The 72089-nt window shown below is 35.6% G+C and overlaps 4 protein-coding genes, 1 long non-coding RNA gene and 1 other non-coding gene across 6 annotated transcripts in view; 5 read left to right on the top strand and 1 right to left on the bottom strand.

Annotated features, from left to right (window-relative positions):
- Positions 1-737, top strand: part of LOC131947138 (uncharacterized) — a 2096-nt gene extending 1359 nt beyond the window's left edge. The window contains exon 3 of the long non-coding RNA XR_009387841.1: positions 661-737. This is a non-coding gene — a long non-coding RNA (uncharacterized LOC131947138). The remainder of the gene's footprint in view (positions 1-660) is intronic.
- A 549-nt stretch (positions 738-1286) lies between these two features.
- Positions 1287-2293, bottom strand: LOC131947143 (uncharacterized). The gene is made up of 2 exons (XM_059308252.1): positions 2056-2293; positions 1287-1651 (listed from the first exon to the last, which is right to left on the bottom strand). Exons 1-2 carry the CDS (start codon positions 2291-2293, stop codon positions 1287-1289), a joined length of 603 nt encoding a protein of 200 aa, XP_059164235.1.
- A 9486-nt stretch (positions 2294-11779) lies between these two features.
- On the top strand, positions 11780-24361 carry LOC131947140 (flavin-containing monooxygenase 5-like). Its single transcript, XM_059308248.1, has 12 exons — positions 11780-12001; positions 13425-13589; positions 17086-17211; positions 17514-17617; positions 17812-17956; positions 19241-19357; positions 19796-20096; positions 20646-20731; positions 21105-21272; positions 21668-21833; positions 22488-22612; positions 23684-24361. Exons 2-12 carry the CDS (start codon positions 13449-13451, stop codon positions 23858-23860), a joined length of 1656 nt encoding a protein of 551 aa, XP_059164231.1. The 5' UTR covers positions 11780-12001; positions 13425-13448; the 3' UTR covers positions 23861-24361.
- Positions 24362-27578: 3217 nt separating this feature from the next.
- Positions 27579-34944, top strand: LOC131947142 (flavin-containing monooxygenase 5-like). The gene is made up of 9 exons (XM_059308251.1): positions 27579-27739; positions 28378-28503; positions 29163-29266; positions 31420-31564; positions 31913-32029; positions 32444-32744; positions 33327-33412; positions 34269-34436; positions 34891-34944. The coding sequence occupies exons 1-9, from the start codon at positions 27599-27601 to the stop codon at positions 34942-34944; spliced, it is 1242 nt and encodes a 413-aa protein (XP_059164234.1). The 5' UTR covers positions 27579-27598.
- A 47-nt stretch (positions 34945-34991) lies between these two features.
- Positions 34992-37091, top strand: LOC131947141 (flavin-containing monooxygenase 5-like). Its single transcript, XM_059308249.1, has 3 exons — positions 34992-35160; positions 35724-35848; positions 36654-37091. The coding sequence occupies exons 1-3, from the start codon at positions 35025-35027 to the stop codon at positions 36837-36839; spliced, it is 447 nt and encodes a 148-aa protein (XP_059164232.1). The 5' UTR covers positions 34992-35024; the 3' UTR covers positions 36840-37091.
- Positions 37092-39008: 1917 nt separating this feature from the next.
- Trnal-uaa (transfer RNA leucine (anticodon UAA)) lies at positions 39009-39091 on the top strand. The gene has a single exon. It is a non-coding gene; the product is annotated as a tRNA-Leu (tRNA).
- Positions 39092-72089: the final 32998 nt, after the last annotated feature.

Here is a 72089-nt window from a genome sequence, read left to right as displayed (position 1 = left end):
CCGCTATTGACTCCGATTTCAGCCTTCTCTTCTTACCTTTTTGTTGAAATTACAGTTTAATTGATATGCTCTAGAGTAGCAAACTCAACGTTTTTTTCCCTCTACTTACACAAGTACTAGATTGTATGTGAAGGATTGTTTGTATAATAAATAATACTAGACTACCCGTTATCATCGGATAACTGATGGTTTCGGGGGTCATCCATAAATGACATCACGTCTGTCACTTATTGTCACAAAAAAAAACACCAGACCACACATTCAAAAAGACGTATTTTAACGTCTTTTACAAAGACTCCATATAATGTATTTTATAAATAATTGGTTTAAAGGTAGTATATTGTTATTTTAAATACATTGAAATTACAATACCGATTATATTACTTATATAATTTATTCCAAGTAGTTTTATAAACGACAACAGCTGGTTTTTGAAAAAGGAAATGAGTCCATTTTCTTTCTTACTGTGTGTATGTGTGTGTGCGTGCTTGCGTGAGTATGTATGTGACAGTGTGTGTGTTTGTCAGTGTGTGAGTGTGTGTTTATTAAATATACTATATTATTGTTGTCAAGAAACTATCTGTACACCAGTTAAACAGTGTAGTCCAACATGTACTATTTATTGTATTATTTTGTTGAGATTTTGAAAATACTTAACAGAGGGAACATCAGAGGACAGTTGCCGTATTAGCTGATGGGACTACACGCTACAAGCAGAGACGTGTCCAGTTTTTTGGATCCTTATGGCGCAGAAACACGTTTTAAAATAAATATAAACAAATCTTTGTTGGGACTAATGGACGAAGCTTACATAAAAAAAGTTTTGAAATTATTTTTAGAGCCCTAAAATATAAAACTGTTTTTAAATTGAAGAAAATGTGTTATATGGTTATGAATAATTTTGTTATAATTTTTAGATGTTATAAAACTAAAAGTTTATGCATTTGTCAATATCTTAAGGACACAATAAAAGAACAGTTTTAATGGTTTAGATTCTTCTTTCTTCTTCTTCGTTCTTAATTTTTTTCTTGCCTTACGGACTGTTTTCTACATATATTGTATGAAAACAAGGTACAACTGTAAAGAGAAAGTAACTGGTAAGAAGTGTCTCAACTTTTCCAAATTAGGGTGGGGGGTAGTTAGATTATCTGCGCCCCATCTGAACCTCCCCAACTTCAGTAAAGAATATATCATAACGAGTATATGAAGCATGAACCTATCAATTTCTGATCACGCTCTCTACACAATGACTCTTAGTGTTAGTAACCAACTTTGTAATTTATTTTTTATTTTCTTTGTCTGTTCATCACATTAAAGAACACGGGGGTATAGAACATCTGTCGAAATGTTTCTCTGTACCTGCTACTCATCTTGTGATACAAGAACACACTGACGCAGGAGATCAGCGACTCTAAGGCTATATTAAACGACACGAGCACAAGATACAAGTTGACCTCTTGACCAAAAGCTCCGAATTTTGGTTCGACAAGCCCAGTCAACAGGATCGCTATACTGGGCAGGTAGCAGACTATGTAGATGACGGCCATGCTGGTGATCAACCTCAGAGTTTGAGAACCTTTTTTATTGGTTGTGATTCTGTCTACTGACGATGACTTTTGACGCCATTTTGATCTTTTTATCAACGCAAAAACTAGGATGATTGTGAAGACAATGATCATAAAGAAAGAACCGATTTGAGTTACAGTGTGGATGGAGAGAGAGAGATATTGGCGTCTGCTAGACCTACGTAGTTGGTCAGTTGTAGTCCTAGGGTTGTCATATTGACGTACGGGTTGTAACTCCAACCCAGGTACATTTGTAAATAAACTGGAATTAGAGTCAAGCCAAGCCCGGTATAGATGGAAAACATAACAAGTACCGTAACTTTTGGCGTGAGGACGCGTTTTATTTTAAAGGGCATAACCACGCAGACACATCTCTCAAACATGATGTAAGCCGTGACGCAGCTGGACACACGGCTTAACACACCACGCGGAAATGCCGCCACCACGAGCTGGAACCCAAACGGTTCTATTGACGTCATCGCTACAAAACCAGCGTTGTAAGTCAGGCTGAAGGTCAAGGCTGTCAGGAGCGAACCCAGGTCAGTCACAGACAAGACGAGGAGGCTGATGTTGACGTTGTCGGTGAACCCTTGCTTCAAGAACACGGCCACGTTGAGGGTGTTGGCGAAAACACCAAACACCGAGAACACCAGGTTTAGGTATTCGACGTTAACCATAATGAAAATCTCCAATAGTTCATAATTGACCAGAGGAATGACCACAGCCATTGTGGTCATGTTGGTGTCTGGCGTCTCGCTGCCAGTAGTATACATGACGCTTCTAATTTAAGTAATTACTTCGATGTGGTATTAATTGGTTTTTTTCTTATAACGGAACTTACCACATCTGTTATAGCGGTAATTATTAAAATCCTCGTTATGTTTATAAATGTTTATGCAAGAGCTTATCACAATTTTCATACTGATATTTACTCTAGCTCCATTTTGTTTGTTTTTATTTTGGTACTAATCACAATTCAGTCTTGAATAAATGTAACTTCTTATTGATGTATTCAATATTTTAAACTAGTATATCATTGAAGTGTTAGATGTTTTATTATATGCTGTTCAATAACAACAGTACCAAAGTAATTTATCCCACCGAAATATGAATACACATTTTGAAACGCTGTATCTATTATTTCTGCATGCTAGCGTGCGTATCAAAGGCCTAAATAAGTTCACGAAAACTTGTAATCCAACGATATGTTGAAAAGTTATCTACTTCAAATGCTAACTTCTTTGTGAACTTTGGTAGTCCTTGAACTTTTAATATGGGGTTCAATTATTGATTTTAGGTCTTTAGCTTCGGTCGAGTACGTGTAATTGGTGGGAAATAGCTCTAAAACATCTTTAATACACAAGCTATTATATGATTAAATTAAAGAGACCCGGATGAAAGAAATCTATGTATTGATCCTATCATTATAACATGAGCCGTAGCTAAAGATGGTTTTAAAATATAAAGTGATAATTTTTATTTAATTTATTAAAAGCACATCAAAAGCGTTTACCTCAATACATTACCTTTCGACGTTTACATTATAAACTTTAAATAAAGATTTATGAAAGTCGCACTAAAAAATTATGGATAATGAACATGATAACGCGCGTTTAAGTGTAGAATAGTTGGATAAGGCGGTCTAATAATTTTAGAAATTGTTTAATAATTCATAAAAAATCATTAGTTTTCCAATTAAGTCAAATTTGATGTCAGATTGCATTTTCCTTAAGGCTTGGCCTTAACTTTGAAACATATCTGTCAGAAGTGCTGGTCCGTTTCGATCTATGACGACGGACATACAGAATAAGCAACTTAAAATAAACCGGGAGTAATCTCCCCTAAACTTTCTCGAATATTCTTATATAACACTACGGTGGATGGCAACTCGGGATATAGACATAATTTTAAATCAATTTTTGATTACTTAAATTTTTTAAAATAGAATAGAATATCGTAGAAAAAAAGAATTGCGCACCAAGTGAACACCAAGCAAAATGTGTATAGTAATGCGTAATATTATTAGTACCTAATAAATTCACATGCGTGTTTTGAGAAATCGCACATAGTGTAAACTACTACTTCCGGTCAACGGAAATTACTCAAAATTTGACAAAAGGCAGAGAATTAGATTTTTTACTTACGTGTGAAATTTTATTTATCTATCTGAAATAGTACTCAAGTTATAGACTATTGAAAAATAAAATGAAAGTGGAAAAAAATCCACTTTCGGTTATTGGAAATCGCTGAAAAATTGATACCTATCTACAAATCTATATATATAATTCTCTTCTGGGAGACGTTAGAAAACAAGCTGCAAGCGCGCCTTGCAGTCCCCTCTCTTCCTCTCTATCACTACCACCCCAACCCACCACATGGTTTGGTGAGCGGTGTTCACTCTAAATGTTTACATTCGTAGAGCCGGGTTTAGTGACGGCTATTAGGGGCAGATAATTTACTTTGAAACGATTTTAAACTTAAAGGAGGTAACTAAGAGGATGCTGCTTTCACGGGGGGGGGGGGGGGGGATAGGGTAGAGGTTGAGGGAAAGGGGGGGGGGGGTAGTGTTTTAAAGCAAATATTTTCAGTGGCAGCATTGGTACTGTCGAATTCACAAACTATAAATTACTGAAAAATAGAGCATAAAACGACTAAATAGCGGCGTATGATACGCCGCGGGTCGGCTCGTTTCATATAATACTTATATGTGAAATGTTATCAACCTACCTAAAACGGTACTCAAGTTATCGTGTTTACAGTCACACACACACACAGACATACGGACAAGATTGCAAAATTATGTTTTTCCGACTCAGGGAGGTGTAAAACGTCGAGATTTGCAAAAATCTCGATTTTTTTGCACGATTACAATACTGTCTCTATACTTCGTATATACGAGAAAGTAAAAATTTAATTATTACATAGTCAATCAAAATGACCATGCTTAACTGCACGTGCAAAGGGTGAGTAGACAACGTAAATTTTTAATTTGAGGTTCTTTTATAAGTGTGCACTAATTTATTTTTTTACTAAATTGGTTTAAATCAGATGAGATATTTAAATAAAAGGTACATTGGCATGTCAAGTTTAGTTTATCTGTTTCTGTAACCTTGCCATATGGGGGGGGGGGGGTGGTATAGTATGATACGTTCTACGCCCTCTCACTTTAAATGTACTTAATTCATGTTTTGCACCATCCAGGTTGGCTGGGCTCAGAGACGTCATAAAAGGTTCTGAACTGGTGACTTTCGTGACAACAGGTGTGCACCCTAACCACACAGCTTCTCATTCCAGACTACATTATCCCACAGACTTCTTCTTCATCTTCTTCGTTCTTAATTTTAGTGTTGGAAGGGATTCCCCCTCCAACACAATTAAGGATACGTGTCAACTGGTTATGCGCCATTGAGGCCATTGACTCCGATTTCAGCCTGCTTTTCTTTTTGGATTTGCTTCCATAGCCTTTGTCCAACAAAGAACAAACTACAAGGCAACAGTTGTTTGATTTTGGAGTTGTCTCTCCTTGATGTCCCCAGCTAACGCGCCTCATCTGCCCAAGGATTCGAACTCGAGATTTTTCGGTTTAGCAACCCTGAGCTTTACCGACTCGATCACCACAGACAATTATTAAATAAGTTATGTAAATAAGAAGAAAATCTTGATTATTAATGAATAAAATATTAATTTTACATTTAAAATAATGGTATTTAGTTAGCATTGATGCAATATTTAGTATTGTTGTAAGGGTAGACCACAGTATTTTTTTCCATAGTTATACTCTTACATGTCACGATTCTATTAAATTATTTGTAGAATGTTTTTTCTTAGTTTGGGAAAGTTTGGAAATTATATAAGGGAAGTGGCGTACTGGAACATTGTGTCATGCAATGCAGTTAATTGTTCCAGAAATGTGCAATGTTGTGCGAAATAACATCTACACCATCCATTTAAACCTTTTTTTTTATTCCCTGGCTTATGGTTGCATTTAAACTAGTTTTGAGGTAAAGGAAAACAGTATAGCTTTTAGTCTGAGTTTCAAGCTATGTTTATGGTTACATTTAGATTTAGTCTTTTAGTTATGTCTAAAGTTGGATGTAAATAAGTTTGTACAACAATGCAAGCGATTGTTTTAATTCCTAAAGGTCTGCTCTATAATTGCTTAATTAGTGTACCCATCAGTACTAATTTAAAGTTGTATTAATTAATATATAATACTTCATTTCATATAATGATTGAAACTTGATGTTTACTATTTTTAATATTCTAATATTTAAGGGGCACCAAACTGTGTTAATTTAGGATATTCGGTGATGTGTAAGTTAATTTTTTATCATGTGCTTTTTATTGCTCGACAATGATACAGTTTAAAAATTTAAACATTTTTTTTTGTTCCCAAATGTGTCATTATGCTTATTTTAGATATTACTAGACTACCCGTCATCCCTTGGATAACTGTGGGTTTCGGCGGTCATCCATAAAAAAACATCACGTCTGTCACTTATCGTCACAAAAAAACAGACTCTACATTCAAAAAGACGTCACACCTCAAATGTTTTTGTCTTTTGAAAACACCTATTTCGGCTTAGCATGGGTCTGACCACACTGTTATTAAACGAAGTCACAAAAACACAACTACATCCTAGCAAGCCTAACGTTCAACTGTCCAATCTTTCTGGCCAAGCTTGACCCTTTTGGTTCCTTAACCCCTGCATGACCCCGGCATTCCAGCGAGGGGGAGTGATGGGCGCTTGCAAATGCTAGGTGGGACTCATGCATTGTGTCCCAGTTCAGGTGGGGGAGGGGCAGTACACGCTGTCCGAGTTCAGGTGTGGAACAGGAGGGGGGGGGTGGTAGGGTAGATACCCACTAGCGGTAGGACTCAGGAGGTTGGACTCAGTTATAACACACACCATCTCTTCATATTCTGAGGTAACAAAAACAGGTCAAATCTACTTTACCTGCCCAGTGTCCCCCCAACTCAGACAAGTTTTTGTCTTTTAATACACAGATTTCGTCTGAGCATGGGTCTGCCCATTACTATCTCTTTTTATGCTGTCGTCACAGGTGAACTCTACACCTACCCAACTCTACTTCAGCTGCCCAGTGTCCTTCCAAGTCTCAGACACTATGTTTTTATTGTTAAAAAAAAACGAGTTGGGGCCAGTTTGGCTCTGACTACACTATCCCTTCATATGCTGAAGACACAGAAACAGATCAGCTCTACTTCACCTGCCCTGTGTACCGCGACGTCCAGATAAACAACTTTATTATCATCGTTTCAATAAAAATAAATTGAAAAAAAAATTGTGTCGTGATGTGTCTCGAACCCGTACCATCCGCATGGTAGCCAACACACTATCATTTTTTCTATTTAGGCACTGGCTAACCAGCGTAGAAATAGTACTACAATTACTAGATCGAGAACATGATAGATAAATCCCTTGTATTCTTAAATTAGATGATCATTGAAGCTAAAATTGAGAGATTTATATCAAATATTTAAGGACTAATATAGTTTAATAAAGAAACTCAATAATTTTATGTGTTTTTATAATTGATTTTATTTTTAAATAATAAATTTTGGTTTGACCTAGATCTAGATCTATAATGTTTTTCTTCCTTCGACAGCTGATCTGTAGGTCTAGATAAGTTTATTGTATACTAAAATAAATAAAAAACTTTTAAAAATTGATAATAGTGTTGAAACCTAATAAAAAATAGCAAACGGACGCATCGTTAAAGCTATAGCCTAAAGAAAATTAGCTTTATAATGTGTTAAACTTTTGAATAGGCAACAAATCTTTGATGGAAGCCGGCATTACTGTTGTAAAAAGTAAATAAATCATGTGACGTCAATATAAGTAAAGTCATTGTTCTGAACTTTTATAATTAATCTGGTTAATCTACCAATGAATAAATCAATTAATTAATTAACGTCTTTAAATAAATTTGTGATTAACAGTTTGTTTAAAAAAGAAAATTGTTCTCTAACTAATTACGCATAGTACAGCTCTAAATATAGTGCAGATTCTCTCCTGTAACCAAATGGACAAACAAACAAAAACAAATAAATATTCACACATGTAAACAAACTTGAGCTTTAGTAGTATACTAGGCTACCCTTTATCTAGTCAGATGGTAACCTAATACGCTAACATCTTAGCTCTCTAGGCTCGTAGAAATAGGGACGTAACTACTGATATATTTTACCTTTTTTCTAGATCTATAACTTTTCCCCTTTGACGGCTGTTTTGTAGATTCTAGATCTAGAGAAATGTATTGTATACTTAAATGAAAAGGACTGTCGAAAATTGATATTAGTGTTGGAACGTAAATGAAAATAGCAAACGGACATATCTGACATATCGTGAAGCCGACAGAAAATTGGCTTTATAATGCTTTATAAAACTTTCGCTTGGGAAGCAAAATATTCAATGGAAGCCGCCTTTATTATTGTAAAAAATTAATAAATCATGTGACGTCACTAAAAGTAAAGTCATTGTTCTGAACTTTTATGATTAATGTAGTTAATCTACCAATGAAGAAATCATTAAACTAATTAACGTCTTTAAATAAATTTGTGATTTACAGTGTGTATAAAAAAAGAAAATTGTTCTCTATCTAAATACTATTTTACAGCTCTACACATAGTGTAACCAAACGGACAAATAACTATTCAAACATATAGACAACTTGAGTTTTAGTAGTATTTAGATAGATGGAAAAATACTAAATAATTTGGTTGTAGTGTAAGTGAATGCAATGACAAGGTTTTTAAAAAAAAAAACATAGTGATGTGTTACTATTTTCCTAAGTGAGTAATCATATTTATTTTATTTTGATAAACATTGCATTTTTTACACACATTTTTTTAATTATAAAAAACGTATCAATTTCTATCACATTTTCAGTACAGACCAAGATTACAACTTACTCTCTTTTATTTGAGTCTAAAAGCGCTAAAAATGTAATAATATTTAAAGAAGACAGATTTTGTAAATGTACATTTCTAGTTGAAATGCAAACACTAGTATGTAAAAATAAATGTGTAACGGTTATATATCCTTTACTTGATCGCGAGATATTTCAAAATCATTATTTTATTAGAATAACATGAGCATTATTAATGTGATATATATATATATATATATATATATATATATATATATATGTGTGTGTGTGTGTGTGTGTGTGTGTGTGTGTGTGTCGTACACACACAAGCAAACGCAGGCTCGCGCACACACAGATACACACACATAAAATATGCTCACACTATATGTGAGTTTACCCTACACTTGTGTAAACTGTTTTATAAACGGCTGCTCGTCATTTAAAGACTTGCGATTGGCAATCTGTTTTACCTTTCTGTTTCTTCTTTTTCTTCTTCGTTCCTAATTTTAGTTCAATTAAGTTCTACGGGTCAACTTTTTAGGCGCTATATACGCCAATGACCCCGATTTCAGCAAGCCTTCCTACCTTTTTGTTTAAATTCTCCACAGGTTTACGGATATGCATTTGAGTAGGCCAACTAACAATGTTCGTTTTTATATTTTTATTATTATTTTTTTTTTTTTTTTTTTTTTTTTTTTTTTTTTTTTAAAGACTATATAGGTAATATTATATAAATTGACTTTTCAATATCAATTATATCACTTGTATAATTTACTCGTAGTGGTATTTAAAATCACAATTACTGCTTTTTGAAACAAGAAATGAGTCTCTTCTCTCTCACTGTGTGTATGGTTGCGTGAGTATGTGTGTGTTAGTGTGTGTTTGTCAGTGTTTGAGTGTGTGTATATAAAAATACTATATTATTTTATCTCTTATTGTTGTCAAGTAACAACTTGTACACCATTTAAAAAGTGAAGTCCAGCATGTACTATCTCTTGTATTCTGAAATACTTAACAGTGGGAACATCAGAGGACAGGTGCAGTATTAGATGATGTTACTAAACGCAACGAGAAGAGACGTGTTCAGTCTTTTGGTTTTTTTATGTTTCCTGTCACAGAAACACATTTTAAAATGAACTTAAACAAACCTCTGTTAGGACTAATAGACGAAGTTTTGTTAAAAAATTAAAGTTTTGAAATGACTATAAATCTCTAAGATATAAAACTTTTGAAATTGAAGAAAATGTGTTATGTTGTTGTAAATAATTTAGTTTTACTTTTTAGATGTTATAAAACTAAAAAAAATATACAATTGTCAATATCGTAATGAAGATACAAAATAAAAGGTGTGATTCAATTTTTCAGATTAAATGTATCACTTTATTCCATTCTCGAAATGTTATATCCATTCCTTCAGTTAATTACTGAAATTTTGCAGATGTTAGCTTAGACTTTAGGTATTTTTCATAGGTTAATGAGAACAGTATGATAAAAGATATATGCAGGTCGTCATTGATTTAACTTGAGACAGGACTGTTGTATTGTTATTTAGACCACTTGGATGAGACACTCAATTTGGGATATATTTAAAAGGGATATGCGCAGTAAAAAAATTCATCGAATTCCTGATTTTTTGTTATAATGGGTTTCTTGCACCTTTGGATACTTTGTCCATTTTTGTATTAACAAAATAATAAACTTAATGAAAAACAAAAATGTATGTGTTAAAATGCTATTTGTATGACCCTATTAATTAAAAAATAATTATTTTTTCTCAATCTTACAAGTTGTCCACCAAAAGTTTTGAAACCGTCATCATAATGTATTTGGCATCATCGGAAAGCTGGATTCCTCTTGAATTTGATAATTTTAATTTCCATCGCTTTGGAAACACCCAAAGCTTACAACCGGCTTTGCATTTTACACAGATACGATATTTTGGTGACCAACTTTTCTTTTCTTTTGGCTCTTTTTCTCAGTTGTTTTTTAAATTTATTAAACAATGCCCCACCATATTTTCAGTAATTGTTTTTCATGCAAAAATAAACTTCTGTCAGGAGGTAATTGTGATGGCTTTCATAGAAAAAATAGTATAAGTATTACAAAGTTTTTATATACACTGAAATATAAGCAGTTAAAATTTGATTGCTAAATGTGCATAAATAAAAAACCTTAGCATTTTTAAAGGTACCGAAAAATTCAAAATGGCGGAGGTTTTTTTAAGGGTTTCCATGACAACGAAAATAGTTTTCAACCTCTTTTTTTTTTGCTGTTTTATACCTACTTTCATGTGCCAAACATGGTGAAAGTATTCAAAAGGCTTTAGATCCTTAATTGCAAAAAATAAAATAATAAAATAAAGTGCATATCCCCTACAGATAAGCGTAATTCAAAAATATTTTTCAAATAAATGTTAGCGAGTATTGGGGATAAAGAAAAAGTAATTGACAATTAGCACATTTACTTTTAATTAGAAAAAAAGTATTTTTGTTTTGATCATCAATTAGATTTAAAAGGGGACGGAGATGTCGAGTGATAGAGCGCTTGACTACAAACTTGAAAGTCACGAGTTCGATTTCGGGCCACGAAGCGATGGTGGTCACCACAATTCCAATCAGAATTAAGTGGAATCAGGGACGTTCTACAGAATTATGATCGGGATTCGAACTCGTGACTATCGGAAAAGTTTAGCTGATAACATAAAATATCTTAAGAAATATATGCATATATCTAGAAACGACGACTTTGCTCTTACTGTTAAACAAACATATCTATTTATTATTCATCATGTTATATATTGCTAGTACATTTCATATCTTGCAATTGCCAACATGCAATCCTAAGTTTTCCCCCGCATGATTTTTATCAAAGGGAGTGCACTGTAAAAATCATGCAACAAATGCTATTATATTGGATTCCCTCCCTTGTTCACCCTTCAGCATCATGAATAATTCGTGACTTTTTTCCCGTAGGATAATTTTATTGAAATTAAGTGTCACAAGTAGGGTACATTTATCCTTACATTATCGGTTAGCATGCACCAATATAAATATGTTGCTTGTACTTTGAAGTTCTATTTTCACTGATGCCGGAACTAGTGTTCAGGATTTTGATGAACAACGACACACACAACACAACAACAACACGACACCAACACACAACACCATCTTCAAGACAAAGTGAAACAACACATAGAAGAAATTTAAAATAAAACTTGGGTCAAGAACTGTAACGTACGCATCCCTCATGTTTTCTATGCACACACAGTAATGTTATTTAGAGAGAAAAAAACAACAAGATAACGTAAATGTGGAGCAACCATTCAGGGGAAGTAACGCCAGCAAGTACGGCCGAACTAAGGCACAGTAAATTAACCGAGAGTTAAGAGTTCGGACATATGTTGCGACAATTAGGCTAACTGCTGGCCGAGAACAAATCCCAGTCCTGGCACTAGAGTTGATTAGACGTCTGGCATTTTGTGTAGTTTTGATGCTTAAGTGAGAGAAGTGTTATTGTGTGGCGAGTGATTTGTTTCATTCTATAAGGTAAGATCTGTTGTGATAAGAATATATTTTTTCAAAGCTAAGTTGGCCTTTTGTATAGACTATATATATGGTATGTGTGCTTCAGTTATATGACTGTTGTGTAAAATAATGACGGATAAGTATTGTAACGTAAACAGATAAGTCTACATTGTACGCCAATTATCATTCTCTGTCGATTACTAATTTCATACTTTTTTCCAAACTCGTTGGAGTAAAATTAGCTAATTTTTTTTTAAAAGAAAAACAATGTTAGTTATCTGCTTACAGGTGCTGGGTTAGGCTTAGATTATGCTTAAATTGATAGAAGGGTTAGTTTAATTTTAGGCTAAATTGAGATAAGGGTTAGTTAAAAAAGTGTTAGATTGGGGATAAGGGTTAAGAGTAAGGGCTCAATTGAGATAAGGGTTAGACTAAGGTGAGTGTTAAATTGAGATAATGGTTAGGTTAAGATTAGGCTTAAAATGATAACATGGTTAGGTTAATATAAGGGTTAAATTGAGAAACGAGGCTAAGATAAATGTTAAATTGAGATAAGGGTTCTACAAAGGCCAGAACTAAGGTCCTAGCTGTTCTGAGAGTTTCTAAACTTAACTACACTGCCGCAGTTCAACTGTTACTAAACACACCATAACACAACTGCCAAACTGACCACAGCACGATAAAAACAGTTAAATACCCCTTTGACCTCAATATATTTGATTATATGTTCTGAGAGTTTGTAAACTTAACTCAACTGCTGCTGTTCAACTGTTACTGATCACATCATAACACAACTGCCAAACTGACAACAGCACGATAAAAACAGTTAAATTAAATACCCATTTGACCTCAATATATTTGATTATGTCCTTGATGTCAGCTTAATACTCGCTTTCCAAACTGTAACATGACCTAGTTCCAATGTTTGGATTTAAAATGACCTATTGAACCTTGGGGGTATCAGTCACGGTTACGGTTCGTTGCCCCGCTTTAGCAGCTTGTTTGACAACATTAGTTATCGTTTTCTCATTTAAACGTAGTTGTTCCTTGCTCTTTCTGTACTTAAATATTTTGTGAGGTCGTTGTGTTTGGTAGCTGTGTGTGAGTGTGTATGTATATGTGTATGTGAGTGTGTGTGTGGTGAGTGCTTGCAAGCGTGCGGGTGTATTTAGATATATTTATCTATTTTAATTTATTTAAATATGTATTATGAATAAGTCACACATAAACATGTTTATGGATGTTTAAATGTATATATATATATATATATATATATATATATATATATATATATATATATATATATATATATATATATATATATATATATGTATGTATATATATGAAAATTGTTTATATACACATTAAAATATATGTACGAAGACTTGATACAGTTTGTTTCCTGCTAATTTAATATCCCACCCCTCACCCTATTACTCCCCAGTCTCCCCTCTGAGAGAGCCCCACCATGGCTGGGAGAGTCGGCATCATAGGAGGTGGGTCGTCCGGCATAACAGCCGTCAAGAATTTGCTGGACGCCGGGTTTTCTGATGTCGTCTGCTACGAGAGGAGGGACGTGATTGGAGGATTGTGGTACTTCAAGGAAGACGTGAGTTGCCTTTGAACGAGTTTCTTCTATCTGTCAGCAGCTTGTGGCTCTCTAATTCTAGGTGTATTTTAGGTGTCGACAGTATTTCTTCCAGACTTTATTCTCTGTGAGGGGGCACTTGAAATTTTCGGGGGGGGGGGGCGGACTTAAATTTCCAGGGAGGCGGACACTGTTAAAAAAATATATTTTCTATATAAATTCCATTTCGTTCGGGGGGGGGGGGGGGTAGACTTAAAGAGATGTCTGGAATAAACTCTTGGTGTCGAAAGATCGCTGTGTGTAAAACGTACATCAGTGATAATACAATTTATAAAGTTATAAATGGCATGTGTTGACACGGGCAAGTAATACATTTCCTTGCAAACTACACACATATTCGTTGAAATGTGTAGCTACTACTATTTATGGTTTAACTATCAGAAACTACTGTGCCTATTACCAGTCACAGTTCAACTATCAGAAACTACTGTGCCTATTACCAGTCACAGTTCAAGTATCAGAAACTACTGTGCCAACTACTACACACCTTTAGTAAACTTAGAACCTAGTATCCGTCACGGTTCAACAATCTTGACCACTTAGCAAGACCCGACACTTCTATCCTATAATTTATACACTAACAGATGCTTTACTTCATGCTTGAGTGAATCTTTAGGTAAAGCAGATATAAATAACTCTGCAGTTTGGGCGTGGATTGAAAGGGGATGTAAGCATAAAGCACATTGAAAAGTTGGGGGTGGGGGGTTTTGGAGGGGTAGTTTTTATTTGATCTTAAAATGTTAGTTCCACTTATTAGCTTGGTATCAAGTGAAAGACAACTAAACAAATACATGAAACATTTAAATGTTGAAAGTTATTAATTCATTTACGTTCATGGTTGCATGGTTTAAGTTTAAATATAATCCTATGATGAAGGGTATAGTAAAAATAAATATGTATTGTGTTAGTAGAATGGTTCTTTAAAATGTAACACCTTTTCTACTTTTTATTAGGGATACCACCTAAAGCTAAGACATTATACTAACAGTTTAGCGACTTCTCGGTTGCATTTTGCTTTTTAAAAATTCAAAATAGTTAAATTTTGTTCTATTTGTTTCACATACAATTTTTATTCTCGATTGCGACCAAGACGAGTAAGGTTGATTTTATAATACTTTACTCGATACATTAACTTCTATAAAGATATCAACTCATTGAATACACTAAAACCTACAAAATAAACGTTTTTGTGTTTTCCGTCCGCCTTAAATGGGTACTTACATACGGTGACTATATTTAGTAAAACAAAAAAAAAAAGAAAAGTTCCCCTTCCAAACCTGCTGGTCTATGGGGCAAGTGAAATAGAGTTCACTTGTTTCTGTGACCTAGGCATCTAAAGGGATAGTGTGGTCAGCACTATGCCCAGCCGACTTTACTCTCCCTAACATGAGCTAGGTACCCATCAGAGTTGGGTGGACTCAGTGATGGCCTACTAGTTTTATACCGCTTGGCCACTCCGCCCCCAAACTCTATATATACATAGCTTACCTATTGTGTCTAACTTTAAAACCTTCTAAACAAATACATAAAAAGTGCCTCTTACTCATGTAATGCACACATAAAATCGACATTAACAGCGTAAATTATAGAAGAGAAATAAACAGCTGCATCAGTAAGTATATGTTTTTTTTATACGTGTGTGGTTTTTTAAAAGTAGTGCATCGTACATCGATTATTCCACCAAAGATAAATTAAGTTTTAGCATCATACCGATATAACACACCCAGCATTCGGGGAATTCGAAAATAACCTAATTTATTTTGGCAGAGAATTAGTTCACCCCAATAAGTGGGATCAGGGGGGGGGGGGGAGAGACGGCAGGGTCACTGTGACCCGGCCCTGCGTCTGTGTACTCTCTTAAAGCAGGCGATAAAGAGCAGCGGAATTTCTGGAAAAGTACATTTTTAGGCAACGTTACATGCTGTGCGCTGTTTTCAAAACCTTAGCTAATCTTAGATAACACTAGTTAACATTAGCTAACCTTAGCTAATCTTAGTAAACCTTAGTTAATCTCGTCTGTGAAATAGTGAATCCTAATTATGGGTTGGGACATCTTTATTTTTACCTCTTGCTTGTTTTGAGTATCTTTATTGTTTGCTCCCAGGGTATACAATTTGGGATTTTTAATTTTGAAAACCCATTTGGACTAACAGTCAAACTGCTCGAATGTTTCCATAAAATCTTGCATTAATATATTAAGATTAAAATATATAAGGTTTTAATGTTAATGAAGTTTTTTTTTATTATTATTAAAGAATAAAGGTGCTGCGTTAAAACTGTTGATTTAAATCGACTATTACTTTAAAAACTTTATTCCTACATACTTGGATAAATGAAAAAATTAATTAGACACTTTTTAATTATAAAACTGACCATTCCACGGATCATGACGTTATCTTGGTTTGGCCTGACGCGCAAGACGATTCTAAACGGTTGACAAGGGTCACAACAACCATCGGGTCAAGGTCATCATAACAGCCAGGAGTTCGAGTTCATGACCTTTTGTGTATCTATAGACTCCATCTTGACCTACTGCGTGTGTTATAAACTTTAATTCTAGTCCTTAAGTCACATACACACACACACACACTTATTCTATTAGCTTACACTGAAGGTACAGTTCAGCGACTAATCTAAATATCATAACACAAATCATTAGTGGACTGACCGGCCGGACGAAATCCCCCCCCCCCACCACCACCCCCACCCCTTATAAAAAAAACTCTTGTTTAATTCTGCGATTATTTTTTTTTTGTTTCTCTAGTTACCACTTCCATTCCTTTATACCATGGGGTAACATTCATAATGTGAAGGAGAAAAATAAACGTCACATTGAAATTGTAATCAGGGGTTGGGGGTGGGGGCTTGAAATATTTCCCCAGGGCTCTTTGGACACAACCAGTTCAACCCTGACCTTAAGTCTCACCTTAATCTTTGAAATATATTGTCAAAAAGTCTAGTCTTAATTTTAACCTAACATAAACCATATCATAATATAAACCCAACACAAGCCTTAATGTAAATCTTACAAATGACTTATCAGAATGCCAACATAAAAACGCCATAATCTAATGTTAAAATAGTCGAAGTCCCATTTATTTACAATGAGTTTTGAATCATATCTCTCAGAGCAATTCTAAAAGCGAAATAACGCAATAATTATTTTAATTAACAACTTTTAAACCTGAAATGAAATACTCCTCATTAATTAATGCCCACCTGATGCGGTTCATCTTCCTATAGTGCATTAATTAAATATCTAGCCTAAGCTTTAAAACATTATATATATATATATATATATATATATATATATATATATATATATATATACATATATATATATATCTTAAATCAGACTCTATTTCGTTTGATTTCTTGCGTGTATTTGTATTGTATTATTTTTCTAACACCTCACTGTTTTCTAAATGCCTGTAATCTTTTGGTCGTTTGGTTCCAGACCTCCACCTGGAAGGATGAGTCCTGTGTCAACAGGTCAACGGTCATCAACACCAGCAAGGAGTTCATGGCCTTCTCAGACTACCCGATGCCAGACTACTACCCCAACTTTTGCCACAACGAGGATGTGAGTTTCAAAGATAATCGTTTTATGCAGTGCATTGTTTAACACGTTAAGTGATAAGAGTGTGTACTGTATACATTTAGAACAATTAGATGATACTTCGGATTAAAGGTCAGAAAATAGATGATAGATCAGAGTTCAGATAATAAATTCGATGAGATTTCCGATAGGTCTATTGTCTGGACATACAAATGGTTAATTTAATTAGATTTAAACATGTTTGAGTATTGGTACTATAAAGTTTTTTATCTGCATAATATCTTGTTTGAATCATAATTAATTATCTTCCACAATGTTATTTCTAGGTGGAGGCGTATTTCTTGGACTACAGCCAACATTTTGGTGTGGACAAATACATCCAGAGAAACACAGAGGTCATGTATCTCAAGAAACATAGCTCCTATAACAGGTACAGTGAAATTTTGATATTTTTCGGAAATTTGATATTTTTCATGGCAAAGTACCTACACAAATCATGTGAAGCATCGGATGAATTTTGTATGAGCTATATTTTCTTTGATATAACTTTTATCTTAGACCATTTTCCTGTATTATTTTGTCCGGGTAAATCTTGTCATGAAATTAATTAACATTATATTTCAGCACTGGACGCTGGGAAATGAGACTAAAAAATCATAAAACTGGCCAAGAGACCACAGAAGTTTTTGACTTTATCATTGTGGCCAATGGTCATCACGGGGCACCGAACCTGCCGTCTATTCCAGGACTGGACAAGTTTACTGGGAAGGTGAGCAGGTGTTAAAATATAGAGAATACCTGGGACACACAGACCTAGAGAATACCTGGGATAGGGGTCATCCATTAATGACGTCACGCTATTTTTTGAACGATTTTTACCTCCCCCCTCTCCGTCACACATCGTCACAAAAAGCCAGACCACCACCCCCTAAGTCGACGTCACAGCTCAGCCTACAAACCCTTTCAAATTGCAGTTGAATTTTTTTTTTTAAATACGGTATTTGTTTCAAAACTTTGTCTGAACTCTGTCAACTTACAGTATTTTAATCAACTCCTATTACAGTTTATAAAAACAGTTTGCTAAAACGCGAAGTAACGGCTAAAATTCGTTTTCTAACATTGTTTTTTTACTTTCTCATATATACGAAGCATAAAGTCTTGTAATCGTGCACACTTTTTTTTTTTACAAATCTCGACGTTTTACACCTCCCTGAGTCGGAAAAACATATTTTTGCAATCTTGTCCGTATGTCTGTGTGTATGTGTGTGTGTGTGTCTGTAAACAAGATAACTTGAGTACCGTTACAGCTAGGTTGATGAAATTTCATTTATAAGTATTATCAAAATAGTAGATCCGTATCAACTTTTGAGCGATTTCCAATAACCGAAAGTGGTAATTTTTTCACTTTTTATTTTTCAAAAGCCTATAACTTGAGTACTATTTCAGATAGATAAATGAAATTTCACATGTAAATAACAGATCTAATTCTCTATCTTCTATTAAATTTTGAGTAATTTCCGTTGACCGGAAGTAGTACTTTACGCTATTTCCGATTTCTCAAAAAACGCATGTAAATTTATAAAGTACTAATAATATTCTGCACTATTATGCACATTTTGTTTTGGCGTTCGCTTGGTGCGCAATTCTTTTTTCTATGAGATTCTATTCTATTTTAAAAAGTTTAAGTATTTAAAATGGATTAAAAATCATAACTATATCCCGAGTTCCCATCCCCTGTTGTTTTATATAAGAATATTCGAGAAAGTTTAGGAGAGATCACTCCCGGTTGATTTATAATACAAATGTGTGACGTCACACTATTTGAGCCCCACCTTTCCCCCTTATCACACACCCTCACAAAATAACGGACCTCCCCCCCTCCTCCTTACAAGTGGGACGTCATTTATGGACGCCACTATACACAAACTTAGACTATACCCAGGACACACAAACTTAGAAAATACCTGAAAGAAACAGTCCTTTGTTTAAAAGTATTACGGAATATACATTTTAATTTTGTTAACAAATGAGCTCTCGCTTCGTTTTTTTTCAGACCATGCATTCAAAAGACTTTAAAGACGTTCGCTCAGTCACAGGAAAAAAGGCAGTGGTTTTGGGAATCGGAAATTCTGGCGGTGATGTTTCTGTGGAATTAAGTAAATATATGAAGGTGATTTCTTTTATTAACGTTTCTTGTTTATCTATGCCCGTTAACATTGTTGCTAATCGCAATAGTCAGTGTGCAATCTAATGTTGTTCCGAAAATAAGCTTGATCTTTGAGAAGAGAAGTAGACATTTTAGCTTCAGTTACGGTTTATAAATTCAATAACCTTTAAGCACAATTCAATGACTAGATATAGTTGACTAAACTAGAGTGTAAAAAGTCTATTATTAAATTAATTTAACTATATGTATAATATAGTATACAACAAAGTTGTTAAATGATAAATGGAAATAAAAAGTAGAATAAATCATTTTTTAAATCCCTATGATTTAGAATAAAAACTATCTGCCCGATTATGGTCTTGAACCATTTCTAATTAGATCATTACGCTCTTAAGCACTTCTCATACTTTTTTTTTAAATCTTTTTTTTTTCATCGCGTAGGTATTTCTGTGTACCAGACGCGGCGCATGGATTTTGAACAGACTTGTGGACAACGGTCTACCCTGGGACTACTTCGTGCACGTCCGCCTGGCCAGCTACATGCTCAGCTGGCTGCCCAGGTCCTACAGAAACAAGCTGTTGAAGGACAAACTCAACCAGAAGTTCTGCCACGACCTTTACCACCTGACTCCCGTACACGAGCCGGACGCCACACACCCGACGGTCAATGATGAACTGCCCAACAGGATCGCCGCTGGCATGGTCAAGGTCAAGCCCAACATTCGCAGCTTCACCGAGAAAGGTGGGGGCTTTGTTGAACTATCTGTTGTTGCTGTTTGCTTGTCTGTGAAGATGGAACCATAGTCACGGCAAAACTAGTTACTGAGTTATGGATCAATGAAACAATGCTGAAGTGAATAAAAGATATCTCATAAATCACCCCTTCCCCCACTCCCAAAAAAAAAAATTCTGTATATTTATATATATATATATATATATATATATATATATATATATATATATATATATATATATATATATATATATATATATATATATATATATATATATATATATATATATATATATATGTATATACCTAAGAACTGAAAAAATGTATTCATTTTTAAAAAAATATTAAATAAACCTTGATTCACGATGAAAAATCTAAGAAAATCCGTACTTACAAAAGTAGTCTGCGGTGGTTGGAGGTTTGCAAGATGTGTACTATATAACATAATGTATAAATCAGTTTAGCGTATTAATTTATTTGTTTTTGAAATCGATGTGACTGATGTTTAAAAATAAAATGTTACTTTGTTTTATTTCTTCCCTTGTTGTCGTGATGAAGGAGTGACATTTGAAGACGGAACCCACGAGGAAGAAATTGATCTGGTTGTGTTTGCTACTGGTTATAAAGTGGAATATCCATTTATCGTAAGTCTCGTTTATTCTGTTCTAAAAATACTATGTTTATGAAATAAACAAATTTATAAAACTAAAATAATTATTGGCGAATTAGAAAAGTTTTAATATATAACCTAAATAATATTCTTAATTCTATTAATATATTATTGAATTCACTTCATGTTTCTGTTTTGTTTGCTATTTGAATTGCTTTGTCAAGTAGCTGAATGTAACTCCATAAAGGGTGGCTTTACATGACTCAGCTTGTGCTAGGTTAAATAAACACTCGTGAACATTTTGCTGACGGCAATACGTCATAGTAAAGGGAAGTTATACTTCTTCCCCTTGCTGATCACATAATACAAACTGTTACTGTACGGTCTGTTATTGTTTACCTGGGCAGGAGAAAAGTGTACTAGAGGTGAGACACAACAAGGTGGAGCTGTACAAGTACATGTGGTTACCTGTCCTGCCCAAGCAGACGATCGCTTTTCTAGCCGTCTGCCAGCCACTGGGCGCCATGTTTCCCATCGCAGAACTGCAGAGTCGTCTCGCTGCCAGAGTCTTTAAGGTAGGCCAGGACAGGTGGTGACAGGTGTACTAGGGTATTTAGGTTAGAACAAGTGGGTACATGTGTACTAGGGTATTTAGGTCAGGGCAGGTGGGTACATGTGTACTAGGGTATTTAGGTCAGGGCAGGTGGGTACATGTGTACTAGGGTTTAGGAGAAGTGGGGTGACAGGCGAGAGGCAGGCAGAGTGGTAGGTGTAGGTGTACTAGGGTCTTTAATCTAGGACAGTTTGGGCAACAGCTGCGCTAAGGGCAACACATATACTAGAAGGGTATTATAAAGTAACAGCCATAGTAAATTTCAACCTGTTTACTATACGTTACAATTTCGTCTCAGGACTACAGATCCATTTTTGTTAGTAGAAATGCTTTGTAAATAAACTTGATGTAAAACAGGGGGAGGTCACTCTACCGTCGCCAGCCAACATGAAAAAAGATATCGCGGCCAAAGAGCGAGCACTCCAGGCGAGGTATGTCCACACTGATCGTCACACCATTCAGGTGGACTGGCTGCCCTATATGGATGAGCTGGCCGAGTTAACTGGTTGTAAGCCTAACCTGGGTGAGTCTGATGTTAACTTGGGTGAGTCTAATGTTAACTTGGGTGAGTCTAAGTCTAACTTGGGTGAATGTAAGTCTAACGGGTGGGTCCAAGCCTAACTTGGGTGAGTCTTATTTCAACATGGGAAAATTTTGGTGGGTCTAGATTTAATTTAGGTGGGGCAAGGCCTAAATTGGGTGTTTCTAAGATTAGGGGTTGAGTAAACCTTCCTTGTGTGGTTGTAAACCTATCTTTCATGGATGTAAGTCTAACAAGGGTAAGTCCAAGCAAAACATGTGGGAGTGAAAGCGTAACTGAGTCAGGATGTAAGATGATGTAAGGCTTACTCGAAGTGGTAGTAATGTTTGCTTTGGATTAACCGAATTCGTATGGTGATTATCTAAATTAAAATAACAAAGTTCATTAGGAATTGGAAGCACTAATTTTCAATTAGTATGTGCATTGACAAAAGACGGTTATTAACATAATATTAGCTTCGATAGTATCAGTGATCGCAATATTTCAGCTTGGGTGAAATCAAAATTATATTCCACTCACTAAAAACAAATCTATCCGCAACTATTACATATAGTTTAAAGCAATCAAATCAAAAATTATTTTTGCTTGATTTGTTTTCTCTAAATGTTTAAGTATTTTACAATATTACCTTTCCAGTGAAGCTGCTGTTCACAGATCCGCCACTGTTCTGGCAAGTAATAGCTGGCCCATGTGTACCCTACCAGTACCGTCTACATGGCCCCAACTCGTGGCCCGGGGCTCGCCAGGCCATCTTCACTGTGGTAAGTTGTACAGGCCATCTTCACTGTGGTAAGTTGTACAGGGTATCTTCACTGTGGTAAGTTGTACAGGGTATCTTCACTGTGGTAAGTTGTACAGTCCATCTTCACTGTGGTAAGTTGTACAGGCCATCTTCACTGTGGTAAGTTGTACAGGCCATCTTCACTGTGGTAAGTTGTACAGGGTATCTTCACTGTGGTAAGTTGTACAGGGTATCTTCACTGTGGTAAGTTGTACAGGGTATCTTCACTGTGGTAAGTTGTTTGGTAAGTTGTACAGGCCATCTTCACTGTGGTAATTGGTACATGCGATCTTCACTGTGGTAAGTTGTACAGTCCATCTTCACTGTGGTAAGTTGTACAGTCCATCTTCACTGTGGTAAGTTGTACAGTCCATCTTCACTGTGGTAAGTTGTACATGCCATCTTCACTGTGGTAAGTTGTACAGGCCATCTTCACTGTAGTAAGTTGGGCCATTCCTTACCAACTGTGTTTTATTCCGTTACTCAAATCTTAAGGTGAAGCTTGTCAATGTACTTGACGACATAATAATGCGCTAAATATTCACACAGATTAACATTTAATACGTGTTAACATACAAGAGAGAATTCCCTACAAACAAAAAAAAAGCTCACAGAAAAATGCGGGAAATATCATCAAATATCTTTTCTAATCCTCATATCAAATGTGACTTATTGTATTTTCATCTTAACTTAGCGTCGATATTGTATTAGTAAATTAGTACGTCTTTAATTAACAGTCGACATTATTTCATGATTGACAATAAATGACAACATTTTCCGATTTTGTTTTAAATCTTGTACTAGACGTTTTGGTCTTAAAAGTTTTCCTTTTAGCAATGTAGCCAAAGAACCAACTATATACGTCGTACAAAATCTGAAAAAAAGTCGCTGACTTTATTTTTAGTTAGGCCTATACTTTCACCATTTCTATAATCATTAAACTTCCTTACTTTCTCAATTCCTATTTTACTTTGTTTAAAAATTAACTTTTAACTTTTAAACAATCTTTGAATCTTTTACTTTGTGTTGACACCATCAAATATTCCTTTAGCTGGACCGCATCAAGAAACCGTTTGAGACCCGCCCACTACCCAAGAGAGAAGGGAGGAAACCCTCGTTATTCAAGAGGCTCTTTGTGACGTCGGCACTGATTGGGGCTGTGTTTGCTGTCGCTGCCTACAAAAAAGAAAACATCCTGGATTATATACCTCGTCTAAGGACAATCTGAGCTTTTAAAACATCTCATGTTTTCTGTTTATCATAAATAGGCTATATGATGAGTAAATATTTACATTAAAAACATCTATATATTTTATAACATCCATCACTATAGACGGTGAAGCAATAAAAATAGATTGATAATAACACGTTAAAATATTGAAGCGGTGATTTGATGATAGAACTATTTAGTACAGGACTTTACCAGCTATTGAGGAATGCTGCTTAACTGGACAACGTTTTATTTTCTTAGAGCAGCTTCATGTCTATGATCAGCGCATCAAGCTTGGGATCAATATACAAACGTTTAACAATAGTTTAGCAAAAGTTTAACTTATCATATAACACAATGTTGATGTTTACAATTTTATTCTTTTGTTTTATTGTATTCAAATACTTGCTTACAGTTCAAAGCAAAAGTATTATTGTATCTAAACAGTGCTATATTACAGTATATACTTATGTACATTTGGAGTAGTTTTTAAAATGTCAATAAACCCACTAAACACAATGAAAAATGTGTTGAGCTTTTTCTGAGTTGATTAATGTTGACTTTTACCTTCTTCTCGCAACAACAAATGTCAACATACAATCATATCATTGTGTTTTAAAGCACATTTTCCCCCTGTGTGCTATCGAGTATTGCTAAGACGCACATAAAAAAATAAGAAGCGGAAGGCTGATAGTGCACAGGTCGACAAACTAGGTTGACGGACAGAAGGTAATAGGGACTTACAGAAAGTCACACACGTTTGTGATCTGGCATACTAAATACTATATAGAAAGTCACACACGTTTGTGATCTGGCATGCTAAATACTAAACAATGAGATAGTAGTTTACTTCCTAGATTTAAACCTAGAGGCTTGACTTTAGTGCGCTACATTTCTAGAGGCTTGACTTTAATGTGCTACATTTATACAGGCTAGACTTTAGTGTGCTACATTTCTAGCGGCTTGACTTTAATGTGCTACATTTATACAGGCTAGACTTTAGTGTGCTACATTTCTAGCGGCTTGACTTTAATGTGCTACATTTCTAGAGGCTTGACTTTAATGTGCTACATTTCTAGAGGCTTGACTTTAGCGTGCTACATTTGTAGAGGCTTGACTTTAATGTTCTACATTTCTAGAGGCTTGACTTTAGTGTGCTACATTTCTAGAGCTTGACTTTAGTGTGCTACATTTCTAGAGGCTTGACTTTAGTGTGCTACATTTCTAGAGCTTGACTTTAATGTGCTACATTTCTAGAGCTTGACTTTAGTGTGCTACATTTCTAGAGGCTTGACTTTAGTGTGCTACATTTCTAGAGGCTTGAATTTAATGTGCTACATTTGTAGAGGCTTGACTTAAGAATATTACATTTATAGAGGCTTGACTTTAGTGTGCTACATTTCTATAGGCTAGACTTTAGTGTGCTACATTTCTAGAGGCTTGACTTTAGTGTGCTACATTTCTAGAGCTTCAGTTTAGTGTGCTACATTTCTAGAGGCTAGATTTTAATGTGCTACTTTTCTAGAGCCTTGACTTTAGTATGTTACATTTCTAGAGGGTTGACTTTAGTATGCTACATTTGTAGAGGCTTGAGTTTAATGTGCTACATTTCTAGAGGGTTGACTTTAGTATGCTACATTTGTAGAGGCTTGACTTTAGTGTGCTACATTTGTAGAGGCTTGACTTTAGTATGCTACATTTGTAGAGGCTTGACTTTAGTGTGCTACTTTTCTAGAGGCTTGACTTTAGTGTGCTACATTTGTAGAGGCTAGGCTTTGCAAAATATTCAAGAGAGTTAACTTTGTTAGTGTTATTTGATGTATTGGCTATCGCATGTAATGCTTCATTTTATTCACAGTGCCTCATAAGCTGCAATAAAACTATATAGGTGTGTTTATTTGGGGGAAGGAGGCTATTCGACTTTTTTTTTTCGTGACAGTGATCGAAAATGAGAAGGAATATCGGGTATCGGGTTGTGAGAAGATAAAAATGTTAAGTTAGAACTATTTTTTGTTTCTTTATATATAATTACAATAAAAATATATCAAGATTTTTTTTAATTTTTTAATTTTAATAGAGATTTTATAGCGCTTTCAGCAATAGGAAATATCTAAAGTGTGAAGGAGGGGAGGCGAGTAGATATACAGGAATACGTCTTTTAAAAATATGTTTGTGGAAGGGATGGGGGTGTGTGAAAAATCCAGGTTAGCAATGTGAGAACTTTTTTTTAGGTGGACTGTAGAAAAAAAGCCCACGCGTGTAAGCATCCGATCTCAGGTCTTCCGCTAAATTTAGCAACACGCCTCACACAGTTCCTGAACTGGAACACAACTTTTTTTTACAGGAACACAGTGATCATCTATATAGCAAGTGTACTGGTTTGAAAACTTTAGTGCTAGTTGATGTCAAGGTTAAATAAAACAGCTGATAACAGCTGTCTAGTAGTTCAGGGGAATTAGATCAAATAAATAAAGAACTTCGGTACAACATATTTGTTTGGAATAATTAAAATTGACTGTGTTAGGTTTGGACATATGTTGAGTTATTTTGACGAGTGTAGAATATCTTGTGATTCAAAACCGCGTGTGGTGTTGTAGTTATATAAGCAAGGTAAGTAGCGTGTATAGTCAACACAGTGAGCGGTAGATGTTAATTATATACATGATATCATTAGGCTTGTTTTCTTCTTCTTCTTCGTTCTGAATTTTAGTATTGGAAGAGATTCCCTCCAACACAAAATTATTACGTGTCAGCTGGTTATGCGTCGTATAGGCGGTTGACTCCGATTTCAGTCTGCTTTTTCCATAGCCTTTGTCCAACCAAGAACAAACTACAAGGCAGTAGTTGTTTGATTTTTGGAGTTGTCTCTCCTAGTGTTATTAGTGGTAAGGGTATGGTATAGCGCTCTGTTATACAACACTGTCTTTGATTTTATTTAAGCTTACTTTAGCCATATTTCTCTATTTAGAATATTTTATACTATGTTACACTTTCTAGCTTTCATTCACAGTACAGATGTCTTTACATGAATTCAATGCTTATTCTTCTGTTTTGTTTTTAAAAAAAAACTTTTGTGAATATCAAATTGTGTATTGACTTACATTAGGGTGTGAGTTCAGAGAAATAGTATTTTATATCAAGTGTTGAACATTTTAAGAATGCTCTATACTAAATGTACTATGGTAGGTACAAATCTAATGATTAGTACCTATGATTTTTTTATTATAATGTGCGCATCACCTTTTATTTCCCTATATTCGTATTCACTTCGTGTATGTGTTTGTGTGTTTAGATGTATGTACGTTTACATGTATACACATGCTTATAAACTACACACATATATTCTAATACTTGTTTTCACCTATATACAACAAACCCCTGAATCTTTTACATCCTTTATCAATCATGCGTTAAAGATCCTGCGACACGCTTCGTTAGACAGTTTTTGTTAACTTGTTTACCCACAAAATGTCACGATTTGCTAGTCCCCTCACCCCCACCCCCACCCCCCCCCTCCCCAACTGAGACAATGTCCACTTATATATATATATATATATATATATATATATATATATATATATATATATATATATATATATATATATATATATATATATATATATATATATATATATATATATATAACACCATCCCATTACTATCTAGTCTCCCCGTTGAGATAGACACTCCTAGGTTTTCCTAACCCACCCCCCCCCCTCCATTACTCCCCAGTCTCCCCTCTGAGAGAGCCCCACCATGTCTGGGAGAGTCGGTATCATTGGAGGTGGGTCGTCCGGCATTACAGCCGTCAAAAATTTGCTGGACGCCGGGTTTTCTGATGTCGTCTGCTACGAGAGGAGGGACGTTATCGGTGGTCTATGGTGCTTCAAGGAAAACGTGAGTCATCTCCCTTTAAAGCAAAATACAGTTGAGTCATTTTTCAGATGCGGTTAATAAAAAAACCCACAGATAATTTATAGAAGGTAGATGTAAGACAGACCTGGACATACGTTAACCATCTAGACGCTAGGCTACCTAGACTTATAGATAATAGTTGAACCTGTCTGCTTCTGTACTTGATTAATCTCATTGCACATTAGCACTATCAGAAGTGTCATTAGATTGAGGTCAGCAAAACTAACAACAGTTCTATGAAAAAATAGCACAAGCGCTACTTTGCTGATAAAAAATAAAATATTGGGTTTTCCCCGTTGTTTTTATTTTAAACCTTTACAATCGGTTCAAACATTTCTCGCACAAGTTTAGCTGGTCTTTTTTATTAGTCCATAATTAATCGGTTCTCACTTTAAACGATATCAAATCGAATTTCTTAAAAACTTTTCTAAAAAAAACTGAAAGAATTTTCTTTTACAAGTTCCTGTATTCTACATAAATCTCTTTCTTTTATTTTTGTTTTAAATATTTTTCTTGTGTTCCTGATATTCCATTCATAAAAATATAAAATATGCTCTATTCTTTCTTCAACACCTCACTGTTTTCTAAATGCCTGCAATCTTTTGGTCGTTTGGTTCCAGACCTCCACCTGGAAGGATGAGTCCTGTGTCAACAGGTCAACGGTCATCAACACCAGCAAGGAGTTCATGGCCTTCTCAGACTACCCGATGCCAGACTACTACCCCAACTTTTGCCACAACGAGGATGTGAGTGGATTGCAGAAGCGTAATGACGGATTGGGGGGTACATATGTCTCCGGGCGCCGACCCTGGGGGCGCCAAAATGCGTTGGGAAAAAAAATTAAAATCTTATTTTAGCTGCAGTTTTGAATTATAAATATAAAAATATATATGGGGGGGGGGGGGGGTAGGGGGGCGCCAAATTGAAAGTTTGTCCACGGGCGCCGGGAGGGGTCGTTACGCTTCTGGTAGGTTGTGGCGTTACGTGTTCTTCATTAAAATCATTCTTCTGTTTAGTAATTTATTTTTTATAAATGTACACGTCGTTCATGCATCATATCAAATGACAATGGTAAAACAACTCTTTAAAAGTTATGTAATAAATTATTCAAAAGATAAATACTGTGTAATTTATTTATATGCAGAAGAAAAAATATTGCATTTTCCTTGAGCTGTAATAGCACACATTGATATAAATTATAAAAAGAACCTTAAGTGTGAGCCGATAATGATATCTTGATTTGAATTTTAAAATTACAGTTTGGAAACTTAGCGAAATTCGAGACAGACGGCCCTTAGGAATTAAAAATAAGAAATGTTAATGTAAAATAATTTTACCAAAACCTCGCTACTTAAGTGTTCCATTCTAACATAATTTTCTTATTATTTTATTTTTTCAATCTCAGGTGGAGGCTTATTTCTTGGATTACAGCCAACATTTTGGTGTGGACAAATACATCCAGAGAAACACAGAGGTCATGTACCTCAAGAAACACAGCTCCTATAACAGGTACAGCGGCTCTTACTTGACTTACTTGACTTAGTCCTCTTTGCTCCTAATGGAGCATATGGCCTCCACCATTTCCTTCCATTTCTTCCTATCCTCGGCGATTAATTTTGACATCTCCCAAGACATCCCTGTTGGCTTCAGTTCTTCAAGAAGACTCCGCCTCCAGGTCTGTCTTGGGCGCCCTCTCTTCCGCTTTCCCTGGGGGTTCCAGTCAAGCGCTTGGCGTGTAACATTTGTGTGAGCCTTTCGCAGTGTGTGACCCACCCAGCGCCACTTCCTCCTTCTTATTTGCACACCCATAGGCTCCTGCCTAGCTTTCCTCCATAGTTCCAAGTTCGGCACTTTGTCCTGCCATCTCAGTTTCAGTATCTGCCTAAGGCATCTATTCACAGTTTCAATATCTGCCTAAGGCATCTATTCATGAAGGTCTGTATCTTTGCTGTGCTTGCCTTGGAGACTCTCCATGTCTCTGCTCCATACAGCAGAACTGCCTTGACATTAGAGTTAAATATCCTAATTTTTGTGGTAATGGAGAGGGCCGAACTTTTCCATATGGGTCGCAGGACTGTGAAAGCGCAGCGGGCTCTATTAACTCTAGCGCGTATGTCCTCCTCTGTGCCTCCCGTTTTGCTGATCTTGCTGCCAAGGTAGACAAACTCTTGCACATCATTTACCTGTCTTCCGTTTATTGTCACTGAAGCCTGCTGTTTATTGTTAATTCTCATCATTTCTGTCTTTTCTTTGTTGATCTTGAGACCTACGCGCTGCGAGATGGCTCCTAATGCATCAACTTTTTCTTGCATGTCCTGTAGCCTGTGCGAGAGTAAGGCAAGAATATCTCCAAACTCCACTGAATACCTTTTCCAGAACTGGCATAGGCTGTGCGTGTCACCCAATCAAGAACCACCAAGAAGAGGAGGGGAGACAGCAGACATCCCTGTCTCACACCTGTATTGACCTGGAACTCTTTAGACAGTTTCCCTGCATGGCTAACTTGACATGAAAATCCATTGTAAAGTTGCTGGATTATTTCCACTAATTTAGCAGGTACACCATAGTGTCTCAGCAGATTCCATATTGTTTGCCTATCCACACTATCAAAGGCCTTCTCAAAGTCAACAAAGCAGATGTAAAGCGGGGCTTGCCATTCTATTGTCTGCTCTACAATAATTCTAAGAGTGGCTAGTTGATCTGTACAAGATCTTTCCTTCCTGAATCCTGCTTGTTCCTCTCTAAGCTTAAGGTCAACCGCCTCTTTCATTCTGTCCAAAATGACTCTGGTAAGGACTTTACTTGGTATGGACAACAAGGTAATGCCCCTCCATTTTCCACACTGAGATAAGTCACCGTTCTTAGGCAACATCACAAGGAGGCCCTTCTTCCAGTCGGTTGGGATCTGTCCTGTGTTCCAGACTAAGTTAAGTAATTTATGAAGTCGATTTACTACTTCTTCTCCACCTTGCTTTAATGCCCTAAATTCTAAAAATAAGAAAACGAATGCGTACTCTGTGTTTACGAGAATTTGTAGCTCACGATTATGATTTGAAAGTTGGGATTAGAGATATTCTGACCAATATTCGTTGTGTAAGCGTATCAGATCTCAATCTATAACATCCTATAATGAATTAAGGCCACTGTATGAAAATGTATAAGAGGCTGTCTTTGTTTTCTTGGGGTTTTCCTGATCAGAACTTGATGAAATTGTTGTTCTATTATTGACTCGTGATGTAACCGGATCTCTTGACTTTCGGTTTTAAACTAAAGATTCCTCCTTTGACCATTGGGCAGAAGTAGAATTCCTGTGTTTCTTGATCTCGGGATATGAAGGGATAATGTGATCAACACTATTCGCAGCCGTCTTTATTTTCCCTAACTCATGGACGGTCCATTGACCTGTATTCGAATTGAAGACTTTCAGGTTAGCAGTCTAAAGCTCTACCTCTAGGCCATGCCGTCCCGACTTTCGGTTTTAATAATGGCCAAATGTATCCCTGGACTGAATGTCTTCATGCACCAGCTACTGATCCAGACGTGTGTCGATGTGACAGTACTTACATTCTGGAATATTTCAGATTACAGTTTTATTTGTAATAAATTATATCATTAATTGAAATAAATTACGACATTAGTTAGTATATATTTCAATATTTCAGCACTGGCCGATGGGAAATGAGATTAAAAAACCATAAAACTGGCCAGGAGACCACAGAAGTTTTCGACTTTATTATTGTGGCCAATGGTCATCACGGGGCACCGAACCTGCCGTCTATTCCAGGACTGGACAAGTTTAAAGGCAAGGTAAGTTATGGTGCTTGGTCATTGGCTATAGCTAAGTTATGACGCTTGGTCATTGGCTACAGGTAAGCTATGATATTTGGTCATTGGCTAAAGGTAAGTTTTGGTGCTTGGTCATTTGCTAAAGGTAAGTCTTGGAACTTAAGTCATCATCTTGGTACACAGTTACTGTCTCTCAACAATAACATAACTATCCTTTTCATAACAATGCCTACAGCATTTATAGGCAAGATCCACATAAGCATTATCGATCGCTGAAATAAATTAAAACTTGTATTTTTTAAAGTCAACAACGTTTCAAGGAATAGGTATCCAGATTTTAACATAAGCATATCTGCTCAATATTTTCAGACCATGCATTCAAAAGAGTTTAAAGACGTCCGATCTGTGGAGGGTAAAAAGGCAGTGGTTCTTGGAATAGGGAATTCTGGAGGCGACATTTCTGTGGAACTAAGTAAATATATGAAGGTAGTACTGAATGTCTTAGTAAATACTTACATTTCTAATTTACTTATTTATAGATATAGGAAGAGATATTTGCATACAGTATATATGTGAATGAATAAAACCTTAATGCTTAGAATAAAGTAAATATAAGAAAGTGGTACATAATGGCTTAGTAAATACTTATATAATATAATATATTTATCTATAGTGCAAATAGGATGTGATAGTACCAAACTAGTTAATAAATACTTACATTTTTGAATTTATTTTCATATGTGACAGATAAGATGGGATAGAACTATGTAGTAACTGTATGTGTGTATTGCAACATAATGCCTTGAATTTTTTCAAGAGATCGTAAAACATGTTTACGCTGAAACTACGGCGATTGTAATCAGTGTTTACGTTATAAAGGTCAATTCCGCGTTGATTCAGGTGTTTCTGTCTACAAGACGAGGCGCCTGGATCCTTCACCGACTAGCAGACAATGGCCTTCCTCTAGATGTCTTTTTCCACGTCCGCCTCAGCTACTACATACAAAGCTGGCTGCCCAGGTCCTATAGAATCAAGCTGATGAAGGACAAACTCAACCAGAAGTTCTGCCACGACCTGTACCACCTGACTCCCGTGCACGAGCCTGACGCCACCCACCCGACGGTCAATGATGAACTGCCCAATAGGATCGCCGCTGGCATGGTCAAGGTCAAGCCCAACATACAGAGCTTCACGGAGAAAGGTAGTGGTCATGAATCTTTTCATAGCCGTTATAATGTGTAATACATTACCTGAAAAAAATTATTTCTATTTATATATACATATTATGTATATGTATATATATATATATATATATATATATATATATATATATATATATATATATATATATATATATATATATATATATGCAATTTTAAATGCAAAGGTTTAGAAGCATTAAGCGTTGAATATTTAGGGAAGAATATCAGAAGCTTTAGAGGCACCTTGTCTAAAAGACACTCTGGTGGTTAAGTAAGGTCTTTGACATTACCATTCTCGGTTAGATACCCTGTTCATTGCGCATCACCACATATGAAATAATTACTCATTAATTACCTCCATGATAATCACTCCCCACCTGAGAATATTTGCTAACCGTGATATCGGTAAAATCGTTTCCATTTGATTGGACGTTGCCGAAGAGAATTGAGAGAAGGGTTAATTAATGTACTACTTCCGATTACGTTATAACTATATTAGTTTTCAATAAATAAATCAATTTATTATTTACAGTCATATATTTACTGTCACTAAATATTTTTCCAATACATCAATACCAAAGGTGTGACATTTGAAGACGGAACCCACGAGGAAGAAATTGATCTGGTTGTGTTTGCTACCGGCTATAAAGTGGAATATCCATTTATCGTAAGACGTATTTAATTAAATAATTTTTTTTTTCTAGATTTATTAATCATCCAACCTCATTTTAAATTAGATTACATTTTTTAAATTTAGGCTCAGCATTGATTATCTCTGTGACCTCAATTACTTATTGGATGAAAGGGTTGAACTTTAGGGCTAAGGACTTCTAATACAGATTTTCAAAGTCCGTTTCGCGAAACTTTAGTCTTTATGAAGTGTTTTTATTTAAAAATATGTCCATTTCTTATGTGTACCTGATTTAAACTGGCCGAAAATATAAATAATACTGTACAATACCTCCAAATGCCAATTCACCGTATATGCATTTTATTTGGACGTTTAAATTGAAGGCAAACTTAAGTATAATTTAGGTAACATGAAAGTTGTATAATCGAAATGGGAAATAAAGTAAATTTTATACACAAGTGAATTATAAGATTGCGTGATTATAAAACCAATTGTTAACTACGGATGAACATGTAGGACTTGGATGTAAAATCAAATATAGAAGTTAATTTCATGACAACGTGAAGATTATTGTTTAATCTATTTATTAGTGTGTACTTGGTGAGCGATTATGTCCCTTGTGTGATTAAGAAATAGGTGTACTAGACGTGAAATTACGTCCCTTGTGTGAGCAGTAACACGGTGAACTGAATGTGAGATTATGTCCCTTGTGTGATCAAGAAATAGGTGTACTAGACGTGCGATTAGGTCCCTTGTGTGAGCAGGTGTACTAGAGGTGAGATTATGTCCCTTGTGTGAGCAGGAGAAAGGTGTACTAGAGGTGAGATTATGTCCCTTGTGTGTGAAGTAACACGGTGTACTGAATGTGAGATTATGTCCCTTGTGTGAGCAGGAGAAAGGTGTACTAGAGGTGAGACACAACAAGGTGGAGCTGTACAAGTATATGTGGTTACCTGACCTGCCCAAGCAGACGATCGCTTTTCTCGCCGTCTGCCAGCCACTGGGTGCCATGTTTCCCATCGCAGAACTGCAGAGTCGGCTCGCTGCTAGAGTATTTAAGGTGAGGCTGGACAGGTGGGGTCACAGGTAGGGTCACTGGTAGGGTCACAGGTGGGGGTCACAGGTGGGGTCACAGGTGGGGGTCACAGGTTGGGTCACAGGTGGGGGTCACAGGTGGGGTCAAAGGTGGGGACACAGGTGGGGACAGGTAGATTGACGATGAGTGACAGATTTATGAGATGTGCCCTATGGTAGATCAGGAAAGGTTGAATGACAAGTGTACTATGGTCTTTAAGGTGGGTCAGGACAGGTGTTGATACGTGTACTATGGTCTTTAAGGTAGGTCCAATCGGGTAGATGTCAGGTATACTACACAGTCTTTTGTTGAGAAAAAGGTGGGAACAATGTTTCTGGATTTAGATTTTCTGTAAGACATTTTTACCGGTGGATTCATCAGGCTTATCTGAATGAATGGTGTGAAAATTGTCGCTATTTTAAAACTCTTTTATCCTTAGGTTTTAGAGGATCGTTTTAAAAACGTAATAGCTTTGAAACAAATAGATCTCTAATTTATTAGTCTAGATCGGCTATATAAAAAAAAAATTGCTGTGTATTTAAGGGGGAGATCACACTACCCTCGCCAGCCAACATGAAAAAAGATATCGCGGCCAAAGAGCGAGCACTCCAGGCGAGGTATGTCCACACTGATCGTCACACCATTCAGGTGGACTGGCTGCCCTATATGGATGAGCTGGCCGAGTTAACTGGTTGTAAGCCTAACTTGGGTGAGTCTATGTCTGACTTGGGTGAGTTTAAGTCTAACTTGAGTTGCTGTAAGCCTAACTGTAAGTCTAACTTGGTGGGTCTAAGTCTAACTTGGGTGAGTCTAAGTTTAGCTTGGGTGAGTCTAAGTCTAACTTGGGTGAGTCTGCGTCAGCATGACTTGGGTGAGTCTAAGTCTAACTTGGGTGAGTCTAACTTGGGTGAGTCTAAGTTTAGCTTGGGTGAGTCCAAGTTGGGTGGGCGTCAGCATAACCTGGGTGAGTCTAAGTTTAACTTGGGTGGGTGAGAGTCTAACTGGATAGCCTAAAATGAATTACTTTGTGTGGGTCACCGAGTAGCGCTAGTTTATGTGTCGTATGTACCGACCACATTTTTATATCCTGTGCAGTTTTCTATTTGAATTGGGTTAGCCAAACAATGCGATTAATCTAGCTAATAATTCAAATAAAACTACTTTAACTTCAATCACTACCAGAACACTAAACACAAATTACCCTCCAGATCTAACACTACAACTACCCAAATGCCATCTATATTTCTAGCCATTTAATCAACACATTTTCAGTCAAACTGCTGCTGACTGACCCCCCTCTGTTCTGGCGTGTTTTGACTGGCCCAGGTGTACCCTACCAGTACCGTCTTCATGGCCCCAACCCGTGGCCCGGGGCTCGACAGGCCATCTTCACTGTGGTAAGTTGTACAGTCCATCTTCACTGTGGTAAGTTGTACAGTCCATCTTCACTGTGGTAAGTTGTACATGCCATCTTCACTGTGGTAAGTTGTACAGGCCATCTTCACTGTGGTAAGTTGTGGAGGAAACCTTGCTCTTATAATGGCTTCTTTTTAAATCTTTGGTTTAGGCTGTCTTTAGACTGTTTATGGCTGTCCCCAATCTAGACTTTATTTTGACTATCTGTAGACTGTTGGCTATGTATCGGCCTTTGACCATAGGCTACCTGTAGGTTGTAAGCTTTTTGCTATTTATCGGCCCTTGTACACTGTATGCAGGCTATCACGTGAACTGCTATTAAACCAGGAAATGCATCAAACATCTCTTACATTATAATTTATACAGAATAATAGCTTTAATATAGGATGTAATTAACGCCTTACATTGTTATTTTTATGTAAGTCAGGAGCTTTACATTCAGTGTTAAAACAATTTGCTTACTTTAAAAGGCTTTACGTTTATCAACGTACTCTTAGTTTGAGTTGTTTTTTTTCTTATTTAAAAAATTAACGTGTTCAAAGTTTTGAATAATGTAATTCTTCTAAAAATTAAACGTGTTGCAAGTTTTGAATAATGTAATTCTTAAAATTAACCGTGTTCAAAGTTTTGAATAATGTAATTCTTCTTAAAATTAACCGTGTTTAAAGTTTTGAATAATGTAATTCTTCTTAAAATTAATCGTGTTCCGAGTTTTGGATTATGTTATTATTCTTTAAATTAACCGTTTTGCGAATTTTGATTAATGTAACTCTTCTTTCACCCCAGATGGACCGCATCAGAAAACCATTTGAGACCCGTCAACTGCCAGAACTTGAGAACCGTCGACCCTCCCTGTTCACTCGACTCTTTGTGACGTCAGCACTAGTTGGAACTCTACTAGCAGTAGCTACCTACAGGAAAGAAAACCTGCTAGATTATATACCCCATCAGTGGACCGTGAGAATCTTTTAGAAGTGTCATGTATAGTGGCACTAAAGTGATGAAGCGTCATTAAACATGTTAGGAAATACTTTAAAATATAAATTCAATTGTTTAATGTAATTTAATATCGATTAATGAATATACTGGTGAAGTTGATGGAGACAAAGGGAATGTACTCAATGATTAACGATAACACTGTCTTAACTAAATATTTGTAAATATTCATCGAAGTGGGCACTTTTAATGGACGTTAAGGGGGTCGGCGTGGTCGAGTCGGTAAAGCTCATGGTTGCTAAACCAAAAAGCCTTGAGTTCGAACCCTCGGCAGATGAGGCTCGTTATCTGGGGACAGCAACTCTTCTATTAGAGACAACTCCAAAATCAAACAACTGCTGCCTTGTAGTTTGTTCTTGGTTGGACAAGCAGGCTGAAATCGGAGTCAACGGCCTCAATGGCGCACAACCAGTTGACACGTAATTCTTAATTGTGATGGAAGCATGGTCGAGTCGGCAAAGCTCATGGTTGATAAATTCGAAAAAAAAAGTCTCGAGTTTAAACCCTCTGGCAGATAAGGCTCGATCCTTCCCAACACTAAAAATTAAGAACGAAGAAGAAGAAAGATAGTCGTTATAGAAAAGACAATGAACACATCTTATAATGAACACACGCTAAATTCTTCAAAGATTAAGATGCCTATTTTTATATATGTCTGCCTGCATAAAACAACTCCTTTATACTTGTCCACTTATATAGTTAGTTAGGAAAAACTTTTTTTTTACATTGTGCTGTAAATATTTTTGCCTATTGACCATTGTTTGGTATAGCTTTATTAATCAGAATACATTTACATATTTAAAAACTTGATCTTTTTAAATAAACGAGCCGACCCGCGGTGTATCATACGCCGCTATTTAGTTGTTGTTTTGTTCTACTATTCAGTAATTCATAATTTGTGAATTCGACAGTACCAATGCTGCCATTGAAAATATTTGCTTAAAAACACTAACCCCCCCCCCCCCCCCCCCCACGTGAAAGCAGCCTCCTCTTAGTTACCTCCTCTAAGTTTAAAATCGTTTCAAACTAAATTATCTGCCCTTAATAGCCGTCACCAAACCCGTCTCTACGATTGTAAAATGTAAACAGCGTGAACCACAGCTCACCAGACCATGTGAGGGGGTGAGGTTGGTAGCGATAGAGAGGAAGAAAGGGGACTGTAAGGCGCGCTTGCAGCTTGTTAACACGTTTTTCTTAACTCAGCTTCGCGTTTATTTGTTTGTTTGGATGTTTGTTGTTAAAAATTGACATCGAAAATTAGCCCACTTCTGATTGCTCTAGAGATCTGAAATTTGGCATGCAGGCTATTTTCGCCTAAAATTTCAGATGCAATCATAAAAACTAGCAATTAGAGACCTAAATTAGCTTAATTAAATTACGCCCCAAGGACCATAAAATTGAGGACATGATTTCTAAAGATACCGACAAGACTGGAGGCCTATTGACACAGTTACTTCGGCCCCAATTGATGTGAGCGCGCTGGCCGTGATCGTATAGTGGTTAGTACGTCGCGTTGATGACAAAAAACGTGGGTCGGGCAGATGGGTCGGGAAATTTGATGGTGAACGTACCCACGTTTTTTGTCATCAAATGTATGAACAAAATCTACGAGCAGCCATTGGTAGATCCCCTAGGGTCGGAAGAAAAATGTATTTTCTACTTTTTAGTCCACAAGAAAAACGTGGTTTTTTTTTGAAGTTTTTTTTAAGTATTTTATTTTCTAACGGCTCCCAGAAGAGAATTATATATATACATTGTCTCACCTACTATTTGTGTTTCAGTGATATCTTTTATCATCATCTTGCTTGTCATGCTATTCACAAATTCATTTTATAACATTCAATTGGTTGTTAAAATTGCTCTTGCGATACACAATTGTATTTTTACCAACACAACATTGGTTGCTAAAAGCATGCAGTAAAGTAGGCGTAATGAGAGATTTTGTCCTTCAAAAATCAGCACCTGCAAGGCTAGATATATTATATGTTGTGGCTCGTGTTATAGGCACTACTGCTATTTCGTAAAATATGTTCATTGTGCTGAGTATCTCGCACGGTTTTAGAATAGTAACGCCGCTTTTATTTGACAATAAAAAAGTAATGTTTAGTTAGATATGACTTGCAATTAAATATTTTGCAGAACAACAGCACGATGGCCGAGTGGTTAAGGCGTTGGACTTAAGATCCAATGGAATTATTTCCGCGTGGGTTCGAACCCCACTCGTGCTAATATTTTTTTTTTAAATAGTTTATTATATCTCATCTTCTTGTACACCATTTTACTTGCGTTCTGCCTTTATTAAATAAATCTCAATTATTTCATAAATACACCACAAGAAATTAACACCAAAAAATGACATTAAGAATCAAGAATTATCAAAATTACAAAAAGAGTCATAAGTATAGGAAGTTTTTGTAAAATTACGTTCATAAAGTAGTTTTTCATAATGTGATAATCCAACTAATGAATATCCATCCGGTGGCTTAACGTCTCACTGAGAAAAAGAATACCACAACATATACTTTTTTGGTAAATTTAAAAAGGCTGTATAATCGGCTTCGTGACCTTATAATGAGTTGCATTTTGTAGTATGTTCTTTTAATTGTATGGGTACTTGATCCAGATGAGGCCATGGGTACAATCACCTTGGGTCAAATGGGATCCGCTCAACCATAGAAGGGAAGGAGTTGTCTATATCGGTAGAGAGCCGGACTGCTAACCCATAAGTCTCCAGTTCGATTCCGGGTTCAAGTCAGTGGACCCAAAAGTAAAGGCGGCTGGGCATAGTGCTGACCACATTATCTCTTCATATGCCGAGGTCACAGAAACAAGTGAACTCTACTTCACTTGCCCTATAGAAAGGGAACTTTCTACAACCTTAGGGGGTGCCGAACAGAGTAGGAAAATAAAATAAAAATCTCATTTTGTGCTGCACTGAACTGCGGAAAGCGAAAGAAACTTAACTGCAATTTGTGTTTACGGGCTGATTTCTAAATGTAGTGAATGAAAATAATATTGAAAAAAACAGTGACTTGTTAAAAGAGCCTTAAATGTTCTAATCTTGGGAGGAATAGGGGATGGGGGTTCTCCAAAGTAAGAAAATTAGATGAATAGGGGGATAGGGGCGCAAAATTGATTCCCTATGCCCTCCTCCTCTTAACCTAATAGATTGATTATTTGAACCCTGAACCTATCAATTACTGATCACGGTCTCTATCGAACGACCACTCGGTGTTAGTAGCAAGCTTGGTACTTTATGTATGTGTACGTCTGTCCCGCACATTACAGACCAGGGGGTATAGAACATCTGTCGTAGCGTGGCTCTGTACTTTCTACTCATCCTGTGGTACAAGAACACACTGACGCAGGAGTTCAGAGACTCTAAGGCGATGTTGAACGACATGAACACCAGGTACAAGTTGACCTCTTGACCCAACGCTCCGAATTTCGGCTCAATTAGTCCTGTCAACAGGATGACCATACTCGGCAGGTAGCAGACGATGTAGATGACGGCCATGCTGGTGATCAGAATCAGAGTTTGAGAACCTTTTTTATTGGTTGTTGTTCTGTCTACCGACGATGACTTTTGACGCCATTTTGATCTTTTTGTCAACGCAAAAACTAGGATGATTGTGAAGACAATGATCATGAAAAAAGAACCGATTTGAGTTACAGTGTGGATGGAGAGAGAGACGTTGACGTCTGCTAGACCTACGTAGTTGGTCAGTTGTAGTCCGAGGGTTGTCCTATTGACGTACGGGTTGTAGCTCCAACCCAGGTACATTTGTAAATAAACTGGAATTAGAGTCAAGCCAAGCCCGGCGTAGATAGAAAACATAACAAGAATCGTAACTTGTGGCGTGAGAACACGTTTTACTTTAAAGGGCATAACCACGCAGACGCATCTCTCAAACGTGACGTAAGCAGTGACGCAGCTGGACACACGGCTTAACACACCACGCGGAAATGCTGCGACAACGCTCTGGAACCCAAACGGTTCTATTGACGTCATCGCCACAAACCCGGCATTGCAGGTAAGACTAAAGATCGCTGAGGTGAGAAGCGAACCCAGGTCAGACACGGACAGGGCGAAGAGGCTGATGTTGACGTTGTCGGTGAACCCTTGCTTCAAGAACACGGCCACGTTGAGGGTGTTGGCGAATACACCAAACACCGAGAACACCAGGTTTAGGTATTCGACGTTCACTTTCATGAAGATCTCCACCAGTTCATGATTGACAAGAGGTACGACCACACCCACTGTGGTCATGTTGGTGTCCGACCACTCGCTTCCAGTTGTATACATGACGCTTCTAATTTAAGTATTAATTAAATGGCTCGATGTGGTATTAATGCTATTTCTTATAACGGAATTTATCACATTTGTTACTTAATAAAATCCTCGATATTTTATCAACAGCATTGATCATATTAGAACGCACTATATTTCTCACACTGATATTTACCATTGTCCCATTTCAAATTTTTAACATAGTTTGACTAATCACAATAAGTCTAGAATAAATTTAACTTCTTATTTGTTGTGTTCAATATTTTGAAATAGCGTAGCATTAAAGTGTTAGATGTAGTATTTTATGCTGCATAATAACACCACTACCAAGGTAAGACTAAACCTTCGAAATATGAACAAAAATACGCGTAACACCTTGTTTTATCTTAAAACGGCGTGCGGGTCAATGACCTAAAAAGGTCACGAAAATTTGTAATTAAAACGATACGAATGAAAGTTGTCTACTTCAAATAATTACTAAACCTCCTTCGTGAACTTCAGTAGTACTTGATATTTTAATATGGTGTTAAGTTATTGATTTTTGTCTCTTTTGGTGGCGTCGAGTGCGTGTTAATGGTGTGAAATTGTTCTACAACATTTAAAACACAAGCTATTATCAAAATGATGGATATCATTCAATTACAGAGATTCAGTTTAAAGAGATTTATGTATCGATTTGATCATTATAATCTGAGCCAAAGCTAAAGATGATTTTAAAATATAATGTGATAATTTGTATTTAATTATTAAATGTACTTCGACAGCATTTTTCCCAATACATTACTTCTCGACTTCTACATTATACATTTTAAATACAGACTTATTAAAGTCGCTTTACCAATGCAATTTAATCTACGCCACATTTTAGTATAATTTGCAACAGATTTATATATCTATCTATCTATCTATTTATATATATATATATATATATATATATATATATATATATATATATATATATATATATATATATATATATATAATTTTTCTACCGGAAGATAAAGTTAACTAAATGAGAGAAAATTGTTAGACTTTTACGAGTGATAAAACTGTTATTACTTCCCTTACCTCAAATAACTGGCGACTGTAAGTGTGAAGTCTATAAAAAAAATTATTCTGACACTACTTATATAGGGCCTAGGGCATGAAAAAGAAGCAAACAATTTAGCGCGCTTACACATATCCTAACTTAGTACATCCGACTTTGATAGTATAACATTATATATATATATATATATATATATATATATATATATATATATATGCATATGAGTTAAGTCCGTTGGGTGTATGCTACAAGCTACATTACTGTCGTTAAACACTAGCAATATTAGAATTTATTGAATTTATTTGTTGTTATGGAAAATATTTTTTTCACGTGTTGCGTTTACTCTATAATATGCAGGTCGTGTAATTTATCCGTGTTTTTTTTTTTATTTTTGTTTATTTTATTGTAATTAGATCTCCATTTTATTACAGCATTAGCTAGAAGTCTTTACTCTTCACCCCCCCCCCCCCCCTTCCCACACACACACAAACACACTGCAAATATTTTTTCTTTATGGCTTTTGGAACTTCCAACGCCTCTACTTATCCAAGCTCCCAACTGCACAGCAAATTAGGAATAAAAAAAGTATTTCAACCTTTAAATTCCAAAACTAATTATTTGTTTCAATATTTGGGTTTTAAAAATCAATAATTTCAACCTTCTGGTAATTGTTTCAACTTTCAAATTTAAAAAAAAATAAATTATACGTTTTGTGAATGAAAGAAAGCAGACGGACGATAATACATAATACTTAAAACAGACAAAAACAGGTACTATCTTGCAACTACCATCTTCCTTCTACCACCATTCATTTTCCTTCTTCACTCTACTAGCTTTCAGCTACCATTTTCAGCTTAAAGCTACCATCTTCAAAATATTATCTTGCAGCTGCTATCTTTCGGCTACCATATACTAACTACCATCATTCAGATAATAGCTTCCAAATACCATCTGCAGCTGTGCTCTTCTAACAACCATCTAACATTTCCGCTCTTGGCAAAGCCGCTATTACCCTATGCAGGTGAAAGCCCAATAGTCCAATTCCTTATGGCCAAAACCCCTACGCCATAGTGCCTATGGCCGAAGACCCTTATTGTCAAAACCACGCGTACCAATTAAATATACTTCCCTTTGATACATTTTTTAATAAGATGCTTGAAAAACTTGAAAACTCTGGGTTTTTTTTGTTTTTTTTTGTCTCAGTCATGTAATTTACAGCGTCAGTTGTGTGTTCGCTTTAGTATTACAGTTTTCATCATCGGCTTGTGAGGACTGATACAGATTTACAATAGTAATATTTCTTTCTTACTTGTAGCCTACTTTCGTTCATTTAAGATGATTTACTTATACATAGATCTTATACAAAACGTCTAAATATAAAAAAATAAAAAATAAATAAAAAACAACCTGAACATGCAAATGTGTAATTAAATGATGATTCAAGGGATTTTTTCCCCTCGGCGTGGTGGGTGAGGGCGACGGGGGACGGGGTGAAATTTGGGTTTTAAAATAGAGCTGAAATAAATTGGTGATTACAGAGAATTAAAATGATACAAATTTTAATCAATCGGAAAAGTTATGTTATTACAACGAGACACATGAAAATTTTAATTACATTATAAAAACTGGTAGAATATCCATTAGTTTTCCTTCTTGAAATATAAACAGAGGACGGGTTAAGCTATGGTGTGTGATTAGCTATAACTAAAGCTTACGATACATTTCAAGATCATTTTTTTTTTAATCTCATCCTAATTATAAATATTTGTATTTGTTTTAAAATATGTTCGCTGTTGATGTTATAATTTCATTTTTGAATAACTGTTTGTAAAAGGTATGAACTGTTCAAACTTATCACAGAGTTACCTCCAATTATTAATTTTTTATAGTTTCTCCAATATTGTTATAGTTGCCTCCCGCATGTTAATCTTGTAGCATTTGTTTCCCTCACCTTAACTTACCTCCTTTATGTTGATGTTTACGAATTTTAATTTATTACAAACACTTTTTTTTTATCAATCTAGTATTTTAACAGATATGCCTATATGATTTAATGTATGTCATTTTTAATGTAAATATCTTCATCATCATGTTTATCGTCCACAACATCATTTTTATCACGTATCTGATCCAGAGTTTCTTCCAGGCATCTCTTCCCCCCCCCCCCCCCCCCGGAAGAAACACTGATCTGATCCGACATTCAGACGCGATTACTCTTCTTCTTGTAAGGCGCATTTCTTTGGGGGGGGGGGGGGGGGGGACAGATGTACGAAATGCTGGTTTGGATGTAATTTTTGGGCGCTTGTTATGCACACATCTTGATACGGGGCTTCTGTGTTTTTTTACAAGCTTTTATTTAATTCACTTCCTCTGTCTGTCGTCAGTCTAGATCGAAACGCCGGAGCGAAAATTCTGACACTTCTAACTGACAGATACGGTTCGTAATTGGTACGTGGGTCAAGACATGAAGACAATGCTTTATGACATTAAATTTGACTTAATTGGATGCCTAAATGATTTTAATTATTTAATTAAAATTTGGACCGAATTAGTAGGCATTTCTATCCACACGCGTCATCACGGCCGTGTTGGTCGTGGAGCGAGGAGGGCTCTACTTCAAAAGCGCATCATCACGTTCAAAAGACGCGCGATGGTTTTTAGTCGGGTCAGCAGTCTAGTTCTTTGCCACATGACCAGTGTTTCTTCCAGACACTTTCTCCGGGGGGGGGGGGACTTGAAATCTTCGGGGGGGGGGGGGGGGCGGTAAACTGTTAAAAGTATATATTTTCTATATAAATTATATAAATTTCATTTCGTTCGGGGGAGCGGTAAAAAATTTTCGGGGGGGGGGGGGGGGGGGCAAAACCGATTTAATTAAAAAACCGATTTAATAACAAGCTTTTATGTAATAAATGCACTAAACAGTAGAAAATAAATTATACACTACTATTTAAATAAAATACTTTAAAAAAACTTTTAAAAAAAACACGTTTTTCTTGTGGACTAAAAAGTAGAAAATAAATTTTTCTTCCGACCCTACGGGATCTACCAATGACTGCTCGTAGATTTTGTGCTTCCTTGAGCTGTGCAGGTTCTTGTGATGACTGTTCATACATTTGATGACAAAAAACGTGGGTACGTTCACCATCAAATTTCCAAAATTCGTGTGTTGTGTGCTTTTCGCTTTAAACATAAATCTGCCCGACCCACGTTTTCATCACAAGAACCTGCGGTTAAATGAGTCGTACACCGCGCCTATGCGGTAGTGTAATCGGGGGGTGGGCGCTGAGAGCGCCCCTGTACGTGTCTGACACATGGGCGGTCACCGAAATATGTTCTAACATATTATTTCGGTGAGTGATTAATGTACACTCAATGTTTACATGCGGTAGTGTAGGTAAACCTGTGTCCCAATATTTATGATTTAAGCGCAGGCATTGTTTACATTTAAATAACTCACTTTTAGAAAAGACGGTCACACGTCTAAGAACATATGATTGGTAACGCGTTGGTGAAATCTTTCTAATACATTTCGTCATACTTTCTTCTATTCCCGCGGCAACGCGCGGGGGACGGGTACGCTAGTATAAATTATATATATATATATATATATATATATATATATATATATATATATATATATATATATATATATATGTATATATATATATATATATATATATATATATATATATATATATATATATATATATATATATATGTATATATTACGTCTGTGGATCGCCCCCAGAAAATATTCTAATCTATTTTGACACTTCGATAACGACCGTACCAGCGCCTATGCTCAAAGAAGAACTCATTATAGCCTAGATCTGGGCGCCTTTATAAAATTCACCATATCGTTGATGTGGGCTCCATTATAAAATGCATGGAACTCGGCTCTATTATGAAATAACCAGCTCTATTATTTTACCACCGTCACATAACGAAGGGGGTTGACATCTTGAAAGCTCTGGAATGAAGGGTGTTTGAACCGTAAGCGGTTGAGTTGTTGATCACGTGCTCTACTGCAGGACCACTCGGTGTAAGTAACTCAGTTGGTAATCTATGTATGTATATGTTCGTAATTTATGTATGTGTACATAGGTAATTTATGTATGAGTATGTTGGTCATTTATGTATGTGTACATAGGTAATTTATGTATGAGTATGTTGGTCTTTTATGTATGTGTACATAGGTAATTTATGTATGAGTATGTTGGTAATTTATGTATGTGTACATAGGTAATTTATGTATGAGTATGTTGGTAATGTATGCATGTGTACATAGGTAATTTATATATGTGCACGTTGGTAATTTATGTATGTTTACGTTGGTCAGTTATGTATGTGCGCGTTGTACTTTATGCATGTGTACCACGGTAATTTATGTATGTGTACATTGGTAATTTATGTATGTGTACATTGGTAATTTATGTATATGTACAACGGTAATTTATGTATGTGTACATTGGTAATTTATGTGTGTACATTGGTAATTTATGTATGTGAACGTCTGTCCCGCACACTAAAGACCATACAAAACATCTGTCGTAGCGTGGCTCTGTACTTGCTACTCATCTTGTGGTACAAGAACACACTGACGCAGGAGTTCAGAGACTCTAAGGCGATGTTGAACGACACGAACACCAGGTACAAGTTCGCTTCTAGACCGAAAGGTCTTAGTTCAGGCATGGTCAACCCTACCAGCAGGATGACGATACTGGGCAGGTAGCAGACGATGTAGATAACGGCCATGCTGGTGATCAACCTCAGAGTTTGGGAATCTTTTTTATTGGTGGTTTTTTTGTCGACAGAAGATGTATTTTGACGCCATTTTGATCTTTTGGTCAATTCAAAGAGTAGGATGATGGTGAAGATGATGATCATGAAGAAAGATGCGAATTGAGTTATCGTGTGGATGGAGAGAGTTACGTTAACGTCTGCTTCACCTTCGTAGTTAGTCATTTGTACGCCTAATGTTGTTTTATTGAAGGAAGTGTCGTAACTCCATCCCAGGTATATTTTTAGATAAACCGGAAGTAGCGTCAAGCCTAGCCCGGTGAAGATAATAAACATAGCAAGAACCGTAACTCGTCGAGAGAGAAGTTGTTTTATTTTAAAGGGCATAACCACACAGACGCATCTCTCAAAAGTGACGTAAGCCGTGACGCAGCTGGACACACGGCTTAACACACCACGCGGAAATGCCGCCACCACGCTCTGGAACTCAAGCGGTTCTATTGACGTCATCGCGACAAACCCACCGTTGCAGGTCAAGCTGAAGATGAAGGCGGTGAGAAGCGAACCCAAGTCAGACACGGACAGGGCGAAGAGGCTGATGTTGACGTTGTCGGTGAACCCTTGCTTCAAGAACACGGCTACGTTGAGAGTGTTGGCGAAAACACCAAACACCGAGAACACCAGGTTTAGGTATTCGACGTTCACTTTCATGAAGATGTCCAGCAATTCGTTGTCAACTACAGGAACAAACACCACTGCTGTGGTCAGTGTAGTGTCCGGTGATTTACCCGCTGTGAAGTACATCTCGTTACTGAATGTTGTTTTATCTGAATCACTAGCTGTGGTATTATCATGAGTCATAACGGAACTGATCATATTTTGATGTATCATAATGTTCACTGTGATATTTACCGCATTGCTCATAGTGGCATAAATAACCAAGCATTAATTAATTAGTGTAATTGCTTGTTTATAAATATACTTTATTAAACAATCAAATCATGAATGTCTTAGAACTGGTATTTGGTGGAGACACGATATCATGAAAGCATCGGATGATGTTGTAAAGCGCATATGAAAAAAGGCGAAGAATTATACCTGCATTGCAAAAGTAGGACTATCGCACTCAAATTTATCTGACATAATTTCCCGCTACCTATATAGGCTTACGAAACCTTGTAAAACTTAAATGTTTGATAGTCATCTAATTAAAATAATAATTAAAGTTGTTCCGCGAAACTTGGTAGTATGTTCCTGTTCCATTTCTTAATTGCGGTGTTAAATGATCGATTTTCTAGCCATTTAGCTTCGCTAAGTACGTGTTAATGATAGGAAATTGTTCTAAAACATTTCAAATGGACAAGCTATTATCACGGGCGCTGTTTCATTCAATAACAGTGAGTGGGTTTCAAGTAATGATGAAATGCCCGCCTTTCTATAATTATCGATCCTATCATTATATTATAATACGAACCGGAGCTAAAAATGTTTTTTAATCTTTTAAAATATGTGATAATTTTGGTTTAAATTATTAAAAGTACATCAATTACAATTAACTTTAGGCGTTTACTTTATCAATTATAGATGCTGGCATTGTATTGTTAATTAAAGTCTTTAACTCAACGAATTCTAACTACGCCGCTTATTAAATGAACGGCTAAAAAAGTTTAATTATTTTTCCACAATACAAAAATTTTAGTCTTTAGGGGAGAAAATTAAAAGATTGTTTTACAAGAAGTAATGCTATCATTACTTCCCTTAACTGAAATAATTTTGTTGTAATTTTAAATAATTTCTGCCGATAATGATCCAGTTAACAGGTAATTTTAATTGAAAAGTCTATGAATACATTATTCTGATCCTGCTTACTAAGCCATAATGCATGGGCAAATACTGAAAATGTAGGGATAATTCTTCGCAGTAAAATATAAAAATGTATATATATATATATATATATATATATATATATATATATATATATATATATATATATATATATATATATATATGTATATATATATATATATATGTATATATATATATATATATATATATATATGTATATATATATATATATATATATATATATATATATATATATATATATATATATATATATGTATATATATATATATATATATATATATATATATATATATATATATATATATATATATATATATATATATATATATATATATATATTTATTTATTTATTTATTTATTTATTTATTTATTTATTTATTTATTTATTTATTTATTTATTTATTTATTTATTTATTTATTTATTTATTTATTTATTTATTTATTTATTTATTTATTTATTTATTTATTTATTTATTTATTTATTTATTTATTTATTTATTTATTTATTTATTTATTTATTTATTTATTTATTTATTTATTTATTTATTTATTTATTTATTTATTTATTTATTTATTTATTTATTTATTTATTTATTTATTTATTTATTTATTTATTAATTTATTTATTTATTTATTTATCTATTTATTTATATATTTATTTATTTATTTATTTATTTATTTATTTATTTATTTATTTATTTATTTATTTATTTATTTATTTATTTATTTCACTCTATACAAGTCATCCATGCTAAATGTATCCTTTTAAATTATTTAAAACTATTTAAATCCCACCCTTCCCGTTCCCACAAAAAATATTTCTAATTATACTCTAACCCTTAGTTGCACATCAAATTACCTGTCAATTAATTATTTAAACATTGTCGTGTTTTAATAATTGAAATTACTTGTTTTCTGATTGAATGAAAGTATACGATTAAACTAAAACGAACAGTAACAGCTACCATCTTCTAAATACCATATTTCAGATATCATCTTCCATCTTTCAGCTGTCTTTTTTCAACTACCTTCTTTAACTGCCATGTTTCAATTACCATATTTCATCTACCATCTTCCAACTACTATCTTCAAGTTACCATCTTTTAACTTCCGACTTTCTTTATTCAACTACTATTTCTCAATGGCCATATTCCAACTACCATCTTCAAATTGCCAACTTCAAACTTCCATGTTCCAGCTACGTCATTTCACATTCCATCTACCATCTTCCAACTCCCATCTTTCATAAATCATAGACTAAATTAACCTTTCACTAACAGCAGACGTTCTCTCAAGAAAATCTCAAGGAAAAAAAACTAATCTGCTTTGTTGATTAAGTCAAAACAAAAACTCCACTATTTTCGAAGAAGACTCTTTGTGTTATTTTATTTCTGGAATTTTAATCAACATTTGTATGCTCAGTCTACCGCTGATGCCAATCATCTAAAAACATCTTTACAGAAACATCCTTACACAAACATCCTAACAAAAACGTACTTACAAATACATCATTTGAAAAAACAGAACGCTCTAACTGTAGCCTATTGTTGTTGGATTTTTCGCGACAATGCAGCACGTCTAAAAGTAGGCGTTTCATTTGTCGTTTCCTTTTGTCTTGCAAAATATGACAGATATCAGACGCGTTCTTCCAGTTTGAAAGAAAGTCTGGGTGTTTGAAAATAAAAGCACTACTGCATTCATCGTAAACAAAAGAATCTGCCTCTACGGCGGATTTAGTTTCCTTGTGTAGATATTTGAAAAATTTATATTTGTACACAAAGGCACTTTTAGGAATTGAACTCTAATTTACAAATTGAGTTTCTCTACCGTGGGCAGTTTAAATAAAGTACTGTACAAAAGAATTTGATTAAAGGAATCTTATACTGTATATTGTTGCAATCATTGATTAATTAAGGAACGGCTACCAAAAAAAGAAAGTTTGTTACCAAGATAGAAAACCGAAACTACCAATAGTTTGATACGAGAGTTTGATTATACATCCAGCTAAGGGAAGCCATTGTCCAGGTCTTTAAATTAAACCAACTGGTTTTCACAATAGTTCGGCTACGTGGGTTAGTATCACCAAGACAGACTTGCCGTTCAAAAATGTAAAAATGATCATATTCTATGAATTTACCCAAAATACTGCTTTGATAAACAACCAATCAGGTATCAAGTAGTTGTCTTCCTACTTAGACGTAGGATTAAACATCTTTACAGCGCATGACAATCCAGGATTATGTTAAAATCGACCAATGAGCATTCGAGATTGGAACAGTACTTAATCTGGATGGGCAATGATGGGTGACTTTAAGCTGATACAAATGAAGATGGCGAATCGACTGTATGTCAAGATTTGACGTGGCCTAACATCTGTGAGTTTTTGTTTTTTGTCACTAAAATATAACATTAACGACAAGTTTATTATAATCTTAACACAATTTAATTATGTTCTAAAAATAAAATGTAAGCTTGTTTGCGTTGTCTGTGGTTTAAGGAAACATAATATTCTGCCTGTGGTTTTTAACCTTAGTATCAACCTGATATTTATAGTATCTTGTTGCAAATGAGGTTTCCCATTGTGTTTTACTTGAATTAAAAAGTTTATATTAGTTTTGTTTATTAATATCTAAAATTAGAAAGAGTTAAGTTATTGTGTTTGATTGGCTCTAGTTAAATTTTAAGGTTGAATTTTAGGAATATATTATTTGAAATAAAAACTACGTTTACTTTTTTTTCAAATCTTGCATCAAAAATAAAAATGTATTTTTTTTTAAATTAAATCTGGCATCTGATACAAAACTATTAGTGTATGTTATATAAAATATGAGGTTCTGATGTTACACTTTTATTTTTGGATACCTGTTTCTTTAAACTTTAAACAAACAGGAATCCAAAAATAATCTGTTATCTCCTCCAAAACTAGTTGTTTCCCTTAAATTCATAGTTGCCTCCCTTAAGTTGGTCTTAGCATTTATTTCCCATAAACTTCGAGTGTATTAGTCTTCAGTTTGTTGTAGTTAACGATTTAAAATATTTTTAAAATATATATTTTTTTTAATTTTTCTAATTACTCGAGTGTTCTAAGCAACTAGAATAACATAAAAGAATGTTATTCTAAACATCATCACCATCAAGAGCACCAGCTCCACGTTTATCGTTCACAACAACACAATTTTTACCACCGTCACCTACATCATTTGATCTGAGCTTTAAATCGCAACTACCCCTTACACTTGATAACATTTGTCTCTATTTAATAACTTTCTACCCCGAATTGAGCTCAGAAGACGGCTGTATTGCTTGGTTTATAGAGATTGAGAGATATGTTAGGGCTTAATTCAAATTAGGTTCTGGGAGGTTGTTATGGTTAGGTTTATATAGGGTTGAGGAAGGTTGTTTTATTTTCAGATTAGATTAGATTAGAGCGTTATGTAAGAGAACGGATTATTTAAATAAAGCTGAAATGTAATTCGTGATGTTTAAAAAATGATGATTAAGTTTGGATGATTATTTGCGTGCCAGATGATTATTAGAAACAGATTATAATCTTCCAGATTATTATTTTCTACGTGATTTAGTAACCGGATATTTTATCATTCGATTATTATTTTTATTCTGGATGTAAAAACTCTGGTAGAAGGGTTTTGGTAGGTACTGCTTGGAATTTGACTTCAAGTAGCGATAACTTTGATTATATTATTATTATTATTAAAATGCAATTAGTGTATAGATAATAATTAAAGCCAATTTAAGGCCACCTGGTTTCTCTTAGTAGAGAATTAATATCTTATCATTAACTAATGCTTCATTAGTAATTTCATGTACAAGACATATCGGGCAGGTGAAGTAGAGCTCATCTGTTTCTATGACCTCGGCTTACAAGAAGAAGTTGTGATCAGCACTATGCCCAGCCGCCTTTATTTCCTTAACAAGAGACAGCTACCCATCAGAGATCGGGGACGTCCTACAGACTCGAGCCCCTAATTCGAACCCGCCACTTTCAGGTTTACAAATATAAGCTCTACCATTCGACCACGCGAATAAGCATGTATTTATTTCTGATTTAACTTGGCTCATATCAGCAGCGTCAAACATGGTTCTATATCAAAGTCTCATGTGTAGTCCAGATTTGTAGTTCTTTTTGTAGTCCTGCTTATAGTCCTATTTTAGTCCTGTTTGCAGTCCTGTTTGCAGTCCTATTTTGCAGTCCTGTTTGCAGTCCTGTTTGCAGTCCTATTTGCAGTCCTATTTGCAGTCCTGTTTGCAGTTCTGTTTGTAGTCCTATTTGTGGTCCTGATTTGTAGTGTTATTTGTAATCATGTGTTGTCCTATTAGTAGTCTTATATATTTGAAGTCCTACTTGTAGTCCTTTTTGTAGTCCTACTTGTAGTCCTATTTGCAGTCCTATGTGTGCTCCTATTTGTAGTTCTATTTGTAGTTTCAAAAATAATCCTAATCGTAGTCCTGATCTGTAGTCCTATTTGTAGTCTTATTGGTTGTTCTAATTCTAATCCTTTTTGTAGTGTATTTGTAGTTTTTATTTTAATCCTATTCATATTCCTGATTTTTGTCCTATCCGTAGTCCTATTTGTAGTCCTATTTGTATTCCTATTTGTAGTTATAATTGTAATCCTATTCGTATTGCTAATTTTAATCCTTTTTGTAGTGTATTTGTAGTTCTAATTTTAATCCTATTCATATTCCTGATTTTTGTCCTATCCGTAGTCCTATTTGTAGTCCTATTTGTAGTCATATATATTTGTATTCCTATTTGTAGTTATAATTGTAATCCTATTCGTATTGCTAATTTTAATCCTTTTTGTAGTGTATTTGTAGTTCTAATTTTAATCCTATTCATATTCCTGATTTTTGTCCTATCCGTAGTCCTATTTGTAGTCCTATTTGTAGTCATATATATTTGTATTCCTATTTGTAGTTATAATTGTAATCCTATTCGTATTCCTAATTTTAGTCCTATTTGTAGCCCTGAGACTGTAGCTCTGACTTTGGTTTATCGAATCCCAAACTTATTTCCGCACCAATTATTGAACTAACAGGAAAACAAACCCCAAGCCGTTGGCAGTTAACTCATGCACTCGGCATGCCAGACCGGAGTTCCCGCCAAAAGTGCAGGTGAAATTCAAGGTCAGCGCTTAATGAGAATATCGCCACGAGGGTTTGGTAAAAAAAAAATTACAGTACAATTTCTTTGCGCACGGATAAACAAGTGCTTGCAGTAGGTGGCTTAACAATTTTTTCTATTAAGGCGACATTTTTTTTTTTGGCTCTTTCAAATGAGGCTGGATTTTTATTCTATTCTGTTGCAATAATTTAATAGAAATATGACGCCCAGAAAGAACACCACACCCCAGTGTTTCTTTCAGACATTTTTTTTGACATTTTCGTGAGAGGCGGTGGTGGGGGCGACACTGGTAAAAGTATTTATCGCCTATATAAATTCTATTTCGTTCGAGGGGGGTGGGGGGCAGTAGCAACGTCAGCGATCACGTATTACCGTTAGAAAGTTCAAATAATACACATTTATCTACTCGAAGGTAGTGGTCAGTCTCCTAAAAAAAGTTTAGGTTTTCCGTAACATGAACTGTAGCCAGAATATATGAAACTAAACGTCTCCAATGCATAAAAAAGAGGAAGATGATTGTTCATACCTTGGCCAGAGGCGTTGCGAAGGGGGAGGGGCGGGTGGGTACATATGTCCCCGGGCGCCGACCATAGGGACGCCAAAATGGGTTGGAAAAAAATTAAAAGCTCATTTTAGCTGCAGTTTTGAATTATAAACATAAAAAATATATGGAGGGGGGGGGGGGCGCTAAATTGAAAGTTTGTCCCCGGGCGCCGGGAGGGGTCACTACTCCTCTTATCTTGGCACACGTAATTTTTTATTTAAACTTTTCGTGTTCTGGTTTCAGAGTTCTGCGCCTTTGTTTTTTTCTTTGGCATTCTCTGATTCCTTTTTTTTATCGTATTATTTGTTTTTATTTTTATCTCAGAGGTTACCTAACACTACGCGAGTTTTTACAATCGGTTACCAGAAAAGTGCACGGTTAACTGCGTACTAAAATGCGCAAACAGGAAAAAGAGCAAACAAAACTTGCGCACTCAGAAAAATGCGCACACTAAAATGAGAAAACGAAAATGCCCTCGTTGAAAAGTGCGCACACAGAAAAATGCGCTAACACTAAATTGCGCAACCTTAAAATTAGTCTGTGTGCGCGAATATTTTTTTTGCGCCTTTTTCTGATTGCGCAATGTTCCGTTGCACATTTTACTGGTCAACGACTAAGCCATCCCCATATTAATTACTTTTTCCACGTGACTAGTTCATTTGCACAAGGGATCCAAACATTGAGCGTACCTGCGCATTTGATCCATGTATCTGCCCGATGTCTTTATTTAACCCAAGCACCTAGTCAACGTATTTCAAAATGGCTAGGTCTTTTCTCCAGATAATGAAGCAGTTGACATTATAAGAATGTCATAAAAAAGTAGATCTATAATTAGAAATGTTTTTTCTGTCAGGTGAGGTCGTCACGTTCCTATGTGTCCACTTGTAGGGCCCTCGTAAAAAGGGCAGCGAACAAGAGTGCAAGCTGGACGTTATAGCATGCACTCTTGTCAACATTGGTGGCGTGAGCTACGGGGTACTAGCAACAGTCCCAGATTTCTGCGGTAATATCGGAAAACTAAAAATTAAAGTTCGCTGCACTCTACTTTTTTTCACAGGTCGCTTGGACACTCCGGTCTAGCCCCGCTAGTCATCACTAAACACATCTGCGGCTTTAGTTGTGTTTATCGCAAACCACATATTCAAATTTACCGTTTAGTACCGCTAAAGGTACACTTTGCATAGTCTGCATTTGTAAACGGCAAATTAAAGTAAATGATTAACCGTCTGTTTGACTTGACTTAACTTATTCCTTTGTGTCCCCTGGGGAGCAAATAGCTCCAGACACAGCTCGCGATAGGACTCGGTTTTGAGCGGCTTTATTTCTGACCTCGTAAGACCAGCAGCCCTTGCCTCGTCTTCTACTACTGTCCTTCAGGATTTCCTTGGCCGGTCTACTTCTTTTCTTCACCTGGGTATTCCAATCTAGTGCTTTACTCGCGATGTTGTCCTCTCTCCTTTTCATGGTATCCCTATCCATCCTATCCATCCTATCCATCCCAATTAGCAGGATCTGTTTGACATGCTCAGTCATCATTACTCCTCAACCTTCTTTATTCTTAACAGTAATATCCAATGGTATTATTTCTAACATAACAAAGTGTTAGGTATCAATATGTTAATCAATATATGGCCTGTTGACACCAACTTCAGTCTACTTTTCTTTCTGAATGTGCTTCCATAGTCTCTGTCCACTATAGGACATATTCAAGGCATGGAGTTGCTGAACTCAGCTAACGAGCTTATCTATCCGGAGTTGTGGGAGGGGGGAGGGGAGTCTGATCTATGGAGCTTTCAGTTTAGCAATTGTACGTTTTTCGTTCAACCACATACTTCGACTTTGTCCAGCCTCTGGTTGTGTATTTTGTCGCCTCCCAAGATGACTGCTAAAGATATGTAAACCGCAGTTTTATTCTATTCCTACCTGCATCGTAACTCCAAATTTAATGTAAAATTTATAATTTTGTTTTAATTAAATTTTTCAGAAGTCTTGCAAAAATTAACTTTTGTTTATTTTAACTAAAAACAATACTAACACATCCTTGACATTTAAGCGACACAAAACAAATTAAGTATTCCCGTGTAATCCTCAACTTAGTTGTTATTGAATTTTTCCTCTCCTGTTCTCCTTTGATGAGTTATCTCGCCTTCGCTCGCATGCTATCGCCACCCCTTGACGTTTGGCTAGCCACTCACTTCCAACGCCAGTCGTGGTTCTCTCCTGTCGCCATGGTTCCAGAGTTATATCCCTTTAGGACAGCTGGACGGTGCTCCTGTTTGTTTTGCCATGCTCGCGTGCGACGCTAGTCTGGACTTGATCTACCTGTGAACACACTCGCTACCTAACAGGTAAGTCCACCATTACACCTTCTTATTTACTAGCTTCGACTTTGATAATAACATCCTGATGTCTATCAGTTTGTGGGTTGTGGATTTTAGTGGTCAACATTTTTAATTTAATTTATTTTTTTACCCATTGTTAACGAAAAAAATACGCACGGTTAACTGCGTACTAAAAATTGTAATTCAATTACCCATTTTAAAAGAACAAAACAAAAAAAAAATCTAATATATCTTTTGATTAACAATGACAACTTAAGCATACCTAGTTTCAGTCTGATGGATATTATTATTAAAATTTAAGTAAATTATCCCTATATTCAATAACAAAAGGGGAGATAACAAGATAAGATTATAACCATCACTCGGTCAACTAGTGAGCTCTGTTCATGGATGTTTCACACCAGAGAAACAACCACAGATTTTGTTAATGGAAAGATAAACGTGCACAATTACCGATCGGGTTTTAAAGATAACTTTGTCGCGTGGAGGAGTGAAGATTTAGATCTACATGAGAATGCACTAGAAGAAACAAAGAAAACAGAATTCAGTTGCGTGTAGTGTATTTGTTTATCTTGTCATGCAAAATGTGAAAGAAATTATAATAATTTCTTCTTTTTGAAACGGTTGTTGTTGAACATAGAAAATATGTTCTTACATGTAATGAGGAAATAAATATTTTAAATGTGATAAGAAATAAATAAGTTATTTTAAATAGTATAAATAAGTGTTCAGCTCTCGTATTGTTTCAAATAATTGTTACTCATAAAAACGAAAATCGATTATTCAATAATTATTTCTCTGTATTTAATCAAACGTTTATAAAATAATAATAACCGTATTCGTAAATATCATTATGAAAGGGCTAAAGCCTGCATTACATAAAGGCTAAGACACAATGTTCTGTCTCCGCGATCACCCGCAGTTTTCGTTTACCTTTAACCCTATCTGACCAAAATCTTGGAGAGAGAGGATTTAAAACGAGCAACGTTATTGAAATGTATGCGAGTTGAATATTTTTTTATTTGTTGTAGTTTGATGTTAAATTTCATTTGCGGACGTCGATACTGACCCGAAATCTCAACAGTCCCGGCCCACACATCCCACAAAAGTATATATTTTTAGCGCAATTACCATACTGGCAATTGCGTTTCATAACTAGTCATTTCTGGATGGATGGATGGATGGATGGATGGATGGATGGATGGATGTATGGATGTGTGTCCGCAGCTTTAAGTCGTATCTCCTCCTCAACGAAGCAATATCGAGGACTAGTTCCAAAAGCAATTATGTTAAGCAAGTTCCGAGGATGATTGTAGGCCAAAATAATTCCCGGAATTCCTTCCTGGATTTCCCGGAAAAGCCAAAAAACTTCAAGAAAATGCAGTTTTTGGCCTATATCTCGGCAACCAGACCACTTAGCGACTTGAAACATTTACCAATCGATTCCTGTCCATAATTTAAAACAATATTGCCGAAGAAAGTTTTCAAAAATATCCTTTCGTTTGGTCACAAAAAATTAATTAAGAAAATTGCGCTTAAATTGTCACTAGACTTTTTATTAACTTGTTTATTCCTCGCCCTCTTCGTATGTACGTCATATAACGTCATATATTGATGATTCGCTGTTTAAAAAAAAATATGTTTACTTATTAATGTTCGCCTATTTTATAACTTGCAATCATGAATGTAGTTAATGTTTACGTTTTATTAATTTTTTTTTTAAAAATGACAAAAGTGCAATTTAAAAATTGATGGTCAGAATTGAGGTCGGAATAGCTAATTGCGATATCATTATTATGCTTACTATATTTAATACGTGCTTTTTTAATGGGAATATATTGTCTAGTAAAAGAAATTTTATAGCGCTGTTAAACTTGTCTGATGGTTAACTGGTCAATATTTAGATATTTTTTATTAATTTATACACCCATAAAAATATTTAACGACAATTTATATTTCTGTACTTAGCGAGAGCAAATAGCATTATTTTTTTAAAAAGCAGCAAAATAATTATTTTGTTACTTTGAACAATAATATATTAGCCATTATTTTTTGTATAACCAACTGCTTTATAATTAACTGAGTCAAAACTCCTACGTATTTGTCAGTACTAAAATGTGCTAATTTACATTATATATTTTATTTTGGTGTGATTTTTAGATAAGGTAACCGTTAAATAATTTTCAGAGAATTGTTACTAAACACTATCAAGCGTCAGATGATGTATTTAACACGTTATGTTACAAAACATATGATTTGCCATCTGATTCTGTTAATTATTTGTTGCTGATTTTGGAAAACATACGAGTAACAGGCAGAAGTTTTTGTTTTGTTTTCTAAGAGAATACGAGCACCCATCAGATGGTTTATGTTAAAAAACATAACGCTTTGCATTCTGAAAAATTGTGTTGTTGCTGTTAAAAACATATGTGTCATCCGAATATTTTTTGTTGACGTTAGAAACATACAATTTACAAGCAGAAGATTTAGATTTTTTTGCTAGAAATCATAATATTAATATCGCACGGTTGTTGTTTGTTTTTTTAGTTTTTTTTTTCTTGTTGTTTTTGTTATAATGATTTACCGTTAATTAATTTTATAATGCTATGGTAGAAGACATACGATTTAAATGCACACGTTGTTATTTATTTTTTTTAAAAATCACATCATGGATTGTCGTAAGATGTGTTGCTGCTGTTGTACTTATTTTTGTTGTGTTATTGTTGTTGTTGATCCTGTTGTTATTGTTGCTGTTGTTGTTATAGTTGCTGTTGTTGTTGTTGATGATGTTGCCGTTGTTGCTTCTGTTGCTGTTGGTATTAGTGTTGTAGTTTTTAGTGTTGCTGTTGTTTCTGTTGCTGTTATTGTTGTTGTTGTCGCTGCTGTTGTTGTTGTTAGTGTTGCTGTTGCTGTTGTCGTTGTGTTTTTTTTGCTGTAGCTGCTGTTGCTGTTGTAAAAAAAAGATGATTTACCGCCAAATATATTTTATGCGAACGTGATGAGGAGTGAGAACGGATGCGCGTGGGTGGCGGATAAAAGAAAACAATGAGGCATCGATCAGCTCTGACCTACATTCGGCGAGCTGCGTCTCCAGGCAGAGCCGCTGAGGGGAGCACACGGGGAGATAACTTAAGTATACAGTGGATTAAGGGAGGTAATTCTAGACATGGGGGATAACAGGCGGGACTTTAATATACGTGGGATTAGGGGAGGTAATTCTAGACACCGGGGATAACTGGTGGTAACTTTAATACATGTGAGATTACGAGAGGTAAAGGGAAGGTTATGCATAATTGGTAAGGGGAGGTAACTTTTCTGCACTAATGGTAAAGGGAGGTAGCTTTAAAACACTATTGGTTAGTGGATTTAGTTTTAATACACAATGGTAATGGGAGCTAGCTTTAATATCATTGTGAGTAGTAGATGTATGAATAATTCTATTTGAAAAAGGAGAGATAATTTTGATATACACGTGTTAAGGTGAGGTAGCTTAGTGGAAGTAATTTTAATGTATACGAGATCGTAACTTTATTGTACGCGGTATACAGGAAAAAAACTCGCATACAATAGGTTTGCGTGAAATAACACTTATATGCAGAATGCAAGCATACACAAAGCGAGTAGGAGATAACGTCAAAATACAAAGAATATGTTGGGGTGTAATTTTGTTCTACAAGTGATATAATTACATTGGATTATAGTGGGAATTGGGAGCAGTAAAATACAGGCTGACAAAATGGAAACAAGAGTGGCTGATTGTAGACATGAAGGGGGGTTTGGGGTTCGAGATCTAGAACTTTGGTGTATTGAGCGAGTTCATTTCAACATCATCTAGAATTTTAGACATATTCTCAGCATGGATGTATTGAGGGGGTTCATTCTAACAAGCCCGAGAATTTTAAAGATAATTTGACATCAATGTATTGAGGGAGTTATTTTGAAGATGCCTTAAGAATTGGAGATCAACTTTTAACATAAGTGTACTGAAGGTGTAAGCAACATTTCACAACACAGTTAACTGCCTGAGCTTCGAGTGTGCTAGTTTAACATACGCGCGGATAGAGAGAATATTCATGGAGCTTAACTGAGTTAAGCCTAACCCCCAAGGGTTAGGGTGAGTTAATGAAAGACCCCCAGGAGGTTATGTTTGACCAGCTCTTGAAACTTGGTGAATTAACATAATCTTGCCTCATACAATCCAGTTTCGCGGAAACTTAATAAGATAGCTGTATACATTATTATTGAGCTACTTCTATTTTACATACGCTGACTAAAATAAAGACATACTTAAACCACTATCAACACACTGGTTAAGAATGGAATATTTAGTGGACTAATCCCAAGTATTAGACACTTTGAGACTAGATGTCCAATGAAGTAGTGAACTCTAATCTTTCGTGTTGGTATGTGTGCTCACTACCGATCGACCACGCCATCTTGGTTTGAGTACATTACGTCCATTCAATTAACGAAAAAAAAACATTATTCAGTTATTTCATTTTCAAAACGTTACCATAGTTTCTCTCACAATTTTAACTGTCAATATTGATTTTAAAACGCATTAAGTTCAATGTATGATTTGTTAGGCTTCGTTTATAGAATATCATCAATCACTCAATAGTATGATATTTTCTTGAAAACGTATCCGTTAGTTATTAGTTATTATAGACGTCATATTATGTTTTGAAGTTGGAATTTGTCCAGAGGCGGTTTTGTTAATTATAAATTTTTGTGATGGTGAAAAGAACACAAAATATGATAAACAACAATAACTAACAGTGCAATTGGTCAAATTTTGCATATTTTTAATTAATTTTTTTTTGCGGAGGGGGGGGGGGGGTGGGGGATAATATTTAAAATTTTAAAAAAAAGATATTTTACACCCTAAAAATATTGCCACCAACAGAAACAAAATCACACTAACAAGTATAATTAAAATATCCTCTGATTAACTAAAAACAATTCCAGGGCGACACCAAACATAATGATTGTTAATGACTTACGTTTCGAAAAACTATGTTAAAAAGACTGGTAAATTTAGACATATTATGTCAGAATACCCCTGATTCGGTTTTTTAATTTTCAAAAAAAAAAAGTTCATTCCTAATGTTAATTGGCTTGTACAATTTTCACCTCATTACGTTTTCGTGTATTTTTTAAAATAAATTATGAATAATTTTCATTAATTTAGAATTTGTGTCTCGTTAAGTGCCTTATTATTTCCACAGCTAATGATTTTAAATGACAGTAAAATCCGATTTAAAAAATTCAAATTAAAAATGTTTATAAAAAGGCAATGTTTTCGTCCATATGTACGTTGTATAACTAGGAGAAACTGTATTTAGTTATTATTGCTAGGTGAGACATATGTGTAATATAATTACCTAAGCGACAGTCAGTAAATAGTTGTGACTGTGACTATTTGTTACTGGGAGCAACTGTGACTATTTGTTAATGTAACTGTGACTATCTGTTAATGTGAGTAGTTATATGTATTAGTGACATGTATTCTGATACGTGATTAAAAATGTATTTATTTTTTGAAAAGCGCACGTGTGCAACTGTAGATGTGTTTTATTGACAGCACACACAGCAATAAATGTTATCCGCGATTGCCCTTTAGCGGAATTATTATAAACGTTTGAGAAAAATGTGAATTCCGGAAATTATTAATAATTTTCTCAACAATACGTGCATGCGTATGTATAGACAAAAATTCTAGTTAAATCGATTTGTGCATTTTTTAAGGTTTTAAAATGTCACGTGGTGTCGTGATTCTCGCGTGATTTGACACGATCGCACATGACAAGTCTTTGCTGATTGGTCCGTTGTTTCAGGAAGTAGACACAAGAATTGTCTGACCCTAGTTTGCTCAAATCAAAAAGTCGTCGAATCTCATCTATCACATTCTGAGCATAAGGAAACAGTCTTTTAAAAATTAAATAAAAAGCTTACAGTAATGTGATATATTGTTTACAATATTCATCTTTTAAATACCCTTTTGGGTATCATTTTTGGCGGAGGAGCGGATGCGGAGGAACAATGACATATAGTAAAATACTCAGAGCAGGATCCGCAGCCTGGTACAATGAGATATAGCAAAATACTCCCAGCCTGGCGCATCGGGATGTGGAGGGTGGGTGAGCAGGATGCGCAGCCTGGTACAACGAGATATAGTAAAATACTACGCCAACTGGCGTTGGGGGAGGAGCGGAGGAGTGACGTAATCTCCGGTGACCTTGTGACGTAATCAGTGACCTAGTTACGTAATTTTAATGCGTTTTTAATTAGTTTGAATATATTTTTTATTAATTTTTATAATTAGTTTGAATTTAATTACTTTGTTTATATTGTGTAATTTTTTTATTAACGAGTTACGTAATTTGATTATTTGTTTACTTTTTAATTATTTTTATTTCGTTTATTTTTAATTTTTTTTTTAATTTTTAAATTTTTAAAAAATTTTTAAATTTTTAATTTTTTAATTTTATTTTTAAATTTAATTACTTTGTTTATATTGTGTAATTTTTATTGACGAGTTACGTAATTTGATTATTTGTTTGATTTAAATTGTTTAATTTGTTGGTTTGTTTATTTGCTTGTATGTATGTTTTAAATAAAAGACTAACACTAGCCGTGTACTAGAACAGTCTTTGTATAACATCCATTTAACCAACCATCCAACAGCTGTTACTTATCGATCCAGGATCCTTTGTTTTTGTCAAGCACCGTACAAAGGCCAAGTTAATATTGATTGCAGCTACAGGCCCATCACACCTAATTAATTTGGTCACGCATCGTGGGTTTATGTGTTGTTCGCCGAAGCGAACACCGTAGGGGTCCCGCGTTTAATCTAAAGAGCTAAGTGGTTAACCGCAAACCCAGCGTTAAGTGTGGGAACATCTGTTACCATGACACGCGCTGCGTAGTGATTTATGGGTATTATATTGATCGCAGCCGCTGGGCCATCACACCTAATTAAATCTTGTTATGCTTCACCGAGTTTCCCCCGCTCGGTTGACAGGTTATGGTAATTAACGACGTACATTAAGTGCCTCTCCGTGAAGTACGTAGGTCATTATGCAACAGCTGTTGTGCGACAGCTGGTGGTGTAATTAGGTTGAGCAACCGGACATTACCTTGTTGGTTTTCTAGTACGCGTATGCTACACGTATATATAACTCACCCAGCCCCTTAATCAATAAAAATTGATAAACCCCTCTTTACATGTACTTACGTTAGGAAAAGTAAACTCGGTTGAATAAAAAAATGTATTTAAATATATAGAGTTATAGAACCTTAAAGTTAACATAACAGATAATGAAAAAAATAAAATTAAAAATTAAAATTAAAATCCATTAATTTTAAAAACTCATTAAAACTAATTAAAAAGCACATTCAAATTGCGTAACTCGTTAATAAAAATAATTCTGGTGTTAGTATGAGTCGCGTCTGCTTTGAGCGCCTATTAAGTTTACAGGATGAAATTTTAAAAGCCTTTGATGAATTGGAAAAACGTTAATAAACAAATAAAATATAAGAAGACTTTTGTTCTAATTTTAGTGTGTGTGTGTGTGTGTATATACGTGTAGCATACGCGTACTAGAAAACCAACAAGGTAATGTCCGGTTGCTCAACCTAATTACACCACCAGCTGTCGCACAACAGCTGTTGCATAATGACCTACGTACTTCACGGAGAGGCACTTAATGTACGTCGTTAATTACCATAACCTGTCAACCGAGCGGGGGAAACTCGGTGAAGCATAACAAGATTTAATTAGGTGTGATGGCCCAGCGGCTGCGATCAATATAATACCCATAAATCACTACGCAGCGCGTGTCATGGTAACAGATGTTCCCACACTTAACGCTGGGTTTGCGGTTAACCACTTAGCTCTTTAGATTAAACGCGGGACCCCTACGGTGTTCGCTTCGGCGAACAACACATAAACCCACGATGCGTGACCAAATTAATTAGGTGTGATGGGCCTGTAGCTGCAATCAATATTAACTTGGCCTTTGTACGGTGCTTGACAAAAACAAAGGATCCTGGATCGATAAGTAACAGCTGTTGGATGGTTGGTTAAATGGATGTTATACAAAGACTGTTCTAGTACACGGCTAGTGTTAGTCTTTTATTTAAAACATACATACAAGCAAATAAACAAACCAACAAATTAAACAATTTAAATCAAACAAATAATCAAATTACGTAACTCGTCAATAAAAATTACACAATATAAACAAAGTAATTAAATTTAAAAATAAAATTAAAAAATTAAAAATTTAAAAATTTTTTAAAAATTTAAAAATTAAAAAAAAAATTAAAAATAAACGAAATAAAAATAATTAAAAAGTAAACAAATAATCAAATTACGTAACTCGTTAATAAAAAAATCACACAATATAAACAAAGTAATTAAATTCAAACTAATTATAAAAATTAATAAAAAATATATTCAAACTAATTAAAAACGCATTAAAATTACGTAACTAGGTCACTGATTACGTCACAAGGTCACCGGAGATTACGTCACTCCTCCGCTCCTCCCCCAACGCCAGTTGGCGTAGTATTTTACTATATCTCGTTGTACCAGGCTGCGCATCCTGCTCACCCACCCTCCACATCCCGATGCGCCAGGCTGGGAGTATTTTGCTATATCTCATTGTACCAGGCTGCGGATCCTGCTCTGAGTATTTTACTATATGTCATTGTTCCTCCGCATCCGCTCCTCCGCCAAAAATGATACCCAAAAGGGACCTAATATACTACTTATATTTAACACATGAATGGTTCTACATTTGAAACTACAATGTACTACTCAAAACACAACGCCATATTAGGAAACACAACTTCCGTTGGCAATACAAAAAAAAAATGTAAATGTGCTTCCGGTAACAAATTGCTTCGCTGCTACAGGTAATACAATTATCATCTTCTATTTTAGTCGCTTTTCTTTTTACCAGTTTTCTATACCGGATGTGAACTTTAAAGTGCGTGACAATCACGTGACTAGCTCATTAACATCACGATATCATGAAGTGGGCGGAGCAATATGGACGTGGTGACTTCATCAATTCCCTATTTTTTTTAAAAATGTAATACTTGATTTTGGATTTAGACTTATCGTAGCGGCTAATTTTCATTGGGTACAAATACTCGCATAGCAATTTAGCAAAATATTGGTATGTTTATATTTATACCGCAAATCATTTTTTTTTAAAAACACATGCAATGCCATCTTTTCATGATATGAACTCCGCATTTTTTATGCAATGTCCTGTTACTCAGTACTTTTTCTTATATACAACATCCTGTCAATAAGTATTTATAATGCATTTTTAAAATAAAATACAATATAATATAACGTTGTTTTGGAATTCAGATATGCAGCCAATTTAAGCACTTTATCACTTCCCAATCCTATACACTGCATATTTCAATCATTAGTAAATGTATATAAAAGTATCATGATATGCCAGCCGGCCTCGCTTAAGAGCAACTAGTGCAGTTAAAAAAGTTTAGGGATTACTTAGTGGAGTGGTAGAGGTCACGACTGCTAACACGAAAGTCCCGAGTTCGGATACCAGTCGAAACATTTGTAGAACGTTCATAATTTCACCCAATTGAGATGGGTACCTGACTTTTTTATGTCAGAGAAACTGGTAAACTCTGCTTCATCTACCCCATTGGATTCGTAAGAGTAACCGTTTAAAAAATATGTTTCACCACTGAGATATGTCTAATGTGGCTCTTAGGTTCTAAAATTCTACCCACAAGATGGCTGCCGATCTCACAAGATCGAATCCCTGTTCCAATATCGATGCGTCGCCCTTGATTCCAGACCCCGACTTAGATTGAATTAAAACGGACTCACTTTATTATCCGCGTGATTGTAATTTCAACATCCCCCGTTTTTAGAGCACACAGACATCCTTGTTGCAGGATGTTTGAACTAAAATATTCAATGTTTCTATCTCGGGTTGCAGGTTAGGGTGTCCTATTACTACCGTAACACGACAACATCATAGTATTTCAAGACACTGTTTTATCTTAGCTTATCCCTTAAGTCGAACAGACAAACCCAAACATTTTTTTCTTTCTTCTCCTTAAATAAAAACTCCGACGTCAAAATTGTTTTTACATTGTAAAAATATATCTTCGAATTTCTTTGAATTTTTAAAATCAAAATTTTCTTTTCCTTATAAAATGTGTTTTAAATCAGATTATTTTTTTTTTATGTTGAAAGAAAAAATAAAACGACACCTATTTAAAAAAAAAAAAAAAATTCAAGAATTTTTATTTCCAATGGACAGTTTCCTTCTGGTTTCTGGGTGTTATAGATGCAACAGTATTTTTACTTTCCATGTATATCTATAACATTTTTTTCTAACAGGGTGCGGGGATATAGAGGTTGGGGCTAATGATGTCCAATAAGCCATTATATAATGGCCTTTGCAAACTCGAGACAGACACAAAATCTGAAAGTTTCAACTTTTGATTCCAGTTTCATATTTTTTAGGGTCATGAGTTTGAATTAATCCCTGATTTTTTTAAAGAAAATAATTTAATCAGAGCAAAACTTTTAATATTTTTCTGTCAAAAATATTATTTTAAAAATATTGTGAAAGCCTCTGTATATAAAATAAAATCATTTCGTCAAGAGAATATTGTGCAAACCCGCACGTTCACGCAACCCTTGATTTGTACTGCGTCGCATGGCTTCCATGTCGAGGATTTGTTACCGAAAATACCTGTTTACATGACGTATTCAATTCAGCGTTAAAAACCACTGACCGGAAAATTGTATTAAAATTTTGTTTTTTTATAAAAGTGAATAATAATCTGCTTTAGAAATTCAGAGACAGATCTTGATGTAAAAGCTGATGAAATATTAATTATTTTTAAGTTTGGCTTGTGTGTGCTAAATCTGGCTTATCTTGCAAGAAAATATATTACACAATTTAGTTTAGATTTATATTACTCACTCAGGTTAGCTTATAAGCCTTGAGTGAAACTTAAAATTAGACTTTTTTTCAATGCCGTAAATGTACCCCAAGTGACATACAACAAGATAGTCAAGATTCTGTATGGGGGTGGGGTTGGTTTGTTGAGCTAGAGACGACTGTGCTCTCCATCAATAATTTGGCGTTGTTCTTTTATCCTTGTATAACATTTAAGATTGATGGAAATAAAAAAAACTTGTTTTTATTTTGGTAAAGCTTAAAAGTTGAAGTGCTTCTCCATTCCCCGATTTCCCCCACCCCCACCCCCACCCCCAGTGCATCATGTCCTGTTAGCCAACCGCTGAACTTAATCAGCTGATATTGCGTGTATTCTTAAAGTGCGTTAAATTTGTTATATTAAATTGATCAAGGAGTATGATATTGTATGTTTTGTTACCCTAGTTTCTTCTGCCTAAAGTTCCTCTTCTGTTTACATTGATACCATATTTTTTTTATTGAATAAATTCCCATGGTCACTTCTATACCAACTCACTTCCACATTTGGTACCATCACCTGTCCACATGTGAATTCAATCTCAAATCTGCATGTGGTTCCATCCCCTGTGATACTATCACCTGTAATACCATCGCCTATTGTACCATCACCTGTGATACCATCACCTGTGATACCATCACCTGTGATACCATCAGATACCCTCATCTGTGATACCATCACCTGTTGTACCATCGTCTGTGATACCATCAGATACCATCGCCTGTCCACGTGTGATACCATCACCCGTGATACCATCAGATACCATCGCCTGTCCACATGTGATACCATCACCCGTGATACCATCAGATACCATCGCCTGTCCACATGTGATACCATCACCCGTGATACCATCAGATACCATCGCCTGTCCACATGTGATACCATCACCCGTGATACCATCAGATACCATCGCCTGTCCACATGTGATACCATCACCCGTGATACCATCAGATACCATCGCCTGTCCACATGTGATACCATCACCCGTGATACCATCAGATACCATCGCCTGTCCACATGTGATACCATCACCCGTGATACCATCAGATACCATCGCCTGTCCACATGTGATACCATCACCCGTGATACCATCAGATACCGTCGCCTGTCCACATGTGATACCATCACCCGTGATACCATCAGATACCATCGCCTGTCCACATGTGATACCATCACCCGTGATACCATCAGATACCATCGCCTGTCCACATGTGATACCATCACCCGTGATACCATCAGATACCATCGCCTGTCCACATGTGATACCATCACCCGTGATACCATCAGATACCATCGCCTGTCCACATGTGATACCATCACCCGTGATACCATCAGATACCATCACCTGTCCACTCTAACACATCCCTCCTGCCACCGTCATACAAAAACCCATTATCCTGTAAACAACGTCTCCCATCACTTGCTGGTACCAGACGTCTTATGACAACTATAGCCCCACCCCCACACCCCCACACCCCACCACACCCCCACCCATTATCCTGTAAACAACGTCTCCCATCACGTGCTGGTACCAGACGTCTTATGACAACTATAGCCCCACCCCCACCACACCTCCACCCCACACCCCCACCCCCACCCCCACCACACCCCCACCCCACACCCCCACCCCCACCCCCACCCCTTATCCTGTAAACAACGTCTCCCATCACGTGCTGGTACCAGACGTCTTATGACAACTATAGCCCCACCCCCACCACACCCCCACCCCACACCCCCACCCCCCACACCCCCCACCCACCCACACCCCCACCCCCACCCCTTATCCTGTAAACAACGTCTCCCATCACGTGCTGGTACCAGACGTCTTATGACATCTATAGCCCCGTCCCCACCCCCAACCCACACCCCCACCCCCACCCACACCCTCTCAGCCCTGTGTTTTCAACCAGCTCGTGTGTTGACATTATCTGTTAACAAATGTTAACATCCACGCCAATCTGAACTCAGTCAGGGACAGATAACCCGTTGACATTTGTACAAGACACCAGCCTGTAAGGGAGACAATGTCGAAGCGGGTTCATTCTCATTTTAAATGTAAGGAGCTAAAATATAAGATACGAGCCGAGCCGCGGCGTATCATAATTCATAATTTGTGAATTCGACAGTATCAATGCTGCCACTGAATATATTTGCTTTAAAACACTATCAGTAGTTCGTTAAGAACGATAAACCCACCCCCCTCCTTTCCCCAACCCCCTACCCCCCCCCCCCCCCCCCCGTGAAAGCAGCCTCCTCTTAGTTACCTCCCATAAGTTTAAAATCGTTTCAAATTAAATTATCTGCCCCTAATAGCCGTCACTAAACCCGGCTCTACGATTGTAAACATTTAGCGTGAACCAGAGCTCACCAGACCATGTAGGGGTGGGGGTGGTAGGGAGCGCGCCTACAGCTTGGTCTTTTCTATGGTCTCCAAGAAGAGAATTATATATATAGATTTAGAAGAAAATAAGGTGCTAGGAGTAATAATTTATGTGTTTCATGTAATAGTTACTAAGACATTTTAAGGGTCTTTGAGCGCTTAAAAAACTACAATGGCTAAGAAAAGTAAAAAAAAAATTTAAATCTTAAAAAGTTAAATAATTAGCAAGCCTAGAAAATTTAGGGGATATAAAATCATAGAGCTAAAAAAATTTTTAGATCTTTGATATTGAAGAAATTTGAAACTTACGAAGTTGGTTAATATAACGAGTTCATTTATGAAATAGTTAGAAAATGAATTGAAATAAAATCTTATGGAATGAACCAGTTTTAAACAAATTTAACTCGACTTCAGATATACTTCATTAAACACGGCTTGTCCTTGTGCGAGTTTGTTGTGTTACAAACTAGTTCTCTATTTAAATAGGTTTGCGCTAAATCATCTTAAATATACATTATTGTTATTATTATTATTATTATTATTATTATTATTATTATTATTATTATTATTATTATTATTATTATTATTATTATTATTATTATTATTATTATTATTATTATTATTATTATTATTATTATTATTATTATTATTATTATTATTATTATTATTATTATTATTATTATTATTATTATTATTATTATTATTATTATTATTATTATTATTATTATTATTATTATTATTATTATTATTATTATTATTATTATTATTATTATTATTATTATTATTATTATTATTATTATTATTATTATTATTATTATTATTATTATTATTATTATTATTATTATTATTATTATTATTATTATTATTATTATTATTATTATTATTATTATTATTATTATTATTATTATTATTACTATTATTATTATTTTATTAATAATAATTATTATTATTATATCTATTATTATATCTATATATCTATTATTATCATTATTATTTCTCTTTGTCTCCCTTGTAAAAAAAATGCGAGCCGAGATAGCAATTCACCAAAGAATTCGATTAACTGATACCCTCTTTACCTAAGGCCGTCAATCTAGCAACCCCCCATCCCCGCCCCCCGCCCGTCCACAACTCCCAATAGATCGATCTCTTCCAGATCATTCTTGATCTTTATCTTGTGGTTTTCTCTCGCTGCTATTTATCGAGTGATTTTTTTTTCTACAGCAGGTTAGAAAATACTATTATGCTTTGTTCATACCCGGCATTGTTCGCGCGAGGAATGGAGATCATGAGTTTAATACACAGAATTTGTTCAATAATGTATATTTAGATGAAATTATATTAATGATAGCTTCATAGCTTAAATAGTATATCAGGACCCTAATGTTATATTTATGCTAGCCTTAAAATTAGTTGTAGTCTCTAATCTAACAGTGCCATCAGAGGCGTAGCGACCCTTTCCGGCGCCCGGGGACAAGCTTTCAATTTGGCGCCCCCCTCGGAAGCCAATTTTTAATTTGCACCCCCCCCCCTCAACTTGTCGATTTGCACCCCCCCCCCCCCAAACTTTCGATTTGCACACCCTCCCCCCCCCCTCAAACTGCAATAATTCAGCTAAATTGACATTTTAATTTGTTTTTACAACCCATTTTGGCGCCCCCTGAGGTCGGCGCCCGGGGACATATTCCCCCCCCCCCCCTGCCCCCCTCCCCATCGCTACGCCTCTGAGTGCCAATGAATGTGAATTTCACAAAATATCTCACAAAAAGCCTATCAAACATATTCGTACAGGGTATGGTGTAAAGGGGGAAGGCGATAAAGGCAAAGGAGGAAATGGTTGGAGGACAGGACTGTCAGGGACAGAA

Source organism: Physella acuta, unplaced genomic scaffold, assembly GCF_028476545.2.
Source record: "Physella acuta isolate Inbredline_101_S28 unplaced genomic scaffold, ASM2847654v3 ptg000584l, whole genome shotgun sequence".
Taxonomy (NCBI): Eukaryota; Metazoa; Mollusca; class Gastropoda; family Physidae; genus Physella; species Physella acuta.
This window is presented reverse-complemented; position numbering and strand designations above follow the sequence as displayed.

Coding starts and splice junctions, on each gene's coding strand:
- LOC131947142 (XM_059308251.1), top strand. CDS start 27,599: ATGTCTGGGAGAGTCGGTATCATTGGAGGTGGGTCGTCCGGCATTACA. Junction 29,267..31,419: donor AAACACAGCTCCTATAACAG/GTACAGCGGCTC, acceptor TCAATATTTCAG/CACTGGCCGATGGGAAATGA. Junction 33,413..34,268: donor AAGTGGAATATCCATTTATC/GTAAGACGTATT, acceptor TTGTGTGAGCAG/GAGAAAGGTGTACTAGAGGT.
- LOC131947141 (XM_059308249.1), top strand. CDS start 35,025: ATGAAAAAAGATATCGCGGCCAAAGAGCGAGCACTCCAGGCGAGGTAT. Junction 35,161..35,723: donor TGGTTGTAAGCCTAACTTGG/GTGAGTCTATGT, acceptor ACACATTTTCAG/TCAAACTGCTGCTGACTGAC. Junction 35,849..36,653: donor GACAGGCCATCTTCACTGTG/GTAAGTTGTACA, acceptor CTTTCACCCCAG/ATGGACCGCATCAGAAAACC.
- LOC131947140 (XM_059308248.1), top strand. CDS start 13,449: ATGGCTGGGAGAGTCGGCATCATAGGAGGTGGGTCGTCCGGCATAACA. Junction 13,590..17,085: donor TGTGGTACTTCAAGGAAGAC/GTGAGTTGCCTT, acceptor GTTTGGTTCCAG/ACCTCCACCTGGAAGGATGA. Junction 17,957..19,240: donor TGGACAAGTTTACTGGGAAG/GTGAGCAGGTGT, acceptor GTTTTTTTTCAG/ACCATGCATTCAAAAGACTT.
- LOC131947143 (XM_059308252.1), bottom strand. CDS start 2,293: ATGGCTGTGGTCATTCCTCTGGTCAATTATGAACTATTGGAGATTTTC. Junction 1,652..2,055: donor CAGCCTGACTTACAACGCTG/GTTTTGTAGCGA, acceptor CAATCATCCTAG/TTTTTGCGTTGATAAAAAGA.